Source organism: Macrosteles quadrilineatus, unplaced genomic scaffold (genome assembly GCF_028750875.1).
Source record: "Macrosteles quadrilineatus isolate MER2022 unplaced genomic scaffold, UCM_ALF_1.0 Scaffold_8__2_contigs__length_117827958, whole genome shotgun sequence".
NCBI lineage: Eukaryota > Metazoa > Arthropoda > Insecta > Hemiptera > Cicadellidae > Macrosteles > Macrosteles quadrilineatus.
Window position 1 is genome coordinate 37,581,128 of NW_026542601.1, and position 72,089 is coordinate 37,653,216.

The window sequence follows — 72,089 nt, forward strand, 5'->3', positions numbered from 1 at the left end:
AAAATTAAAGTGATGGTATAATATAAGTCAAGTTAGGAGTTTGAGAATACAAATGTTTTTCGGAAAGATTTTGCAGAACTATTTGGGACTATGGACAAATAGCTATGGATACTGCTGGAATTTTTTTTCTTTTTTCTTGCTGTCTACTGTCTACACCGGTGGCATTTTTACTGGAGGAATCAGAGGAGGATGTAATTAAATCATAAGTTAAAATTTTCAAAACCTGCTACCTTTTAGCGAATTTCCCTATAGGGAAGTAGCTATTACCGTAGGTCTCATGGTAAGACCTAAGCCCGGGACCGATTTACTTTTTCATTTTGATGTCCCCAGAGGCCAAAAACACCATTCGTTCAAATTTTTATATATCTATATATAGAGATATATATATATATGTGTCCATCCGCACGATAACTTGAGTAATTTTTGTCCGATTTTGATAAAATTTGGTTTGAAGGTGTAAGGCGGGATAAACTTGAATGAGTTCGCGAACCAGCATGATCGGACTATGAGAACGGGGGTTTATGGGGGGTTTTATGGGGTAAAAATAGGTTTTTCCCATTTTTGACCCTAAAAACACAAAATTTCACAATTTCTTTTTAAACCATTTTGTAGAGCTTAAAAAAACAAATAATTTAGTATATTGAAGCGTTATTATGCGCCTAATTGTTACGGAGAAAATAAAAAAAAATTGTAATTTTAAAATTCCCATGTTATTCTTATGGAGAATAAGTCAACTGTTGTAGTTTGCTTGTTTATGAACATATTTTGATTGATTTTGGAAAATACTTTTATTTCTTACTAAACTATTATCATTTTATAAAAAAAATCTTTTTTACCCTCCCTGTTGCAGCAAACCTAAGTACTCGTTAAACTAATTCTATTTAAATAGGAAATAAATGTGCTATTTTTATGAAGGCATTTTAGTGTAAATCCAATCAGGTTAATGGAAATTCGCTTAGTCTGCAGGTTTGCTGCGGCGGGGGTATTTTTCATGAGCTTGATATGTGATAAAATCTAGTGTGATGATGTTGATGTTGACTACTGTAATTTTCTTATCTGATTCCGAGCTATAATTTTAAAATCTTGATGGAGCACTTTACTCTTGGTTATTATGTTAAGAGGATAATCAACATGATATACGATACGTCAGAGGATGTCATAGTCATTCTATCAATGGAATCAAAGGCAAAGGTAGAAAACACTTGAGATAAAAGTATCAATTACAGTGTAAGAACTTTGAAGTTACTAGGGAATATTTTGTAGATACAAAATTCATATTTGTTCTGTAAATAGCTGCATAAACATAACTGATGCTTCTACAGGTCCAAGTGATATTAGTTGACGGTTTCATAAATCAGTCCAACTATAGTGGTAGCAAAACGGGAGTGCCGATGGAGACCAGGTCAAGTCCCTTTAAACGCACGCACCCCCACAGGTCTCCATCGGCACTCCCGTTTTGCTACCACTATAAGCCTAAAACTGGTTTGGAAGATGAGATGCCATAGCTCAAAACATGAACAGCATGAAATAACCTACATTTGACACCTTCAATCTGGCTATGTAAGTATATTTTCATCGTACAATTGAATGATTCAATAACAAAACATCACATCTACTAAATATACAGTTTTATTTCACATAACATTATTTACAAAAGACATGGATACGTGGGAAACACAGAACTAAGGCAAGACCTGTAATTTACACATTCGTAATACTTCCGGCTTGCAAACGCTAAGCCGACCAGGGGTCTAGGTCGGCTTACAGTTTGCGCACAATTCATTGGTTACAAATCACTCGAATTTAGAGGCTTCAGTCAGTCTAATATCTCAACTAAGTGTTCACTGCTTCGCCAGCTGCTTCATGCGGTTCAGAGCACTGCCAGCCTTAAACCACTCAATCTGTTGGTCGTTCAAGGTGTGGTTCAAGTTGATCTTTTCTGTCTTTCCGTCTTCATGCTTCAACTGGCAGACGACAGGCTGAAACAAATCATCGGTTGATTATAAATCACCATATAAACATAATACAATACAGGTGATGTTTAGTAAAAAAAAAAATGCTTCTCTACAGGATTGAATAATAATTTTATAGAGCTAGTGATTTTGTTAAGTTTTCAAACTACTGTAGGAAAAAAAATCTAACAAGACAGAAAATATAACAATAATACTTTTTAGACAAACACGTTTGTTAACAACTAATAATTTAACCTCTTATACGAAAAGATAAAAATTGTGGTCAAGCTTCTCCTCCTATACCAAACCAGAAAGAAAACTTGATTTGCCATAATTTAAATACAGTAGACACCCTCTTTTATCTCCTCGGGACAAAGGCCAGTCCAGATAACAGATTCTGCCGCTAAACCGACGTTGCGTAAAACTTGTCAAAGTAGGAATGTCTAATGCATACTATATAAGCCAATAATGATTGTTAAATAGAAATAGTGCTCAATTAACGATACATGTGAATCCAATGTAGTCACTTGAAAACTTATCCAAATATACTAACTGAAATTTGGGAGAGTATTGCATTTAGACTTGTGATCATTGGTCTCAAATCTTTCCCACAAAAAATTCGTTTTAGTACAACCATTGACTATTGGATACTGAAGTAGTCGTCCCATCTATATGGACCAGCTACAGCCAATTTTTTGTTAAAAAAGAACGTAGTTGTTTGAGCATAGAATTGCGATGGTGACTAAAACTCTATTTTCTAACTTTTTTGTTGCTGGCCAAGATGATGGGTCACAACAGTTACTATAGCTCACAATAAGTCTTTCCATTAGTTTGAATTGGTAAAAAAGATGGTGTATTCGACAGAAATCAGTAATTTAGGCTACAAATTTAACATGGGGATGGAATGCCTATGTCTGTATTAATAGTCAAAGGTACAACCCACTTCCTGCCGATCTAGTCCGGTTAAATCAATGTTTTGATAACAATTGTCCGATTAAATAGATGTCAGTTCTGCCGAGTTTAGTCAGGTTATGCTGTCTACTGTTAAAAGGTGTCCGAAAAAGAGGGAGTCTACTCTCTCCAATGTCATCATCTTGGAATGGTTTTGAAACTGTTTACAAACACAACACAGCCAAAATACACAGGTTCAAGTTAGTGAACAAGAATAAATAGAGCAGACTTCAATGATCGCTGACGGGATGCCGTTGAGAATGTTGTAAAACAAAATATACCTACTATGTGAAAGAGCACGTTTTCCAACATATCAGTATGTTTTTGTTTGTGTACTAAAAACAAGGTGCCTTTTTTTCTTAGATAAATTTATTAGACGTGACAGATTCAAGCTAAACTTAACACGTTAGCTGCCGCACACCAAATGGCGGGCGTAGCCCCGGTGCGGCACAGCCCGCAGTGTCGAACAAACCCGATTGCCAGGTGATTGGCTTTCAAATTTTGGTCTGACGAATAGCAAATAACTTGCGGTGATGTCCTGCTTTACGTCGAGAGTCGAATTAGTTGGCTTAAACACCCACAGATAGAAGTTGTGCTTAGAACGTAGCCGGTCCCATTGTGATTGTATTGCCAATTGGAAGGAGAAAGACGGGACAACAAGTTGATTTTTATGCTTGCCAGATGAGGATTTTACGGGGAAATTTACTACCAACCTACACCAAAACAAAAAGTAAGTCACACACTACACACTAACATGTTATAGGTCCACCTTCGACCACGCTAGAGCAAAAATGAAGATATACAAAAGGCATTCCCGAGCGTTCCCGATCTGGTACGGAAGCACCCTACCCGATCGGGAACAGCCGCACCCAACGTGTTAAACACGAATACTCAATGGTTAACCGCAAATATTATTGAAATGACTTAAAAACATAATTACAAATATGAAGTGACTGAGTATTTAACTTACTAAGTATTTTACCAATCTTACTTAATAAGGTCTCTCTTATATGCCTGCAGATTACAAATTTTAAAAAGTACAGATCCTTACATTCACAAAAGACTAATTTCTCTTTACCTTGCCGGGGGCGAGGTCCTTGAGGCCCAAAAGTGAAATCTTGTCACCAGGTTGAATCTTGTCGTAGTCTGAAGCGTTCGCAAAAGTAAGAGGCAGCATTCCTGGAATCACAACTATCTAAATGAAACTGTTCCTTGGGTGATTTTGATAACTAACAAAATGTCTTTTTCCCAAAATATAGTAGGCCTACGGTGTAATATTTTGTAATTTTTAAATATTGGTTGTCCAATCTTTGATTATCCGACCTTCTGTGTTATTTGACCTTCTCTGTAAAAAATCAATTATCGAGAAACCGAGGACAACTTTAAAGTACGGGCACACACGTTGAGACAACCCATTTTTTAATCCCTGTCTGTACTTCGAAAATACAAGCCAGACATTATGATCTGCACTTGACGGTACTTTCTGATTGTTATTTGCACTGCTTACCACACAGTTTACCTGCATACTCTATTCCCAATGTTGCTGTTGCTGTACGAAAGGAGATCTGTAGCTGAGATCACAAATATCACCTTAGTTTATTTTACAGATATGGTGTGTTGTTTTATTTTGTCGGTTATTTTTTTTTGTATTTGTGATGATGGCTTCAAAACGGAAGTCGTTAGTGGCTCTATCAAAGACAAACTTTATTCCTCATGTTTTCAATAGTTTTTTAAATAATTTCTTTATCAGCATAGTCTATTAAATTACCTAAAAACACAAAAAAAGTGAAATAACACTTGTAATAATATATTTTCACTTATACTGTTTACTCACAAGATCGTAAATACATATAAAAGATGGTAAGTGGTGATCAATTTTGATTAGAAACTTCAATCATCATTAGACCCAATAGACAAATCAAATATTTTTTGTACTTTTAGGTATATAATTTTTTTTTGTCTTAACCAACTTAACCTTACTGCAGTCAGTTAAGGACGGCTAATCTCCTGTAATTAAATGTCTCTAGAATCTACAAAACATAAACCATAACATAACAATTGCCGACTTTATAAACTGTGTTCCACTAATTAATTGTTTCACTGTTGAAACCACTGTTTTTAGCATGTTTCACCTTGTTTCTTGAGGTTGGTCTCGTGTATACGTGCGAAGCTCTTGACGATGATAGCTCGTCCACCGAGGTGTCTAGGCTCCAGAGCTGCGTGCTCCCTGGAGCTGCCTTCTCCGTAGTTCTCATCTCCTACGGCTACCCACTTGACTCCAGCCTATAACAAAAGTGATAGATCATTTTGTTATTGTGTGTAAGCAAGATAATAGAGGATAGTTGTGAAACTAGTAGTGGCAGGTATATTAAAAACACCAAAAGATTAAATTGCAGTTCATAATAGAGATGAAAAATACCATTACAACAATAGTCATGACCATTTCTCAGATTTTTGTAATAGGTGAGTCGCTAAGTTCGGATTTAGGGCCCAAGGCAACGATGTCTTGCATTCCGATCTTGGTACACTACTTACCACTTGCCACTACTTTTTACAGTAAACTTCACTCTAGTAGGCCCTACTGAATTGGCTCATCCCTGGATACATTCCACGCACAACGCACAGGTCTGTAGCCTATGTGGACCGGCAAATGCATGATTAAAAGTGGCCGTAAAAGAAAGTCATTCTATAATTTTTGTCACCTATTACTTCCTCGCAAGTTTTGGCCGTTAGTTTAGTACTAATCAGGTGTTAGATTAGTACCTATCAGTGTTATTTCACTCGCCAATTCAGACAATGTAAAAAAATAATATGGAATTCTATTCTCACTAATCGTATTACCAAGGTGCTATATTATTTTGTGATGCTCACTGTTAATAGGAAGACACAATCAGCATTCTTTCACTCCCTTGTTCAAACAGTTCAGTAAAAAAATAATAGGGGATTCTCAGTAATCTATTACCAAGTTATAGGTGACAATTCAGTACCTAACAGTATTATTTATCGTATTATGTTAAATAAGTTTACCTCTAGTACAAAATAGTCCTCGCTATACAAATTGTTCTAGTTTGCGCAACTTTGCAAATTCGTTAACTGAAAGTTTTTTACTTTCTCCCCCTATACCATAGTATATGGAGAAAGTATTGTTTTCGTCAAAATTTTCGAGTTTGAGTTTTGAGTGGATATATTCGTTTTGGGTCCCCCTGGACCCAAAAAAGTGGTTTTCGAAGTGATGTCTGTGTGTGTGTGTGTGTGTGTGTGTGTGTGTGTGTGTGTGTGTGTGTTGGGGAATGATACATTGTGAGATCCGACGTATGGTTACACACCAACAACGTGAGCTCCGTTTTCAATGTGAGCTCCGACCCCCCGGAGCTCGGATTGAGAAAGCCTCTGATTCGTTGTCCTAGTGACTTCGGCATCACGGAAATACCCGAAATAGCTCGAACTAGGTCGGAGCTCATTTTACTGCTTTTTACCAAAGTGTGCGAGTGTATAGCTTCATAAAATCGACACCACGTCGCGCTACGATCGCGTTTACACTCTTCGATGCACACCAACATGGTTCCACACAGTCAATGTGAGTTCCGCTATTGTTCTGACTTCCGCTCCGCATTTAGTTGTTTTCAGCGCGTTATTCTCGAATTTCTAGTGCCAGAACGCGATCCAGACTACTGTATATCCATGTCGTGTTTATAGGCACTGAGGAGGGGGGAGGTAGCTTCGCCGTCAGCATAGCATTGTTGTAGTCTGTTGCGTTCTCCAGCTGTGTTTACCGCTGAAAATAAAATATTCTTTAATTTATGATAAGGATAAATTGCATAAACCAAAGCCTTCTCTGAGGGTATAGTAATGATTTCCCCGAGCAAAGCTTAGTACCCTGGTACTTATTTATTTTTTTCAAGTCGATCTACCAATTCTCCAAATCAGTAATCAATAGTCAGCTATCTTGAAACAGCTGTTCCGTCGTATGTTCTTTAAAATGCTTAATTGTATCCACAACTAACTGTTTACATTTCATTTCAGTATTAAGTTTTTTTTTATTTTTATTTCGGGACGTGATTTTTATTTCCTTCCCGATTGTTTGGGGTAAAACAACTAGGTTAAATATTATTGCAGATAGCAATAATATTGAAAACAAGCATCGTACTAAAAACAATTCTGTATAAAAATTAAACAAGTACAGTAACAAGATCTGTTGTTGACTAAACAAATTTAATTTTTGGTTCAATTAACTATGAAACATAAATATAATTATAAAACACCAAATGCTAACCTTATATAGACATTTAACGTGAATACGACACGAATACAACTACATAAAAAAACTTGAGTAAAGTCTTAAGGCCTGATATATGGTTACTTGTAAAACAGCAGTAGAGTTTAATCAGGCAGGCCCAATCCTAAATATTTTAACATGTGCCTATCACAATGTCATTATTTTTGCATGACTTTAATCCTCAATTGTGACATCATTGTGAAGATCTCCCGTGATGACGGAGCCACCGTGACCATGTTCGCAGCGCTATATTCAGTTGTCCAGGCGTCTCAGCAGTCAACACATCTCGTAATCTCGGCGCCTGATCCACAACCATAGATCTCTATATAATACAACAAATCTGTATTATATATATGTCCACAACACGCCCCACGCTCGCGGCCGGATCGTCAACGTGTCCCCGAATGTCCCGCGGTCAGAGCACCATCGCTTGTGAGCACGGTGCCATCATCAACATTACCCGCGTTCACGGCACCATCGCAAACACTTCCCTCGCTGCCCACGCTCATGGCGCGATCGTCAACATGTCTCATGGTTGTGGTACCATCGTCAAAATTTCTCACGGTCGTGGCGTAATCATTGACATGTTTTGCGGTTACGATGCCATTGTCAACACGTCTCGATTATGTCTCCGGTCACGGCATTATCGTCAACATGTTTTGAGGTCATGGTACCAACGTCAACATGTCTCATGGTTCCAGTGTTATCGTCAACGTTTTTGCGGTCATGGCGTTAACCGTCAACGTATCTTGCACTCACGGTGCCATCGTTGACATGTCTCGTGGTCACGGTGCTAACTTCAACATACCTCGTGCCACAGAAAACATATTAAGAACGTTTTCTGTGCTCGAGGTTACTTTGCCAGGATAAATATCTCCCGCGATTACGGATACATCATCGTCTCCTAGGTCCGCCGAACCATATCGTGAAATTCTCTCGCAATCACGGAAGTGTCATCATCGTCACTCGCGACGCAGCGAATCCTTATTTTATCAAAATATACTTGACTATTTTAAAAACAATAGCTTCAACTTCGTGTGGACTTTATAGCCTCCGATTTATTTTATACAACCTTGAATATGGGCGAATTTCTCTCGTTTGTATTATAACGCAATAACACAATATGTTTTATTCTTAATTCGGGAACAAACCACGACTAGCTACCTCTAGTAAGATATAATCGTAGGCACCTGGTACAAAGTGTTCCACATATTGTTTAATCTAAGCAAACTCATAAACATTCAGTACTTGGAAAGGTAAAGGAAATATGAGTGAGCAGAACACAGGAATGTCCCGTTAACACGTTATTCACACGTTACTCCAAATGGACTTCATAAGCAATTTCTTAGATTTTCCTTTTGCAACAGGTCATCCCAGTTATTGGAGTGTCGGGTCACTCGGGTCAGTTCACTTTTGTGATATTGCGAGAGTGTGATTGACCTCCAATTGGAAACCTATAAATATTGTTTAGGTTTTACGTGGTAATAAATCGCAAAAAGGACAACTCTCCTATTTGTCCCTAACTTTCTTTTCTTGTCCGCATCTTTCCTACGCTCGAAAATCTCGATTGAACATAGCAAAAAGCGATGGAAACCGAAGATTTTTGGAGCTTGATTTGTTACCCTACTTTTAATGTGTTTTTATTAAACACATGGTTGTGGTATGGTTGTGGGATTATTAAACCCATCTAAAAAAAAATTGCTGCTAACAGTTTTCCAGCAAACGCCATTTTTACCCAGAAACCCAGGTTTTAAAATTCGTAAAAAATAGCAAAGTGCCGAAAATTACCAATTTGTGGGTAAACCAAAGTAATCCAACCTAGCTTACTCTAACCTAACCTAACCTAACCCATGCTTAGATCAGCAAAGTGCCGAAAATTACCGATTTTGGGTAAACGCAGCTTAGGTTAGGTTAAGCTGAGGAGCTCAGCTAAAGGTTATATTAGGGAGTCCTTGGAGGCTAGTGGCCATCTTGGATAATTTCAAACAGCTGCTGAAGAGAGATTTATCGTCCAAAAATATTTTTTTCAAACACCAAAGTGATAATAATTTAACATCGAGTATACTGTGAGTTTTACAATTCTTCTAGTTATAATAAAATTAGAATTGCTCTCAATTGTTTTAATTACTGAAACAAATCGAGCTTAGAAACAATTAAACATTGTACGGTTCAACCTTTGTGGAAATTAGACCGTTCAAACTAAATCACAGAAAAAATCCATTCTTTTTTGAATGTAGCAATTTCATCATTGTTTTTATTCTAGAAAACTTACAAAAAGTAAACATAAATCAACTGTCAAAATTATACAATTAAAATACAGCTGATGTTCAGATTTATAAAATATTAAGTATAAGTCCAGTCAAACATGAGCGTCGATCATAACTTCATCAGTCATTTTCACATACTCCCACCTTGAGGAACGTAAGGTAACTTGTTCCTCAACACAAGGTTTTTATTGGAGAAACCGTTTTGGTTGTTTAACCATCCGTCCACTTCTAGTCACAGTTTTCTTATCTATCACTTTATTATCCTGCTTCGTTTTGTTCTTAATTTTTTCATTTTTCAGGAACTCTTCTTTCTCACAATTTTGTATTTCAAGAGGGTAAATTTTTTGGATAGTCCGCAAAATTATTCCTGAATTCGTCTTGAGTTTTGCTAGACGAATTTTACCATCTCTACCCGGTATGAGTTCTTTTACGACTGCCAAAGGCCAATTTAGACGTCTTTTGTCGTCTGTCTCCACAATGACAACTTCTCCAGCTTGTATGTCCCTTGTTGACCTTTTCGACTTCATCATTAGTGCTCCCAAATACTCACTCCGAAATCTCTTTCTCAGATCTTCTTTTAACTTTTGGCAGTACCGGACCCTGCGGTTCAACTCTCCGTGATTAATTTTGTCCACATCAGGTGTTCCAGTTTCTTTAATGTCAGTCAAGAACATTGCTGGAGTCAAAGGTATCAAGTCATTCACTTCGTTAGAGATGTATGTGAGGGGACGTGCATTTAAAACTGATTCACAGTCACAACGGATGGTCTGGAATTCTTCATAAGTCAAACTTGAGTTGCCCAAACATTTCCGAAGAAGTTGCTTCATCATTCCTATCAATCTCTCCCACCAGCCACCCCACCAAGGTGATGAAGGGGGATTGAATTTCCATTTAATTCGCTGGACTGAACTGTACTCCTGGATTTTATCCCAGTCAACTTGTGTAAAGGCATTGTTTGCGCCAACAAAGTTGGTCGCGTTGTCGCTGTATACAATTGAGGGTCTGCCTCTTCTAGCTATGAATCTTCTCAAAGCCTGTAGAAATGCATTAGTTGACAAACTTGAAACTAGTTCTAAATGAACTGCGCGATAAACAGCACAGGTAAACAGACATATCCAAGCCTTCTGACCATCTCGCAAATATATTGGTCCTGCAAAATCGACACCACTAATTTGAAATACTGCAGCATCTTTTACTCTGTCTTCTGGAAGACCAATGGGTCCAGTTTGTAGACTTTTCCCTTTGTATCTTAGACACTTCACACAAGACGATATTACAGATTTTACTGTTTTTCGCCCACTTAAAATCCAATAGTCTTCACGCAAAATGCTTAATAAATACTGAACTCCTGCGTGACAAGCCTTGATATGCTTAGAGCGTATTAAAATTTGCACAACAGGATGTTTCGATGGTAGTACTATTGGTGTTCTGAAGTTTTCGTGGTCATTTCTGTCAGTAAGCTTCGACTTTACACGAATCAAACCATTCTTATCTTCAAAAGGACATAATGTTGCAAGTTTAGCATCTTTCAGCCCACAAAAACTCTCTTTCTGGACTAGTTTCCAAACATTGGCTTCAGCTTTTTCTATTTCTTCCAGGGTTAAGGAACCATTTACTTTTTCACTTCTACGGCAATTATTATAAAATCTATTAATCCATACTACCATACGCACGATCTTTTCAAAATTGCTGAAGTATCTATAATACCAGCCTGACTCAGTTTCTTCAGCATTCGTACAAACTGATACGATTCCTTTCTTCTTTTCACTGTGGATTTCTTCGTCGTTGTAAATCATTTTAACTTTTGGCCATTCTTCTGGAGGCTGTCTTAGCCACTGAGGGCCCTCCCACCATTTACAATCAACTAGATCCTTAGCTGAGCATCCTCTACTAGCTACATCAGCGGGGTTTTGGTTTCCAGGTACATACCTCCATGAGTCTTTACAAGATAATGACCTTATTTCTTGACATCTATTCCAAACAAAAGTAGCCCAATTGTCTTCTCGTTGAATCCAAGATATGACTGTGGTTGAATCGCTCCAAAAATGTGTTTCTAAATCAGAGATATTAAGACTATCGAAGATTGACCTTCCAATTCTGGCTCCAATTGTGGCTGCTAGTAGTTCCAGTCGAGGGATTGACAGGTCTTTCACTGGTGCTACTCGTGACTTTGCTGCTACAAAATGAAGATTGACTGATCCATTGGCCTCAGTCCTTAGAAATGCGACAGTAGCATATGCGAATTTACTAGCGTCACAAAATATATGCAAACTAAAAGTACCATCCTCCCCAGCGAAAAAACGAGGGATGTTAATCTCACTTAAATATCCCAGATCTCTGAACCATTTCAGAAAGTCACATCTTATGTCATCTGAAACCTCTTGATCCCATTTGAATTTCATGGACCAAGTCCTTTGCAATAGAATCTTAGGGAGCAGTGTTACTGGGGAAGAAATCCCAACAACATCATAAACTTTGTGAGTAATAGAAAGCATTTTACGCTTTGTAACTAGTTGCAAGTCAACTGATTTGAGAAAATCAACATTAAGTTTAAGCACGTCAGTTCTCTTGTCCCACAGCATACCTAATACAGCAACAGGTTGAGTAGTAGGTGAGAGAGTTTTGTCAGTAAACTCCCACCCTCTAAGTTCAAATTTCCCATCTAAAAATAAACTAGTTGCTTGGGAAATGAAATCATTCAGTTCACTTTCAGAGCTCACACTTGTTACACAATTGTCGACATAGAAACTATGCATGAGCTGTTCGACATAAGGCTTGGAATATCCATTTCCCCTTATAGCAAAACTTAAATGATAGTTAATGGTAGCTGCCAGTAAAAATGGACTGCATGTCACACCAAAAACTACTCTTTTGTGTCTATAAATTTTGAGGTTTCCATCATCATCATACCACAAAAATCTTAGGAAATCTCTATCGGACTTAGATAAACTGATTTGCAAAAAAGCTTTCTTAATGTCAGAAATGACACCTATTTCTTTTAATCTGAAGCGAAACAGAATGGAAGGAATTAATTCAATCAAATTAGATCCCTTACTGAGACAGTCATTCAATGAAGGTTGATTATACTCCTTAGCGGATGCATCAAAGACAGGTCTTACCTTTGTTGTACTGTTTTCCTTGTAGACGGGCCGATGAGGCAAATAATGTCCCAACTTACCAAAGTCAGCGGTGTATGGGACTTCTTCAATTATACCTTCTTGTTCCCATTCTTTGAACACGGCATCATAAACATCATATGTTTTCTTTTCCTGGAGTTTTTTCACTGTTGATTCAAGTCTCTTGACCGCTATGTTGACATTGGTCGGCAAGGGTGGATGGCCTTCTCTCCAAAGTAAAGGCACCTCATAACGTCCGTCATCATTGATCTGAACAGATTTGTTGAAAAACTCTGTAGCTTCAACTTCTTCTTCAATCTTGTTCTTCCTTGAATTCGGATCTTCAATTCCAATGACATCTAATTCCCATAGCTGTGAAATTGGTTTGTCCTTCAGCAACATTGTATGAGTAGTCATGACGTTAGGGGAGTCTGTAGATACCACTGCTGTAGATGGAGTCTTTCCTAACAAGGTCCATCCTAACAAGGTTCTTACTGCAACGAGACCTGAACTCAAAATTATTCGTTCATCCATTAAAAGTTTTCCAGCGACATCTGCACCAATCAAAATATCAATTGGCCCTGAATGAGTATCAGAAATTGTTACCCCTAACTCCTGTAACTCCTTCATCCAATTCCCCAGTCCCGCAACTGGTAAAGCATTGCATATTTTAATTTTATCTAGAACTTCAAAATTGCAAGCGTAGTTGGTCTCTGGGTTACTAAGTCTGACTCTATAACAAGTGTGTTCTTCAACTTCACTACTAACTCCACCGAACAGTGAATGTTGTAGCCTCTCTTTTCGAATGGCTTTATACTTCATTTCTTTTGCAAGTTTCTGAGATATATAGGATCGCTGCGATCCTGTGTCAATTAGCGCTCGCACAAACTTAACCTTATCATCGCTTTTGATGCATACACTTAGCGTTTGCAATAAGACCTCTGATCTGGTATTAGCAGATAATGAATTTTCAACTTGGGCTTCAGAGGCTTTATTGCCACTGCCATCTTGCTTAGGCCTAACTCCCTGCCTACACATTAAAGGGACATGTCTTCCACCGCAAATGTTGCATTGCAATTTGGCTTTGCAATATTTGGCTAGATGTTTTGGTTTCAAACATAAATAGCAAAATCCTCTTTTCTTAAGAATATTTGACTTTTCATCATAGGTGAGTTTTCTAGCACTAAAGCAATTCTCACTACTGTGCGAACCTTCACAAAATACACATTTCAGAGTTGATTTAGACGGTACATCAACTAAGTCTGAAGCGGATGGAATTCTAGAGTCATTAGTTGTACTAGGCGAATATAAGTTTGGCCTTCCTACTGATTTACCCGTACTTGATGTCAAATTTGATTTATTCCTAATAGAACCGCTCCTATGCTGACTTACCGACTGACAAGATTCAAAGCCATCCATAGCTAATCTTATTCTTTCTTCTGATTCAACTTCACCTTTTAGAAAGAGAACAAGGGACTCTAACTTTGTTTTAAGATCTATAGGTTTATCCCCTGAACTACAAAGTGATCTTTGCCATGCCCTAAGACGTTCCTCAGAGAGACATGACTCAACTAAGGGGTACAGTAAGGCTGCACACTTTTCAGTAGTTACCCCCAAAGTATCTAAAGCTCTAAGTTGTGTTTCAATCCTATCATACAAAGTTGAAATGGGAATCTTTTCAATAGAGTTTTGAAAAGTTATTTTCAAAAGTTCCCTAACATAGATTTCCGTTTGTAAGTCTTCTCTCCCAAACCTGGACTTCAGACATTCAATTACTTTGGGGTAATTGTCAGCTATAGGGGGGAAACTAGTGACTATTTCCCTAGCCCTAGATTTGGGTTCAGTAGCTTGAATAAGATATTGAAATTTATCTTCATCTTTAAGTTCAGAGTCTAAATGAATCTTTTGGAATTGGCTCCAAAAGTGTAGCCAATTTTTCAAATTTCCATCAAATTTAACAAACTCGATTTTAGGAAGTTTTATTCTAGCTTTTGAGGTATTCGGTTTACTTGAACATGATTTACTACAACTTGAAGCTACATCCTCATTAGATTTCAAAGTCAAACTGTCAAATTTTGCTTTTATCAGAAAGAACTTATTTAAATACTCATCCGATCCGCTGAGTTCTTCGGTGAGTTGCTCCTCCGGACAGTCTGATTCGAGAAGTTTTTCCAGTAGCTTATCATTGAGTTCGTTAAGTTGGTCGTTCTTTTTCTCTAATAGTTTCATACTTGCTTCGATTTCAGGGTAATCATGGTCGTTAGAATTCAATTTGTCCAAGATACTTTGCGAAAGAGTTGTAAACGATCTCCGGATTACCGTTCTCTGTTTCTTAAGTCGATTTATTTCGATAATTTCTGGTCCTGTCACGGTCGCCATGTTTTACAATTCTTCTAGTTATAATAAAATTAGAATTGCTCTCAATTGTTTTAATTACTGAAACAAATCGAGCTTAGAAACAATTAAACATTGTACGGTTCAACCTTTGTGGAAATTAGACCGTTCGAACTAAATCACAGAAAAAATCCATTCTTTTTTGAATGTAGCAATTTCATCATTGTTTTTATTCTAGAAAACTTACAAAAAGTAAACATAAATCAACTGTCAAAATTATACAATTAAAATACAGCTGATGTTCAGATTTATAAAATATTAAGTATAAGTCCAGTCAAACATGAGCGTCGATCATAACTTCATCAGTCATTTTCACAGTGAGATTAGAAATGTTCTTTGTAGTTTTTTATTGTTCTCCAAGGGAGTCAATGAAAGCTAACAGCCATCTTGGATTTGTCCCCCATAAGAGCAATGTTAATTACGTTAATTTCAAACAGCAGCTGGAGAGTTATTTACAGTCCAAAAATATTTCTTCAAACACCAGAGTGATTGTAATTTAAATATCTAGTTTATTGTGAGATTATAAAAGTATATTGTGTCTTTGTAGTTCTTTCATTGTTTTATGAGTTAGAACATCTAGGCTCCAAGGACTCTTTTGCACTCTTTTATTGACACTTACCAGTCAAATGTGGCGATATTAATGATTTATAACGCTTTTCACGATTTTCAAACGTGTTTTTCGTGGTGAAATATGGGTTTGCTGCAAAAAGTGCAAAAGGAAAAGAAGTTTGAAATGATTCGAATAATAAGAAAAATAGGCTACCATTAAAAGGAAAAAAGATTTTTCGAGCGCTTATAATCGCCGATTTCTAAAGCTTTTCTCGATTTTCAAACGTGATTTTCAGGGTGAAATAGTCGTTTCCCCCTAAAGCTCCAAAGGAAAAAGTGCTTAAAATAGCAAAATTTTGGTAGATAAGGTAAAAAATGCTATATAACATAAGTAGTGCAAGTTCAGTATTGCCTCCTGGATTTCACCAATCACGTATTCAGACCCTAATTCCAAAATTTAGTTAACCTTGCGCTGGATTTTGAGATAAATATTGCAAACCCACAACGGACCGTTCCAGTTCTCCCTTATCTTTACCGCATATCTCTCTTATCTCCAAGACTACAGACTGCGCAATGAAGGAGGGTCTCGTGCCTATGCCTAATCTGATGAAGAATGAGCAAGAGCAATCGTACATTTGTTTTTTAATTGTGGTGTAAAACTTTTTAATTTATGTTTATATGTTATTTAATTTCTTGTTATGTGAGTTTGAATTTAGTATGGTAGCCATTTCAGAAGAAAGTATTAAAATAATTTGAGATGTTAAGATTATGAAGAAATGTCATTTCTTTAACAGAAATACTTAGATAACTTCTCAAAATGACTTCTAAATTGTTATTTATTTTGCTAATGCAAACAAGCATCTGTTTCGTAAATATAATTAAATTATTTCGTTTATTACGATTGTGTTGGTGTACATTACTACCGATATGTCGAACTATTGACAAGAATGCCACATTTAGCTACCCCATTCAGTTTTTCATATTTAAAAATCATATCTTACAAACAGAACTTTCCAAATTAAACATCAAAATTATTTAACTGACCTTTACCCTATAGAATCAGGAATCCCCAAAGGAAGCGTGCTTGAACCATACTTGTATATTCCCTATACATCGGACCTACCAGAAATTGTAAACACTATGGTTGCCACATTTGCGGATGATATGACCATTTTATCTGTCCACGACAAACTGGTTCAAACTACAGCAAATTTACAGTTAAACTTGGATGAAATTTCACATTGGTTTAAAACACAGAGGTTCAAAATTAATGAAAATAAATCAGAAAACATTACTTTTACCCTAAATCTGGCTACATGTCCTCCGGACATTGTTCCATGAACAATATTCACCACCCTAAAGTAACAGAAATAAAATACTTGGGCATGCACTTCGATGCAAAGCTTAATTTGAAGGCACATATCTGGACTAAAAGACAATATCTAAATTTAAAAATAACGAAGCTTAATTGTCTTCTTGGATCTAAATCAAAACTTAGTACACAAAATAATGTTACTTTGCAGAAAAGTTATGAAACCAATTTGGACTTATGGGATCCAACTTTGGGGATCATCAAGTACATCAAAACATTGAAATTTTTCAACGATACCAATCAAAATTGCTACGTAAAATTGTCAACGCAACGCACCTTGGTTTGTTACCAACAGAACACTTCATAATAATCTTAGAATTTGAAAAGTCAAAGAAGAAATTACAAAATCTAGTGAAAAAAGATTATCAAATTGGAAAATCATTCAAAATCGTCTTATACAAAACAACTTTTGCAAAACTTGACAGCTAGCCTGACCATACTACTGGAACGAATTTCACGCGGTTGGTAGGCCTACCAAATGAAAGATATATTCCTGTAGATGTGATGAATCCCTTTATAAATTAAAATAGGCTCAAAAATAAACACAAGAAACGAATTTAAAATTAAAAAAATAACTTGGGCCGTATGGGTTGCCATGTAGGTAACGAAATAACAACTAAATGTAAACAGAAAATAAAACCAAATAGAAGAAATTCCATTTACATGTCTTATTTATAGCATAGGGTAAATATAGATAAGTTGGAAAAATACATACTTTTGGTCAAGTTTCCGACCACAGGGCGAGCTCTCATCTTGCACTAAATTTATTGGACAATCACAACACCATTTACAGACTGAAGCGACTTACGATATTAAACCTCCCATTCAGATTCGGCTGTGTTATCAAAATTATCTTTGTTAGCTAGTGTTGAGAGTGGTAAATCACTATACTTTTAATGTTGTACTAGCTGTAACCCGCGGGCTTTGCCCCGTTTAACTTCTTAATTTTCAAGATTATCTCGTTCGTATGGCTCAATCACGTCCTGGTTGAAGTTTGTTCGCTACGCTCACTCACCTTTAGGTTGGAGCTCGTTCGCTGCGCTCACTTGCCTTCAGGTTAGCTCGTTCGCTACGCTCACTCGCCTCCAAGTTGAAGTTTGTTCGCTACGCTCACTCACCTTTTGGTTGCAAATTAGCTGTTGTCATTAATGTAAAAGAAATAATAGTGCTGCACCCTGTTGGTAATCCTTGTAACTTTAATGCTATTGAACATCATAGAACAGAACCAACTTGTTTAATTGAAACAGCTGTTAAGATTCAATAATTCCATTTCTCATAAGGTTAACATGGGAAACTCCAGAGCCACTGGGGCGGAGCCCGAAAGGATTTTTGAAATAAGAATATGCCTATATGTTAATCGGGAATGTGAGCTATCATCATGCCAAATTTCAGCCCAATCCGACCAGTATTTTTCGCGTTCACTTGTCACAAACATACATCCATACATCCATACATCTAAACTTTCTCATTTATAATATTAGTAGGATTATTGTTAATGTATTTGCTTATTTGTCTACTTTTGAAACAGACTGTAAATTAAATAAAGTTGAAACCCGATTAAGCTACAACCCATTTAATAGTATATTTCGTCCCTAGGGCCAAAAATAAGGTTTTGCCGGCTCGAGATAGTTTTTAAGTTCTCGACTTCGTCTCGATCGAGAGCTGCAAAAGCATTTAGGTCCGTGGTACGAACGCTATTTTGCACCACAGTATACCCTATTGCCACTATTCACCTCTATAATAAATGCACACTGATGGTCAACACAACTACAACTTTAAGGTTATGTGAAGAAATAATTCGAGGAATCAGCAAAAATAAAAATAAATAGTTGCTAGGCAACGGTGACAATAAAATAATTCTATTGCAATGCTATGGATACTGATTGTGCATTTAATATGCATTCATGTTTTAAGTAAGTAAGCGGGCAGCTAATTTTGCGGCCCTAGGGACCTGCTCGGTCCCCAAATAACGATGACAGCTGGCATGGCCAGCAAAACGTAACTTTCAGCCACCAATTAACGTATGTAGAACCACTAAAACATTATAGTGTGGTGAAAAAAAATTATACATACTTTCGATACATGCGATTGCATACAATCGAAGCTCATTACTGAGTTTAAATCAGCTGATTTTCACTTCCTAGGGAGAAAAGAGTGAAAAGACCTACTTTAAGCTCTTTAAATACGGCTGTTTTTGCTGCAGTATGACTCAGCGTTTGCAGTATGCCTCAGTGTTTTAATAAATATTTGATAGTTAATTTGTCGATAGTGTAATGCAGGTTTATCTTATATAATTCATTACAATGACCAACCACCAAACCACATACACTTCAGATTCAGTTAAGCCTAAAATTATTCAAAGATCCCGTGGGTGATAACATAGGTACCAAAAAGATATTTTTTAGATTTTAAGATAAAAAATTAACTGATGAAGAAGCGGATGAAGCAACAGTCTGATCTAGAGTTAAGTTCACAAGAACATTGGGAATGAAGCTAGTAATGCCTCTCACATTGAACAGATCCAAAACTGGGTTCCTAGGCAAGACTAGTAACTTTCCGTAGAACGAAGACGAGTATTGGTGTTACCTTCGAACTTACCATTCCCGGAGCTCACATTGAGCATACACCATACCGGAGCTCACAATGAGCATACACACTTCCGGAGCTCACATTGTGCATACACACTGCCGGAGCTCACATTGAGCATACACACTGCCGGAGCTCACATTGACCATACACACTTCCGGAGCTCAGGTCGACTTACATACCGGAGCTCACATTGCATTACAAAATCCAAGTTTTGAATTTTAATCAAACCTTGAGTTTTAAGTGTCCACAGTTAAGTACAAGACATCTTTTAAAAAAGTGACATATATTTTCTTTAAATAACCTCTCCTTCTACCGGAGCTCACATTACTGTGTAATACCATGGAGCTCACATTGGTTGCCAAACGCGTATGTGTGTGTGTGTGTGTGTGTCTGTGTGTCTGGATGTGTACAGAGCTAGAGACTACACCTGTGGTCCGATTTCGATGAAATTTGGTATGTAGGTTCTAATCCATGGTATCTCCAGGCGTTTTTTTCATTTTTTTGAAATTTTGATTTTTAATGGGGATTTTCCCATAAAAACCCATTAAAAACCGGAAAAATCTATTTTTTTTAAAAATGGCACGAACGATTTTGATAAAAATTTAGTATGTTGTAGCCCTTCAAATCCTGAACAAACTGGTGAAAATCCCATTTCTCTAAAAATTACGGTTCAAAAGTTATGGCAAATTATGTTATTTTTCCATAAAAAAAACCCATAAAATAACAAAAAATAGGATTTTAGAAAAAAATCCGGTTTTTATTTAACATAAAAACTAACATGTTCAACATGTTATGGTCCTTACAATTTGATAGTTTTTTCAATTTTTTAGAAATTTTGATTTTTAATGGGCATTTTCCCATAAATCCCATAAAATAACGGAAAAATAAGATTTTCCCAAAAACGCCCCGAACGATTTTGATAAAGATTTAGTATGTTATGGTCCTTTAAATGCTTAACAAAATGGTGCAAATTCCATTTCTGTAAAAATTACGGTTTAAAAGTTATTTTAAATTATGTTATTTTCCCATAAAAACCCCATAAAATAACGGAAAAATCGGATTTTTCCAAAAATGATTTGAACGATTTTGATAAAAATTTAGTATGCTATAGTCCTTTAAATTCTGAACAAAATTGTACAAATCCCATTTCCGTATATTTACTTTCACCGCTTACACATGATAAAGGTTGTTGACAAACTTATGGGAGAAAGTATGTGTCAGAATGCTGATACCGTTTATTTTTTTTGCTTTTTGTTTAATTTTTTTTGTCTAGTATCAGCTAGAACCCTGCAGGTTTAAGGAAAATAAAACATTGACTAAGGGGAAACTGTCCCTGGAGGAGATAATTAGGTTTTGTATAGCACCAGAAATGAATATAAGAATGATAAACAGCAAGATATGCATGTAAACCTAAGGATTTAAAAACCTCTTTTTAGTCCAAAAACATCTTTGGGCAGAGATGAGTTTATTTGTAATTGATGATCAGACCTTTTTAGATCATAGTTTATTCTTCGACAAACTGCAATTAACGTCGCTGGTGTGTATGTTTCTTTACCTTCTTGTAAGCACGCGCCACATCACAAACGGCTCCCCATTCTCCTGTGAGGCGGTTTTTGATCTTGTTTAGTTCACCGTTCTCTGCGTTTGTTGCACTAGAACAAATATTTTTTCAAAACAATTACTATAACTTCCTTAGCCTTTTGTGTAGTATTTATAGTATGAAGTTTTTAAGTTTTTAATATAATAACAACCTAGACAGACATGCTGAGCTTGAAAACATTTGCATTTTATTTCATCATTTTACTGGATGTCTTAAAACATCCCTTAAATGACAATTTGTGACTTTATAGTGAACTTCTGGTTCTAATTTTATTTTAAATGCAATTTTCCTACTACAATCAATAATTAGGAAAGATCCTTCAATTTCAGGAAGCACAAATCACTGAGAAGATTACACGAGTTACAAATGCTCTGTAGAGATTCTTTTGGTTTTTTAATGACTAATAATTGGTAAAAACCACTTTAAATTTGTATAGAATGTCTTTAACTCACGTGAGGAAGAGGTTATTAGAGATGTTGTCCAGATGTCCTCGGTACTTGAGCCATGGACCAGCCGCCGAGATGTGATCAGTTGTGCATTTGCCTTTGACCTATAGCAGACGATATATCGATATATTAACAACCTAAGTATACAATAGTATTATTTCTAGAGGCTATGCTATCCTCAAGTATTTATTCTGGTTTCCAACCATGAAAGAAATTTACTCAACAGAATGAGGAAAAAAGTCACAATTATTTTGGATAAATTCAAATCACACAAAACTAATACTTTAAATATTTTAGTAAAAAGACTCCCAGTAATATTACTGATGATTTTTAATGATAATTTGCTGTGCAGGGACCTAATTTCAGAGTATTTGATGTAAAACATTATATGTAATGTTTCTTTTTCTGAATGAATTGAATTATGTCATTAATACAATGCATTGAATGACATTGGTTTAAATTGGTTAGGTCAACTATTGATGAAGTCTTAAATACATTGTAACATTTTTCCAGCTGGTATTTAATAAAATCTCTTGGCTAAAGAAACAGTTGGAATTAATAAGGAGGCAAAGGAAGGTTGTCGTCTCACTCCTTTCTATAATTCTTATTCAGTTTAACCTTCAACTATTATTTAATATTTATACAACTAGACTTTCCATCACCATGTTAAAGTTGTCGCCAGTTCTAAAATCAAAATCGTTGTAGTTTATGTGAGCCACCAACAGATTGTGGTCATGTAAATTAGTAATTTCTGTCGATACACAAACTTGTTTACCAAGTAAAACTGATGGAATGACTTATTGTGATATATAAATTGTAGAAAAAGGAGGATAGCAGCTAGATTACCTTGAAAGTGTGGGTAGGCCATAGAACAAGTAGAAAAACACTATGCCATTGGCCAAAATGGACAGCAGCCATTTTGTAACTCTTTCTCTACACTTGACAAAGTCCCTTAGGGGACGAAATATTGTGTGCATAGTGTTTTTCTACTTGTTTTTCTACTTGTTCTATGGCCTACCCACACTTTCAAGGTAAGCTAGCTGCTATCCTCCTTTTTCTACAATTTAAAATCCTGGCCTAGAGCCTTTCCTTAAACAAAACTAACCTTATTGTGATATATAGCAACTATGACCCATCAACTATGTCAGCAACAAAAAATAAGGTAGAAAATATAATTTTAAACACATTCTGTGACTGGCTCTCTCAACTATATTTTTTTATAAAAAAATGGCAACAGCTGGTCCATATAGATGGGATGTCCACTTCAGTATCCAATAGTCAATAGTTTAACCCTCCGCCTCCAAGCATTTATTGTTGATTTATCGACTCTTGTTTTCAGCTAGCTTATGGAAACTTTCCACGCTTCCTCAGTTTCTGTATAAAACTCTAAAGGTTTAGTCAATAGGCCCTAAAGAAAAGATTAAGAGTTGAGTTTGCCTACCTTGATCAGAATGGTCATATCCTCCAAGTCTTTGCCGTTCCACACATCAAACGGCTCCAACAACTGCAGTCTCTGACTCTTGGGGTCAACATCCACCTTCAAAGAGGTACCTTCCTTGGGAGGAGCCTGACAACAAACACTACATAAGCAAATACTCATAAAATACCCTTTGCCTACAGTCACCCGACAAAGTGGGTTTCCTTATACAGATTATAGTCCAGAAAGCCTTACTTTGCGCACAGTTATTACTTTGGCACACACCAGTATTCCAACCAAACAACACAAAAAAGCGTGTTTTTATTAAGCACGTAATCCGTGTACGCTTGAAAATAAGTTGACAAGACTTAAAGATATTACTACTACGATCAGCTGGTGCAGCGTTTCCTGTTTAGTTCAATGTTTTGATTTAACCTAACCTAGAAACGCATTGTACAGTGATTGAAAGACTAATTGATTTATAGTAACTGTAGGAAAATATAATGCGTAACACGAGTGCAAACTGCCTTTGCTGCACTCGAGAAACTTTCCACACTCGCCTATGGCTTGTGCGTAAACATTTCTCTACTGTGCAGCAAAGTGCCACTTTGCCCACTAGTTTCACAAATAACTGTTCACCACACTATTTTGTTTTAAAGGACATTCCATCCATTGTTTTAGTCCGGAAAACAGCTGTTCGCCACCAGCTTAATCTATTGGGATTTCATTATGTACTACTGTACGGAATTTCACCAGACACCAGCTGATTATGATTAGCCTATTTTTTGTTATTAAATACCTCAGGTACCTATTTCATAAACCTAAAAAAAAATATCGAACCAGATAATATTAAATGAAATTTTTGTGCATAAAAATTACTGTATAATGGTGTTTAAACTCTCGACCTAAAAACAAAAATTAAGTTATTCTGTAAAATACAAAATACATACGGTACTTGTTTACGTTAAAGTTACTCACAAATCATTGTTCATACAAATTTTCATAGTTAATATTTCTAATTAGGTTTATATAAAGATATAATCACTCTTAAAGTTGGTAACAACATAACAGAACTCTTCAGTTTTTTTTCCATTGTTTCGTTAGATTAGAGAAGGAAGGTGAAAACTATCGTACGCCACTCATCAGAAATGTGTTTAGAGAGAGTTGAATGCAATCGATCAATTTGACCCACCAGTATGATTTTTCAACAAAAAACACAAACTCAGATGGCTAAGCCAATACGAACTTTAAAGTGGGTGCCATATTTTTTTTTGCAATTTTAAGATATTTTACTCACCTGGTAGGTGTCTACACCAGGGTCAAAGCCCTTGGGAGGAAGCTCAGGTCCAAATGGGTCAGACAGCTTGAACTCCTTACCTGTCAAGAAATCATTATGTTACTACACTCAACTCCCGATTAACTGTAATCATATTAATCTATCTTTTGTGTACAGACGATAGTATAATATTTTTGTGTATATTGTACCATTCTACACAGAACAGTCTTATCCCTCTATTCCCCAAAGGATTTACTTGTGTTTCTCCCACTCACCGTCCTTGCCCTTTAGTGAATGGCTGGTGGGGTCAAAGTCCAGACTGCCGGACACACACAGCGCGGTGACCAGCTCTGGCGAGGTGACAAATGCGTGTGTCGCGGGGTTGGCGTCATTGCGGCCGGTGAAGTTGCGGTTGTAGCTGTTGACAATGGTGTTCTTCTCTCCCTTCTTCACGTCCTTGCGGTCCCACTGGCCGATGCACGGGCCACAGGCATTGGCCAACACGGTGCCTCCAAATTGACGGAACGTCTCAGCCTAGGGGGACAAATTTAAAATGTAATCAATTTGTCAGTATTTAGAAATTGAATTATTAATATAAATAACTAGATCAATCACCACTAACCATTTTTTACATGTTTTTACTGTCTTGTGAGTCAACAGAATAAGAGTGAAATTATGTTTAAAATTTTATTAGACATACTTTTATTTACTTTCGGCAAAAATTTATAACATCAGATGATGACAACTCTTTTTTAATTGTCATTGCAAATGTAGGCCTATAGCCTAATTTTGTAATGTATCAAACTTTGACTTTGTCTATTGCATGATTGTAATGCTGAAGGACAATAAAAATATTCTGATTTCTGATTTAATGTAGGCCATGTACTACAATAGTCAAATACATAAAAATAGTTATAAATTTGTTGTTAGTAGAACATTAGTAAGCTAGAATATTAATCAATCAGAGCTTTGTAACAGTAATTCAAAACAAACAAAAACACTCAAAGCTTAAAGTTGATGTAAAATCTTAATCCAAGATTATCCAAGGTGTAGAGGCAAGACTAAGAATCCAAAAGCTACCCCATCAACTTGATTGCAACTCACATCAAACACAAAAAAGAGTAAATTGGCGGTGGTTAGAACTAGAGAACTCCTAAGCTACCTTCTAAGCACAATGTCAAGTTTCACAACATAAAATAATCAACAAAATTGAAAGTGCAAAAGTGCAAAACAAAGCTTACAATTCCGTCACGTTCAATAGTAGCTCGGACTTGTTCAGATCCCGGGGTGATGTTGAAGGGGATCTTAGACTTAAGTCCATGGTTCATCGCCTCCTTAGCAATGGCTGCACAACGAGCCATGTCCTCGTAGCTGGAGTTGGTGCAACTGCCAATCAGGCCTGCCAACATAAGGGGGTAAAAATTGTAAATTGAACAAAATCAACACATTAATCCTCACATTATTCTCTGTATGCAACAACAACCAAAGCTTTCTTTGCAGATATTTTACACAAGCATAAATCAGTCAACCACTTTTACTAACTCTTGCTTACTAGCCTACTAACCGACTCTGATGTCCAGGGGCCAGCCAGCCTTCTTAGCATTGTCTCCCAGCTTGGAGATGGGGTGAGCCAAGTCAGGGGTGAAAGGTCCATTGACATGGGGCTCCAGTGTGCTCAGGTCAATCTCAATCAGCTGTTGGATAGAGGAAGATAGTTAGAGTGGGAGAAACAAGCCAACCATGAACAGTAAACACAGTTTGGTTGTTATTAGTTATATTTCATTTACAAATAATATGTTAGTGATGTCATAAATTGTTAAATTGATTACACTACTACAAATTGGCAAAATTCAAAATACATTTTCACACCATAAATATTGGATCAAAATAATGAGAAATTGACAATCTAGCGTATCATTTGCTTGTGATGTTAATCATATACATACATCATAGACATCAATAATAGACAAGAGATGTTTAACACATTTGATACCAATGAAACCCAATCGGTTGTCAAGTTCTTGCACAAACACTTACATGTTGAAAACGCCAGTAGAATAATATCCTTAACATTTGAATCACATTTCACTTTCTAAGCAAATTCGATACAAAATTGGACTTTTTAAAACATTTTCTTATAATTCACCATACGATTAAGAGATGTTTCAAACAAAATTTACACTACAGAATATGAAATCGGCATACAAAATTCTACATTGTTGACTCAATCAGAAAATATTCTAATTGTCATGACAGTGCTACAAAGGTTTCAGGCAGTTACGACTCAAATTTCACCAACAGATTCACAAGACCCACCTGATCGTAAGGCGCCCCGTTATCAGGTGTCAGCAGATCTTTGTTCTTCTCAGCCAGAGCAGCAATGTCCGCTCGGCCTGTCGCCTTCAGGTAGTCACCCATCCGCTTGTTGAACGGAAACAGCGAGGTGGTCGCACCGATCTCAGCACCCATGTTGCAAATGGTTCCCATACCTGGGCAACATAGAGTAATGCGGATGAAAAATTATGTTTTAAGATTAGAGAGTTTTTTCTAAAATGTTTGTTGGATTTAATTTAAAAATAAAATTGAAGAATCGCTGATTTAGATATTTTCTGGGATTGCTATTTCTTTGTCTATTTGTCAATAGAATAATAAACATTACACATTATTCTACAGTAGAACTCCAACTGTCTACATCAATGGGAACAATTTTTTTTTCATTTGAAAAAAATAAATTGTAGGCTAGCCTATGTTTGGATTTATACAGACATTTGAGGTATTTTATAGAAAATAGGCTGAGTCAAGCCGAGCTTTGACCATTACGATTACAGAACTTTTCTGCTAAGATTTTGTGATTGAAAAATTCACGCTTTTGCCGTGATTGTAGGGAACAATAATTATGATTTTCATTGACCCCAAGAGACAAAGATCATGTCTACAAGACACAGGAAGATATTCAAAATTTTGCTGCAACTAAGGAAAAAGAAGTTTCCATGACCGTGTGAGATGATGATGATGATGATTGCTGTGGTTTTGAGTTTTTTTAAAATTCTTTTTAAATTTTGTGGATAGTCGGGGATTCGGATGGTTGGGGTTCGGATAGTTGGGGATTCGGATGGTTGGGGTTCGGATAGTTGGGGATTCGGATGTTTGGGGTTCGGATAGTTGGGGATTCGGATGTTTGGGGTTCGGATAGTGTGAGTTCTACTGGAATTTCTAAGCTAGTTAATCCTATTTTAAATTTGTGAATATTTCAAGAATGAGTATACAACTATTAACGGCCATTAATGGCGTGTTAACCATTGTTAACATTTACTTCACAAACTGTGCACCAGAGTCCCGCTAATCCAAACTAACTGAGACCTGACCCTATTTGGATCACCTGGATCAGCTGGAAGTGCTTGCAAATTTTTATAACAAATATAAAACAATGTATTTTTATGACTGAAATTGGCTCTTGCATTAACACTGTGAGCGTCTCCCACGATTACAAAAATATAGTGACAATTTCCTTGTAATCAGGGCAACATGTTATTGCCTTCCTGTGATCAAAAATATTTGTGACAATCACCACATTTACACACCCTCCCTTAGGTTTCCGTCTAGCTTTTTACATAAGAGGCCTGAGAGTACTCTGTAACCCCCCGTAGACAGGGAGGGGGGCACAGGGGTCCTCATTGGGAAAATGTTTAAAAATTAGGTACAAAGTTGTTGATTTAACGCAGTTCTGTTCCCAAATTTGATTTGCCAATTTTATGGTTTTACTGCAAAATTAAGCTCAAGTCCATCACACTCTAGTTATAACAAATACACGATAGTGATGTACCAAGGTATTTTATGTACTCACCAGTACAGGAGATGTTGTCTACACCAGGACCGTGGTACTCTATGATGGCTCCAGTACCTCCCTTGACAGTCAGGATACCAGCCACCTTGAGGATGATGTCCTTGGGAGACGTCCATCCCTTCATCTGACCAGTCAGCTTCACACCAATCACCTGTGAAGAAAAATTAACTATAGACGGGTTGGTTTTGTGGTACACAACACAAACACACGTAATCATCAGTAATCAAGTGAATCAGTTGTGCCAAAGAGAAGTAAGAAACAGGGGATACATTCAATGTCCCCTTCCACTCTCCTTTCCCCCTTTGCCATCACATTCTACAGCGCTCACGCAGTAGGAAGACCCTGTGTGCTACAACTGTGGTACAAAAATATGCTTATGGCCATTGCCGTTCTGACTCTTCCTTGCTTGAAACTAGTACATTTCCGCCCCAACATACCAGAGCTACAGGCGCACGGTTGTCCCATAAGCTTGTATTCTCTGTATCTTACTTCTCTGTGGTTGTACACCATTTCACATTCACTTTGGTGCAGTACCAAGTGTCCATAAGCCACATAAGCAGGCATGAAACAATAATTTGTTTGCTCAAATATCAATAAAAACCCAAAAAATACTCGAAAATTGAATTTTAGTCATTTTGAGCCCGACCCAAAAATTACCCGGACTCAAAGTGATCTTTTCAGTTCTGACCCGAACCCACTAAAACTTAATATTTCACTACCCGCAGACCCCTAATACAATTGCAGTTAACAACCCTTTATACACCTAATTTTTAAGTTGCCAAACTAAAATGTAATTTATTAGCGAATTTCCCATATAGGGAATAAGCTATTACCGTAGTACTCATGGTAAGACCTGGACCCGAGACCGATCTAATTTTTCATTTTGAGGTCCCTAGAGGCCAAAAACACCATCCGTTCAAATTCATATATATATATTTATATATATATTTATATATATATATTTATATATATATTTTATATATATATATATATATATATATATATGTGTCCGTTAGCGCGATAACTCGAGCAAAAATGATCCGATTTTGATGAAATTTGGTACAAACGTGTAAACCTACGTTTATTCGAACGAGTTCGCGATCCAGCATAATCGGACCATGGGAACGGGGGTTTATGGGGGGTTTTATGGGGTAAAAATGGGTTTTTCCCATTTTTCAACCTAAAAACAAAAAAATTTGCGATTTCTTTCTAAACCGTTTTGTAGAGCTTAAAAAAATAAATAATTTAGTATATTGAAGCGCTGTTGTATGCCAAACGGTCACGGAGAAAATTCAAAAATAGTGTAATTAAAAATTCCCATGTTATTCTTATGGAGAAAATGAAAATTGTTGTAGTTTACTTGTTTATGGGTATATATTGATAAAATTTGGCAAATTTATTTATTTCATCCTATACTATTGACGTATGGTCAAAAAACACTTTTTACCTTCCCCGTAGCAGCAAACCTAAGCACTGGTTAAATCTAATGTTATTTAAATAGGGAATAATATGTCTTATTTATGGAAATATTTTAGTAAAAATGTAATCAGACGAGTTGAAATTCGCTTAGTCTGCAGGTTTGCTGCGGCGGGGGTATTGTAAACTAAAGCATCTTTAATATCCCCATCAATTATCATCATCAAACACATTCTTCAGAGTATAACACTTGTACTCTTATATCTACATGACAGCAGCTAAACAAACTTATCTTATCACTCCAAGGCTGTGAAAATCTACTTTATTACTTTCACTTAAAACTTTTCCTCTTGTCAACCAAGTCCAAGTGTCTCATCTACATCTTGGAGATAACTGACAGGTTAAGAGTTCAAAGACTTAAGGATAAACATAATATGCCCAAATCTAACATTTAACTGAGAGGAAAAAATAATGTTTTTATAAATACAGAGCATGATGTACAAAACCTAAATCCTTACCAATGAAATTATGTGCGTTAATGGGTTTAGTGTAGTGTAAATATACTATTGATTTTACACTATTTGTTTATTTATTGTTACAACAATATAATGGATTTTTTGTGTTCATTTTCATTTATAGTAGTTTTAATTTAGAGTCTTGTGGTGAATATAATAACAGTCAATTATGTTTTATAGGCTACCTTTTTTGTCGTCAATTGTAAATTTACTGATCAAATAACTAGTTTGGAATGTCATTGAACCATTCTCAAATCTGATTGAATAACAAATATATTTACCATAAATTATTGTATCAATCGTATTTACTCTGGACAGAACAAAAATTACGATAATTAGCATATTTCCTGCAAATTAGGTGAAACCTAAAACACCACAGGGTTGGTTGTATTGCCTTCTGCGTACAAGAATTTCTGACTAAATTTGACGATATTAAAAAAGAATGTGGAGAAGTTTACCATATTGCCGTGACCACAGAATATGTTGTCAATTTCGCTGTGACCGCCTAAATTCGGTTTTCGCAGTGAAATTTCAAAATTATCGCATAATTGTTTATTTTTCCTTATACAATAAAATTCGAGCATAGTTCCTAGATTTATTTTCCTAGACCTCTTAGGTCTGTGGCCACCCTTATTTTTTAGAATTGCAATGCTACTCTACAATACCAGCCCTGATTCACAATCACCTACCTTAGGACACTTGAGCTCCCAGGGTATGTCAGCCATGACGTCCACAGCGTCTGCTCCTCCCACTCCGATACACAGGCCTCCCAGACCTCCACCATTGGGAGTGTGAGAGTCTGTACCAATCATCAACAGACCGGGGAAAGCGTAGTTCTCCAGGATGATCTGAAACATGTGAGAATGATCATGATTATTTTTACTTAATCTCTGTAAGTAACTAACCATAGGTTGATATTGGTCTTGCTCTCAAATTCCACCAATTAAATACAGTAGAACCTCCGGAAACTGAAAAGCTTTTAATTAAAACACAAATTAACTGAAAAAAAATCCAAAGGAAATAAAAACACTGAAATGCGGCTAAGACAAAGAAAAAAAACAAAGGACTGATGATGAAGGGTAGCAGAGACTTTGAGATTAAGTCTGTTGACTGCTACACAATGCAAACTGGTAACACACTACCACCCTACACTGTGATTTACATCTGACTGCTAGACGGAAACAGACACAAGCCGCTACTTCATAACTACGTAAACAAATTGCACCATGAAAACGTATTTAAAATTGAATAGTTGATCTACATGTACAAATATATTTGAGTATAGGATTATTTGGCCTTTGTCTCAATCAAAAGTGTAATATACCTTAAAATGCGATAGTTATGTTATTATATAATATTCTAATCACTTTAAATCTTTTACCTGCGACCGTCTTTTTAAGTAGCCGTTTCAGTTCAGTTCTTAGAATTGAAAAGTTTCAAATAACAGCATTGTTTGGTTTCATAACAGCATAGTTTTACCTAACAACACGGGTAATGGACCAATGAGGTTCAACAATAATTGAGAGAGAAGTAATATTGTAATGATTCGAACTTCAACTAATCAGCTGTTCAGGCCAATTTAATTGTTGAGTGATGCAATTAGTGTTTGGTACATTGTTTTGTTGCATCACTGTCAGTTGCAATGAGAGGTTGTAAACGAAAACATAACCTCTCTTAGAAGTTATGAGTAGTGATTTTTAGTGATTAAAACAATGTTGTAGGTAAAGTAGTGTACGCAACTAGCGTAAATAGTGTTAGACACTCGTAGCAGTTTTCAAGGCACTTGCCAAGGCTCGTACCTTAAATTTTCTGCTTGTGTTGTTAACACTATCTTCAAGCAATCGTTGCGTAAACTACTATAAATTCTGAATACATGAATAAGATATACATACTAACTTTTGAATTAGTGACTAAAAAAGTTTAGAGATGATTGAAATACAACATCTGTCACCTACCTGATGAATGATACCAGATCCCGGATGCCAGAAGCCGAGACCATACTTGGCTCCAGCAGACCGCAGAAAGTCGTAAACTTCTTTGTTCACTTCCTTAGCTGTAGCCAAGTCTTCCACTCCACCAACCTAAGAATATTGCAATTCAATAACTGGACTTGCCATTGATATAATGTCTTTTCAGTACTTAAGGCTAGTATAATAAAAAAAGCAATATTACAGTAATCTGGGTGATTTTAACAAACATGTACGATAGCCAATGTAACTTTACATTATTATCAGATAGGATATGTTACTGAGCTGGAACTAAGTGGAAAAACTACTTTACTTAACAGGTACACCAAATTATAACAAAATCTAGATTGCTCATATTTGTGAATTCAGACTAAACTACCTGAAGTTATGTTAGGTTACGCTAGAATTGAGTGGAAAACTATATTTCCAACAGGAGAGTGGATGAAAAGACTGAACCCGAAGTGATAACACAATTAATCTGAGATTAAAGAAACAACTAAAGACAGTTATTAGCCTACCAGAAGGGTAGATCACTTGGGGCAGAATGTATTGGTGACAGATTTACCAAATGTGATTCAAAATTAAATCCTGGATAGCCAATTTAGAATTTTTACTACAGTATTTGAGTGGCACAGGTTAGGCTAGTTTGTTCAAGGAAACGCCCTAGACCAGGATTTTGAATTGTAGAATATAGAGGGATAGCAGCTAGCTTATCGTAGGAGAAAAAGTAAAGGTATGCCGTAGAACAGAACACACCGAAGACACATAAACCGTTTCGTCTCTTGGGGAGACTTTATCAAGTGAAGAGAAAGGAAACAGTGTTTGACAAGCAGAGGTTAGGGTACGTTACCTGGGCAGGATCAAGTGGTTGCAGTGGACCGGTGAAATATTAGCCTGCTAGAAGGACTTTTAGACCTGGGATTTAGTCTAATGACAAACAATTTAAACAAAGGCTACCAACCATTGAAATTATCGGGACAAAAAAATCAAACTATCCAAATTCGATGCTTGCAAGTCAAAGCACAAGTCATAAGTACATATGATAAGCATATTATGTAGTTACGCCTCTTTTTTTTGGCAAGCAACAAATTTTAAGTGGATTTAAATGTAAAATATTTAAAGCAGAGGTTTGGGTAAGTTACCTGGGCAAGGATCAAATGGTCACAATGGATGGTGGATGGTACCGCGACCTTGGGCAGCCCTGAGGAGATGAACTGCAACATGGCCATCTGGGCAGTGGCATCCTGCATGGCCACTCTGTCTGGCCGCAGTCGCAGGTACGACTTGCCTCTCTCTGTACAGTGTACAGTAACGTTAATACTCTACAGTGTTTGGTATATAGACAATGGTATTGATTATCCGACCTCCTTGCGGAGGATCCGAGTACCATCAAATCAGATATTGTTTCTATTTGGTACCTCTTTTTCCACCCGTCTGTATTTTGGTAGATAAGGACCAGGATTTAGACAACTGTAGGTCTACTAGCTAGACTGTAGTTTCAGTTTCTGATTGTTTAAGCAAGCTGCATATTACACAAGGAACAGAAATGTATTGCTTTGTCTTTTCTGTGATTGTGATGATGGTTTAAAAATAGCTTTCAAACCTAGTGGTTATATTGAGAGACAAACTTAATACACAAAATATGTTTTTTATTTATTTCCATGCTTTAAAGACTTGTTGCAGGTGGTTTATGTCAGATAATTGAGAATCTGTATGTAATTTATTCAGGCCCAAAGCTTTGAATATTACAAACAGTTTCACACATTATACCATTACCAAACTGCAAAATAAATTAATACACCCGCCGAACATTGCAAACGACATATTTTGTGAAATTGTGTTTTTTTAAGAACAATGAGATGCAAATTACATTCTCTACTGTGTGTGATGTGTTTGCAGCACATACAAGCGATTGACTGTGTGGGAATCTGGCTGTGTTGGCACTGACGTGGCCAGAAAGTTCTAGTATTTTCTAAAATGTTCGCTTTTGTGATTTGCAAAATTGTTCGGCAGTGCTATTCAAATAAAATGTTCGCTAAAACTCTAATGAACTATGCTTGGAACGTGAAGAGACAAAATCACTAACTTTTGAAATACATTATTTTAACCCTAGAACGGCCACATAAAGTGTTTCTGTAGGGCCAGGCAGTTTTTGCCTTCCGTGCAGCGTTTTACTCTGACAGTTGTAAAACCCTTATTTATTTAGCAAAACATATAATATTTTATACCATCAGATTCGGGACATTCTATAGAATATAAATATACCAATCAAATATAAAAATCTAGTTCATAAAAATAAATTTTTGTAACAAAAAACAAAAATCCTAAATTTACAAAAACAAAATTTCAAAAGTATGGACGCACAAAAAATCAAATTTCTTTTCTTTTCATAAATTCAAGATATACAAATTGTTTTACTTTGATTTCCCTACATAAATATATCAAAACATTTGAAACTACTATAAAACATTTTGAGTTATGTTCAAAAGTGTAAAACTCTGCACTTTTTCTGAATTTTACAATACTTATATACTTTTTAGGCCTACTTTTAGAAATATATCAAAAACATGAAAACAACACATATTTTCTGTTAGGGAAGTAAACAAGGAACCAAAAAATTACAAATTACTCTTCCTTTCTTGATTATAATGGACGATTGTTGCTGTTTACCATAACAAAAAAGATCTATTTAGCAAAATAATAAAACTTGTATAGCCTACTAGGTAACCATAGAATCAAAAATAAATGTTTTAGTTTATAAACCAACAGCTGCACGCACCCAAATAATGAAAACATCTGACCGCGGCGCGACAGGTGTTTAGACATTGCATCAGTTTGACCAAAAAGAAAAACAAAAATATCACTGAAGGAAACTTTCAATTATAGTAAGTTCGAAAGAGGATTTCTTCCCCTTTATTTTCATATGTTTCTTTTTTTCCTCGTCAAAATACATGCAGAGTAATAAATAGTTTTCCAAAAGACTAAAAAAGTCGTTTGGCCATATAGAAAACTCTTACGCAATTTGTTTATAGAGGCTTTGTAAAAAAATCACAGCTTGTAAACTAAAAATGCTAGAACAAATCTATCAACGGACAGAATGTAGAGAAATAATCCCTGGATTCAGTGGTACTAATCAAAATGATCTACGACGTAGAATAGCTTTGCTACGTATTTTAGAAAATGGCTGATTATGCCCTTGCTGCCCGATCGATAAAGCCCGCGAGGCGCGAAACTCAAATATGTGTTATGTTTATTTACTTTTCCTGCGTTATTAGTTGACGTAAATGTGTATATAATGTATGGAAATTGTAGCTCATTTGATTGTCTTTCCAATGGTATAATCCGTGTTGTGATTACTGCATATTATCAGTTCCAAATATATGCTAGAAAAAAAGTCTGTAGCAAACGACTAAAAAAGTCGTTTGGCCGTTCTAGGGTTAATTACAACTCTCATGAAAATCAGTGTTTCAATGTAAAACTATTAACATAATACATACCATACCATATTCCCATTTATGACCATAAAATTGTGTCAGAAGGTTGTGGATTCAAAAATATAAATCTGAACATTCAATATTACATAACTCCAGTAACAGTAGCTCTGTTTTGACACTTACCAATCTCTTGTCCCTTAGGGTCATCAAGATGAGAGTATAGCACCTTCTCAGACAAAGTAAGAGGCCTGTTCAACCTGAAACGAACATACCACTTTATGTAGAGCATTCAGCTATCTATTAGAAGAAATAATGACAGGTTGGCCTTATAACAGGAAAAAATTACTTAAATTGTGGCAGTCAATTATCTTTTGACAAATTTTGCTACAGGGAGGAAGCTATTACCGTAGGCGGCACAGTAAAACAGTCTCAGGACCCATTTGCTTTTTGTTTAGTTTAATGTCTCCAGAGACCAAAAACACCATCCATTCAAATTCATATATTTGTCCATTACTGCGACAACTTGAGTAAACATCATCAGATTCTGGTAAAATGCTGTACAGACCTAGACATTAATTTTAACAAGTTATCAAACCTGTATGATTGGACTATAAGATCAGGGGTTGGGATGAAAATTGGGGTTTCCCATTTTTCACCCTCAAATTATAAAACTTGGCAGTTTATTTCTAAACCATTTTGTAGAGCTAAAAAACAAATAATTTAGTACATTGAGGAGTTGTTGTACCTAATGGTAACAGAAAATATTCCAAAAAACTATAAATTTAAAACTTCCATGTACATCTTATGGGAAATATATAAATTGCTGTAGTTAACTTGTTTATAGATTAATTATTTCTTTTTAGGTCTTACCATGAGATTTACAGCATAGCTTATTCCCTATGAAAAATTCAACTCTTGAAATATATTTGTAATTTAAACAGGTAAAAACCAATATGTATCTCAAACTTTGCTGTATTTGTATTTAGTAGCTTAAATATTATAGCAGTCATGATAGATGTACTTATTACTTTGCAATGTTGGCATATAGCCTGATTGTTTTTACTTAATTAGCAGCAGAGTAAAGAATTGCTTCCTAGGGTTTCACAATATACATGCAGAATTCAACACAAACATGCTTGATTCACAGAGTCAGATAACCTATTGGTCCAAGTCTAGTTTTTATCATAATCCAAACGTATTCACTTCCTCAAATAGGGCACTGTTACAGCTTGCCTGCAACATTTAATTTCAAAGGATTATGAAACAAATATGATACAAAGTGTCGTGAAATCAAAGAAAAATATTGGGTCAACGTTATTGTTTTTTCTTTTCTTATCTTGTTAAAAAGTTTATTTTTAATTTAGTCAGTAGGAATAGTAGTGTAATTAAATATATTGTTTAAGAACTCTGGTAAAGGAAAGTAACAAAGTTGTGTACCTATGCCTTAATAGGCACACAACACACATGTATCGGTATTGTAAATTGGTATGTCATGGTACAATGTTAAATTTCACTATTAATTTCACAATTTTTCAAATTAAGACAGAATTTCTATTTTTACAAAATATCAGCTGACTCCGCAGATGGAAGAGAGAGGAAGACATAATCACGTTACAAAGTGCAAAGCATCAACTTACACAACAGATCACGTTTATAAATACTGACAGGATTAGAAAAAGTTATTGGGAAAACCGCCATTGATCTTTACTTGTTAATTTTATATTCATTCATTGGAATTATTGTAAAATTTAAATAACCTGTCAGATTAAAATGTTTATTTATTTAAATGATCCCTGTTTAAAATCAATTAAAGAAATTATACTTAGTAAAGTAGTTGCAGTGTTCAGATAAATTACTTTTTCATTTAAAATAGTCAAGTCTCGAAATTTCGGGAAATTTTCGGGAAATTTTAAATCTCGTTACACGAGACAAGATTTCTTTTTGGCCGAGATTTTTATCAAGACAAGAATTATAAAAAAAAAAAAAAAAATTAAAAACGCCTGCAGAAAGTCAATGTAATACCCGCAATACAGGAGCGTGTTGTAGTTGCGTTTCCTTTGCGAAGGTGTTCTTATTGAATTAATTCTTCAAATGTAAATATTACTTTAATAATTATTTTAATAACATTTGAGAAGTTTTGATAAGTGTTAGCAGTGAGAGGAATGATTTATTTTATTTTAGGATAAGTTGAACTCTATCCTAACTGATATCACTATTTTTCCTAATTGTAGGCATTTTTAATAAGTTAGGCGTGATTAATAAAAAAATGATATGCTGATGTTTTTTAATAAAAGATTGTAAATATTCTTGTGCCTATTATCATTATTTTTGTATTTAAACAGTCATCTAACAATGTTACAAAATCAGGTAAAAATTCCAAACGTGCATATCCCGTTGTGTATGAAAAGGGAAATCCCGTCTCAATCTCGTCTCGAAATTTTATGAGAAATAAAAAATCTCGTCTCGTCTCGTCTCAAACTAAAAATCCAATCTCTTCAATCCCTAATTTAAAATATGAATTCTCTTGGAAGGTTTATTGATAGAAGGATTATAATATTTTAAAATCAAATAACAGTAATTATTTTGCTATTTCAATTCAGAACTAATTTTGTTAATTTATATTATCATCTTGATTACTATTTTATTTTTTATATCCTGATAATTTTAACTCTGACAATGCACCTATTCTGTATGTAACACATGTAAAGAATGTTATGTGCAAATAAAATATGTCTATGTCTATGTCTATTGTCGTGCTGTATAGGTATTAAAATATAATTTAATTGTTCAAAAGGGATTGAATGTGTGATTTTTAAGTCTGAATACCATAGTTGAGTAGTTATAGTGCTCACATTCAAACTAAAGGCTGCTAATTTAATTCCCAAGCGTTGATTCTTCGCCCAGACTTTTTGTCGTTGAGCTATCAACGTATAATGCCATCTAAAAAAATGTCGACACTACATAGCTACAAGGTTAAGCTTTGAACTATTCCGTAACTAAAAAGATAAATGATGGGCCTAGGAAAAACCCAAACAAAATCAGTTTATTTTTAAAAAAAATTACACAAAAGGTTTAAACAAAAACCAACATGTTATTCAGGCGATTAAATCAAACATGCACTAAGACATACCTTTTCTTAATAATGCCAAGGTTCTGATTCAGTTTCTCGTAGGGCATGTAGCGGTCAGTGTCGAACTTGGACATGGCCACCTTGGCTGCGGCGGACACTAGCGGAGAGACGTGGAAACATCTCCGCTGAGCCTCCAGCATTAACCCCCATCGGCCCTGCACATACATACACTGATATATATATATATACTACATGCCTAAAGACGAGGAGTCAGTTACACAGATTTCAGAAATATGGGGTCTACTGGATGAAGGTTTATATATCTTCTAAACCCCATTTTGAGATTAAAATTTCAACTAGCATTTAATTTAATGCAGAAAATAGTATACCACTACAGCACTAAAGTCTTATAATACCTCTAGAAATCATGGTTATCCTATTTGCTACAAATCAAATCATGTTCCGTGATATTTCCTTTTAATTTCAATCCATCTGATTATTTGGTGCAAGGCTCTTGACCCAGTCTCTTGATAATCTGGTTAAGGGGCAACTAGTAGGCCAGGTTCAAGAAAAGGCCAAACCATCTAGAGACCACTTAGTAGAGAGAATTTCAGACAGCTTCTGGCAAAAAGTACTGACTTAGCAAATTATATCAGTAAAAACCCTGTTGATTTAACAAAGCATTTAAATAGGGTCTTCAGTTGAAAAAATGACCACTACAAAACTCAAACAGTCTGGTTCCAGCAAACTCGACAAATTAACTAAGTGATGTGGGTCTGATGTAAGCATTGTGCTTAGGCTTAGGACTTTGGTGTTATACTTTGTCTAACTCAAGTTGGCCGATGGACCCGGGACTATAAGGGTCGCCATAGATCTTGACCGATGAATCGGCACTACTAGCCATCCTACAAGTTTTCAACAAGCTATCGTCGGACCAGTGATAAGGGTCGGGTCGTAAAGCCGCCTATTGTCCACCACGGAGGGCGGCTCGACCCTCATTAGTGCCGCTCGGTCGCACTCATTAAGGAATCTGATACCATAAAATAATTCTCTTAAGGAATAAAAATAGTTGAGAATAATTGTGATAATGAGATTTACCTTGAAATTTCGAGTATTTTTATGTAAAATTTGGAGTAAATCGGCCAATTTTCACATATTAATTTTTCTCTAAAGAGGTATGTTTAACCAATTGCCGAGTTGAGTCAATATTTACAACAAATGACTTGAAATTTAAAGACGATAAAAAACTGTTTAAATGTTATTTTTGGAGTTTATATAGGTGCGTTCGAGCCCAATTCAATGCAACTCAAGTATTAGTACGTCCAGTAATATCTCATTGTGAAAAACGGTCATGGCGTAAAAAAATTAACAAGTACACTAACAATGTTAATAACATCAATATGGTCATTACTTACATCAATTAATTTCCGGACTTCAAATTTACAATTCCTCTATCCCAGAAAGATCCATCTCTTCTCCTTCAGATGGTTCATCTGCACCTTCACTGTCCTCACTGTCACTTTGTCCTAAATCAACAATAACAGCATCATGGAACTCGTCAATTAATTGTTCTCTCTCAAAATACTGATCTTCAATACTTTTCACGTGACTGCAGCACTTTTCCCACTCACTGGCGCCGATTTCAGATACCTTCGCTTCAACTAATCTCATAATACTGTTCATGTTAAACTGAGTGTTGCGTTCAGCTACATAACCCTTGATCTGAGACCAGATGAGTTCGATGGCATTCAGGTCAGGGTGATACGGAGGCAGACGAAGAACCGTATGACCACTGTCATTCCCCTCTAAGATTTCGTCTAGACTGTATCTCGTTGGTGGTTTATTTTGCTGGATTAGGTTGAGAAGCTCTGCCTTAAACATTGTTGGTGTGAAATCTATGTTGTGTTGAGTCAACCATGCCTGCATGTCCGCCTTTAGAGAACTTTTTGTGGGGATTTTATCCAGTGTCACATTGTGATAAGAGGCATTATCAATAATAATTACCGATCTTGGTTTCAGATTTGGCAACAGTTTTTCTTGTACCCACTTTTCATAGTTAACAGTGTTCATGTTTTTGTGATAGTCCCCTGTACTTTGGCTGGCTTTCCACTGGAGAAATGTGTTTGGTATAAAACCATCTTCTCCACCTGCGTGTACGATGATTAGACGGTCTCCATTACCAACTGGAACATGAAGTCCACCATTTGTACTATCCTGCCATGAACTTGGAGTAGCGTGATTGGTTACCACATACGTCTCATCGGTGTACACTATTGGTCGGCCTTCCCTTCTAAATTGTCTCATTTGCCTAATAAAATTTATCCTTTTGTTTCTTATATCTTCTCTTTCAATTAGGATTCTTCTGTTATTCCTAGTCTTTCTCCACTTGAAACCCAGTTCATTCAAAATTCGCCTCAAACTTGTGTTGGAGCCTTTGAAATCGATGGCTTCGGAAAGTCTCAATCGCAACTTCTCAACTGTCGGGACACATTTGTCAGATACATAGAAATTATGTACAGTTCTCCTAACAAATGCTTTGTTAAACTCATCCATTTCTGTAATATTCTTTTTAATTTCTCGTTTTTTATCTGGTGTCAAAAATGAAGCAGTCTCACCAGGGGGAGTGTTATTTAGTTTTACAGCTTCTTTTGTAATCCGGTGTATGGTACTTACAGAAACACCCGTTGCTCTGGAACATCTTTCCTGGCACCTTTTCACTGGCACTATGAAATGATTTTCATTCCACTGTCTAGCTTCTTCTTTAAAAAAGTTTAATACATTACACACTATTTCCCTAGACTGTCCATGCAATTTTTTGTTCTGGACCTTGCTCAATATTGGAGGCATTTCTAATCACAGAAGCGCACGTATACGACACAATGATATACTACGGAACGACAGAGAATATGACCGATCAGCCGGAATACCACAGCGTAACTGTTAAGTTAAAGTGTAAAAACCCAGAGGTTGGGGCAGATTCCCGAAAGGGTGACATATGAGTCATAAACAAGCATCTGGCAACAAACACATTTCTCGATAAAGGAAAGAGAAAGCAAGCCTCCTGCAACGTGTTTCCCTCTTACAAACCCCAAAGCGCGACAATAAAAATGTTTTACAAAAACACCAAGTTCATTTCAGATCACTAGACTATTAATTCGTTTCTTTAGACACCATGTTTCTCGTTCATACGATCGATTGATAGTCCAATTTATTTTAAGCGGGAGTTTTAATCACAAGATAACAAAGTTAAAAAGGTTTACACAATTTACGAGAAAATAGATCATAATGTTATATTTCTGAAACTTGACAAAACAAAAATTGTTTTAAATCACCCCAATATTCGTCGATTTATATGTGTGTATTTTATATTGTAATAATTACCTATATGATTTTTAAATAACTCCGAAATTTCGAAACCACAGATTGTTTAACTTTTTGTGATATAAATTTAACAAACTGTGTACAAATTTGAAACTTTGTAATATAAAATTTGACAATACTTTCTTAAATTTGATAGTGTTCTCGTCAAACGAACCATTTCGAAGGTGAGGGTGTGATACCGTACACTCGAGTCTACACTATTGTTGCACGGGCAGTAGTTGTAGGAAACCAATGTTTTCAGGAAAGTACCCGCACTCCTCCCCGCGCCCATCCCAACGCTCGCCAATCCATCCATATACCTGAGCCCACCCCTATAATCCCTCGCTGCGTCCACCGGGGTTGTCCACTGCCTAGGCGATAAGTCACCTACTGGCTGTATTTAACAATGGCATACTTTCTTCACAGAATGATAATTTGACACTTTTAAAATTAGATTTGAAATATACTAAAAAAGTTATGAAAAACTAGCTGTTGTACCTGTGCTTTGCAACGGGAAGAGGACACAAAATAGAAACATTTTAATCTTTATCTCTTGCATATAATAGTTACACATCCGCCAACGCTTTAAGAAACAAAATTCAACTTTTATGGCCTTAATAGAAACGTTTAAGTTATGACTTTTAAATCTGGTAAGTAGTGGAAACCACCATTTTGGTTTTGATTAATTTTAAATCTTGTGTAGGCTGATATGAGAAAAACTGACCAAATCTTCGAGTCAAACTTTGACATACATGATTTACCAGATTTACCTTCATCTCTCTTAATTACACATCTTTTAACTTATTATTGACATTTAAAATTTCAATTTTGAAGTTGCAAAAATACTAATTATTAAATTTAAATATCTTTATATTAAACTCTTCTTTATATTAAATCACAAATCCTTTCATCTTCATTTTTTTAACTCACAATAAATCATTAGCAAAACTAAGTCAGCTGTTATAAACTTTAGAAATATTGCTGTGCCTTATCAATACAGTCTTTTGAAATATTAAAAAAACTATATCTATAGGTACTATAACAAATTTCAAACAAATAATTTAGCATTAAAGACAGCAGACAAAACTAATATGATTATCAAAAAGCATCAAGGACTAAAAAATGTAATAGCAAATACAGTATATGTTTCATTGCATCTCTGATTCTACTATACAAAAATATCAACAAACAACTTATCAACAAACAACTTAATATACAAACCAGTTCTTTTAATCAGCTCCATCGTCCATTGCCTTTACATCTTCACACTTACCATTAAGAAAACATAGTAACAGATATTTCATTGATTTTAGAAACAAAAGAACACTGAGCCGGAGTTGATACAGCAACGGTTATGAAATCTTTTTTTCTATAATCATTGACATAGTTTTAGAATAAATAATCCATGATAAAAGGTTAGATTAAAATAAACCTACCTCATATTTATGGAAAATATTATATTTAATTTCTTTGTATCAGCTGTCTGAAATTGTGAAATATGCAGTTTAGCAGTTCTTCTTGTTTATATTTAAATGTCAAAGCAAATGTAAACAAACATTGTTAGTGTTCTCATCACAGCCATGGAGACCAATCAATATTTACTTTAAAAATGTTCTCCTCAGAACTTTTAAAGCCATAGGGGCAAAGCCCACGGTCAGTATCGAAATGTGAATAGTCCTATAATGGTCCTTGGTATGGTAGCTATATTTTTGTAAAATTTAAGCCCAGTTGGTTCAGTAGTTTTTGCACCTATTAGTAATACACATACAGACAGACACCATTAGATTTTTATATAATAGTATAGATATAGATGATACCAAACTCGATCTAGATATTTGAAGATTTCACCTGATAATAGAAAATCTGGTCACAAGTCTGGTTTTGGGTGATTCATAATATTTCTGAAAATAAGGGTGTATAGTAAAGAGTCAAGGGGTGCACATCGTGTCGTGAGTGTGTGGATATGCTAATTAATGCTATTAGTATAGGCCAATTAAATTGTTAGTAAATAGTTAGTTAAATCTTTCTGTAATGCCTCCTATGTAGGCTATGTATATAAAATTGTCTTCAATTATTATTGTAATTTTTAACAAACACAAATTTTAGTAAAAACATTTACGTTTATTAACAAACTCTACAGCCAATTTACTTTTACCCAAACAGTCCAGAACGTAAAGCTTTTGATATTCATTACAGCATAAAACTCGCCTTCTAGATTGTCTTAATAAAAATTCGCAGTGACAATGTTAACAATTCTTAATAAAATTCGTATTTAATGCTCTAATACCTAGGTCGAGTTTGGTATCATTTTTCATAACTTTTTTAGTAGATTTCAAATCTAATTCAAAAAGTGTTAAATTATCATTCTGTTAAGAAAGTATGCCATTGGATAAATACAGCCAGTAGGTTACTTAACGCCTAGGCAGTGGACAACCCCGGCGGACGCAGCGAGGGATTATAAGGGTGGGCTCATGTAGTCCCGGGACCATCGGCCAACTTGAGTTAGACAAAGTAGGCTATAGATAATTTCAATATCATGCATGAGGTTTCAATTACTACCTTTAAAAGCATTTAGGCATACAACCAATAGCACACCTTTAATAAACGTGTTACTGGAGTATATAATGAAAAAGGTTGTTCTAAAAGGAAATCAAAGCAAACCCATTATAGCTTAAGGTTCTTTGCTAACACATATTTGAATTCTTCATAAAAAAGTAGGCTAACCCTACATTAATTCAACTTTGTTTTTACATTTCACTAAATAAACATTGATTCAAACTTGTTAACTAGGCCACTCGAGAGAGATAATGTAAGCTGTCAAACTAGATAACAATAATCTACCGCAGTTCTTTTAGTTGTCTCCACAAACAATACAATATGATTGTAGGTCTATTTTTTAATTTTTGACAAAACATTTACTTAACTAGACTTTGTTGTCAATTTAAACGTTCTAGATTCGCAGTGGGTGTGTTTGGCATGATAGGCTAAGTTTAGTATACCTTGGCAAGAGCAACATCTTAAAATTTCTGGCAGGTTGCCATCAATCTATTGGCCAACAACTGATACACGCTCCGTTGTGAAATATAGTCTTTGATTTAACTCAGCAACTTCACTTCCTCATTAGATTGTTTAACATTTGACATCATTCATTGCTTTCCAAGAATTGTATTTATTTATGTTAGATGTTACATTGAAAATCAGTAATAACTGATGAAAGAATACAGTATTTAACAATCTTTGTTAAAGGTTTCACAATCATTTAGGCTACAAGATTTTTTATGAAAGGAAAAAAGGAGGATCTAAATCTCTTTATTTTTATTTGAGAGATTTGGCCAGAAAAGTGCTTATAATAGTTTATAATAGTTTCAAAAAGCATGAGAAACTATAAGAGGACAAACTCTGATTTTCAGAATAGAAGAGAGTTAAGACACAACTGGAGAAATTTACCAATAAAAGTAAAAATTTGTCAACAGTAAAAAAAAAACTTAAACACTGTCTACAGAATACACTCTAATAATACAAACTAATTAATGATTACATCTCAAATAGAACATGTTCGTGCAACTTGCAACTTAACTGTACAGATACAGAACGTTATCAATCAAACGTAGGCCTACAGTTGAAGCCACGTAAAACGAGGACAGCAAATGGTTTTTAACAGTTTTAATCATCAGCTTGTTTGCAACCAAGGCCAAGGCCATGTGTATGAAAGAGCTAAAGTGCTGTGGTAGCAAACGGAAACCAACAATTCTATATTATCGTTTAAAGTGAATTTAAGCTTATTTTAAGCGCCCCCCTGCGGTTTCGGGGTTAGAATAGGACCGCAGCCCTCCCGGGCTTGTCGTAAGAGGCGACTAAAAGGGTGACTGACGTCCTCACTGGGAGTCCCTGGGAGTGCCTCTGTTGTGTTGCAGGGGTTGATGTGTGCTCTGCACTGCCGATGGGTATTCCCAGTGTGTCGTGAGGAGCCAGCCACTTCGGTCCTTGGTCAGGAAGTGCGGCATGGATGCAGAGGTCGGGCTCTGCATTGCAACAGGCGACCCCCGGCACGTCAGGTATCCGGTGCTGGGCAAACGGAGGTCGGGCCCCGGGGAACTGGGGTAGGGGGATTGTCCCCGAGGGTATACCCGCTCCTGACTAAATCCGGGCCGTCTCTTGCCACACGATGCGCTGGTAAACACATGTATGGCTTGTCAAAACCCCCCACCCAACACATTATTTAACAGCAGCCCTAATGAGCAATACCCCCGCCGCAGCAAACCTGCCGACTAAGCGAATTTCCATTTGTCTGGACTGATTTTCAATCAAATCTATTTAAATAACGTTAGGTTAAACGAGTACCTAGGTTTGCTGCTACAAGGAAACTAATTAAGCGAGTTTTTTTAGTAAAATATTGATAGCTTAGTACAAAATAAATAAATTTGCCAAGTTTGATCAAAATATATTCATAAACAAGCAAACTACAACATTTGACAATATTCTCCATAAAAATAACATGGGAATTTTAAATTTACAAATTTTTCAATTTTCTCCGTTACTAATAATCGAACAAAAATACTTTTAAATACTAAATTATTTGTTTTTTTAAGCTCTTTAAAAAGGTCTAAAGAAAAATCGGGAAATTTTGTGTTTTGAGGGTCAAAAGTGAGAAAAACCAATTTTTACCCCATAAAACCCCCCGTAAAGCCCCATTCCCATGGTCCGATCGTGCTGGTTCGCAAACTTATTCAAGTTTATCACGCTTTACACCTTTAAACCAAATTTCATCAAAATCGGACAAAAATTACTCAAGTTATCGCGTTCACGGACGTATATATATATATATACATATATAAAAATTTGAACGAATAGTGTTTTTGGCCTCTGGGGACATCAAAATGAAAAAGTAAATTGGTCCCGAGTCTAGGTCTTACCGTGCCACCTACGGTAATAGCTACTTCCCTATAGGGAAATTCGCTAAAAAACGAAGTCGGAAAAGGAGTGAAGCCCTTTTGGGCGTAGCTCCAAGGTCAAGAGGTCGCCACCAGCGAACAAAGTTAAGGCAACTCCACCGCTTGCAACCTTTAAGGGCTCAAATGAGTTCCCCCCACTAAGATCTCCTTTGACAAGTGGAGAAGGAGAAGTAGACCTTGAACCGGCGTTGACGGGAACCCTCCTGGAAAGTACAGCGCCGAAAATCAGCCCCCAGAGATCGGATCCCGAACTTCAGCGTTACCTTCAACAATACGACGATGCTGATGAGGAGGAGTCTGACCTCCTGGTAGAGATGATGGACCTCATCAATAATATGGAGGGAACCTTGAAGGTCCAGACCAACGTAAACCGGTCAATCAAGGACGGTCTCCCAAAGTTGAAGGATCGGGTTGCCCGAGTTCTCGAAATTAAAGGCTTGATGAGACAGACTTTAGTTAATGAACGGGAGCTTGTGAACCAAGTTTTAGCCCCTAAACTAAACGACAAGGGTGGGAACCAAAGGAAACAGGCAAGGAGCTCACCAGCGGATAGCCCCGATCTTCCTGAATTGGTCAATCAGCATCTGTCAGATGTCGAGCAGAAGGTCGAGGACAGGGCCACCCAGATGACACCCCCTACTGAGCACACTCCAGCTCTAAAGAAGCGCCCTCAACAAACCAGGGAGCTTGCCTCTCTCCCAACGGTTGACGGAAGCAGCTCTATGAACTCGGCTGCGGCACCCATCAAATGTGGGTAACTGGGAGAAGAGACTCTCCCGCAAAGAAAAGAGGAAATTGAGACAAATGGAGGCTGTCTCTAACAACGAACCTGCAGCAAGAGATCGAAAGGTTGCTGACCCTGCTCCGGCAAGGGAGGTTCGTGGAAAGGCCCCCCCCCCCTGTTTTAAAGAAACCCAGGCCGAGAAAGCCCAGGGCTGAGGCAATCCTGATCAACCCCTTAGGGGGGCGATCTTTTGCTGAAGTCTTGGGTCGACTCAAGTCTAAGGCCAAGTTAGAGGAGACGGATACGATTGTTAAGTCAATCAGGTGTACCCAGAATGGAAAAGTTCTCCTTGAGCTGGGGAAATCTGGTGACCGAATGGCTTTTGCTGCAAAGGTCAGAGAGGCTCTGGGGGACCAGGGTACCGTTCGGGAACTCGAGCCTAGGACCTCTGTGGAGATCCGGGACCTTGACGGTCTTTCGACTGAGGCTGAAGTCAGGGAGGCTATCAACAAGGCCATCCCTGATATCCAAAATGCCGACTCCCTTAAAGTATGGCTTAAGCGGCCCAACCGCAGAGAGCAACGCATAGCTATCGCTGAAATGCGAAACCAAGATGACAGCAAGCTGCTTAATCTCACACACCTGAGAATTGGATGGGTCAATTGCAGACTCAGACGGAGGGTGGTTGTACCGCGATGCTTTTGCTGCCTCGGGTTTGGTCACTCTTCCCGAAACTGTAAGGGACCCGACCGATCCAAGAATTGTTTCAGGTGTGGCGGCTCGGGCCACAACAGGAAAAACTGTACCGCAGCAGAGCGTTGTTTTCTCTGCGCAGAGAAAGGCCAAAAGGACGCCTCATTAGGTCACATCCCAGGGGCTGGGCGATGCAGTGTTTTCAAGGCTGCACTCGACCTTGAGAAGGCTAGGTATAGGAAGTGAGGATTCTCCAGGGTAACCTTGAGAGGTCCAGAACGGCTGACTCCCTCTTAGATCAGCTGGCCCAAGAGATCGGTGCGGACACCCTTCTGATCAGCGAGCAGTACTGTGACAGGGACCCACACTTCTGGTTCCCAGATTCTCTCGGTACTGCAGCTTGTTGGGTTCGAAACAGCACGGAAGCACCAGTGCAAGATCACGGACGCGGCCGAGGCTTCGTTTGGGTCAGGTGTAGGGACGTCACGTTTTTTAGTGTCTACCTTACCCCCAACGAGCCGATTCGGAAATTCCGTCTGAAGATCGACCGCTTAGAAGACAGTGTACGGGGTACCGTTGGGCATGTCGTTGTTGCTGGTGATTTTAATGCTAGGGCTGTGGAGTGGGGTATGACCTCTACAAACTCCCGGGGGAAATACATCCTGGACTTTGCCGCCAGGGCCGGACTTGTCGTCTTAAACAAGGGCGACACGCCTACTTTCCGGCGCCCTGGCATGAGAGGTACGATCCCCGATATCTCCTTCTCGTCGGAATCACTACTAGCACGGATCTCCAACTGGAGAGTCATGGAAGACCTCACGGAAAGTGATCATCAGTACATCGTTTTTGATATACTGGATGAACACCAAATTCAGGCGCCTGTATCACGATTTGGACCACGCCGATGGAATACGGACAAGCTGGATGTTGAAAAGTTCACTGACGTAACCTCACGGGGAGCGCTGGTGAATTCTGCTGCACCTGTTGACGCCAAGGCATTGGTAACGTCCACTTTTAATTCGGCGAGATGGGTCGATATGTTGAGCGTGTTGAGGAACAGCTTCCGCATACCAACATATCTGTTGAGGCTGATCGAGGACTACCTGCGCTGCAGAACTCTTAATTATGAAACTAAAGATGGTTCGCGGACGATGGATGTTACTTCCGGTGCCGCGCAAGGTTTGATACTCGGCCCAGATTTGTGGAACGCTGCCTACGACAGCCTTCTGAGATCTGAGATGCCAGAGGAGACCGTTTTAGTTGGGTACGCCGATGACGTCGCAGCCCTCATTGCTGCACGCAACGTTGAGCTAGCCCAACTGAAACTGAACCAAGTCAAGCGCGTTATAAACGCCTGGATGACTGATCATGGTCTGACACTCGCTCTGAGCAAGACAGAGATCGTCATCCTCACGAAAAAACGGATTGAAACCATCGTTCTGCTACGAGTTGGGAACGTAGTTGTCCAAACCACGCGAACCGCCAAGTACCTTGGTGTCATGGTGGACAACAAGTTGAGCTGGAGGGACCAGATCTTCCGTACGGCGGACAAGGCTGCTAGGAGTGTCGCTGCTCTTAGTAGGCTTATGGCCAATGTCGGTGGTCCCCGGTCCAGCCGTAGAAGACTATTGATGTCTGCAGTCCAGTCCGTGCTTCTCTATGGCTCTGAGGTGTGGGCAGATGCGCTTAACAAGGAGGCGTATAAATTAAGGCTCGCACGAGTGCAGCGTCAGGCGGCACTCAGGGTCGCTTCTGCATACCGTACGGTGTCCGAACCGGCCGTTTTGGTGATCGCTGGAGTTATCCCAGTCAAACTCTTGGCAGCAGAGAGGAAGGCAATCTACCAGAGACAAGGCTACATCGGAAAGGACGGTGCAAGAACAGAAGAGCGCTCCCGCACTTTTCAGATGTGGCAAGAAAGCTGGGAAAGGGAGACTCGAGGACGTTGGACTGCCAGACTCATCAGGCAGGTCCAACTGTGGGTGGAACGGCGGCACGGTGAGGTTGACTATTACCTCACGCAGTTCTTGTCAGGTCACGGCTATTTTCAGTCGTACCTGCACTTGATGGCCAAAACGAATTCACCTGACTGCATTTACTGCCCATGCATTCCCAACGACGCGGAACACACTTTTTTCCTCTGTCCACAATGGGATATGCTTCGCCAGGAGGCCATTCAACATCTTGGGGTGCTGTCGATTGAATTGATCTGTGAGACCTTGCTGAAGGGTGAGGACAACTGGGACTGCTGGTCGCACTTTGTCCGGAATGTCTTTCAAGCTAAAAAGAACAATCTAGATCGGAACATAGTCTAGATTTGATAAGAAATAAATGGCTAGACACGGAGTAAGCCCCTCGGGAGTAGGCAAACTCGGCCTAGTTCTGATGAAGTGCAACAAGTGTTCCCAGGCTAGTGTCCGAAGAGTAGAGGAGGTTTTTAGTGGGTAGTCTCTGGGCCTTAAGCCCGTTGGAGTCCCACACTACAGGCTAGCAACCTGTGTGCATAAATGCATTTTCCCACCTCTCTCTAAAAAAAAGCTTATTTTAAGCTGCATTTTTTTTTTATTTAAAAGGAATTTACAGTATCCTGTTATACAAAACCAAACATTTTTATTTTATCAAAGTTAGTCTATACATTTTTCTACAAACTAATTTATTAAAATAGTTGGGATTGATACTATAATCAGTTTTCAAAAAATTTGATAACCATCAAAAAAAAAAAATATGGTTTCCCCTCTTTAAATATAAACGGACATCATCAAAATGATTGGGGGTGTAGAGATGTAGGCTATAGTCAATGAGTAAACCTAAATGCTAACTTAGTGGATATTTTTTATCTTTGACACATCAAACAAATTTTAGGGGTTTGGGTCCCTCTTTCCTCAAAAACACAAATTAAATCAAATAAACCATGACTCCAAAATTAAAATTTAAAACACAAATTAAGGTGATGTAGGCTACTAGCCATACATACATACATATTGACTTTGATATTTTTGGTTTTAATAGATTCACTGCATTAACATTAAATTATTTCTCATGTCATCTCTTTGCATCTAGCCAATCTCAAAGGTAATTATTTTAGACAACGCATTGGTTTGGAGCAATTTATTTTTCTGTTTCCAGGGATATTAAAACTCTTTATACGCTTTTGTTAATTACATACAACTTCTCAGTTCACGAGGATATAAAATATATGGATGTGACAAGAGTTAGGTTAAAAGTAACCTGACATTTGTAGGGCAAATGTTGAATAAGTTATCTTAATTACGTTAAGTTACGAAGTTACGTTTTTCGATGTTATTTCGTTCGACATATCAAGTTTGGTTAGTTAACTTATGTGAACCTAATCCAACTAATCAAATGAAATAATTGATAGGCCTAGGGCTTATAGGCCTATCGATATTTTTCATTTAAATGAGTGTAAGACAGAAAGGCAACTAAGTTAAAGTGCAAGCCATTGTTTTTGCCTAAACAAAAACAGTTGTTAAATTTAAACATGTTTGAAGATATTATAGCCTAAAACAGAAGGAATATAGACTGTAAAAACAAAAATTTTGATAAATTGAAAAAATCATCGATAATAGATGAGTGAACGAAGTGAACGAATCTATGTATTGTGTACAGCGGAGTCGGAGATTAGTTGCCCGCTTGTGGGTGTGTGTGCCTGTGTTCGCACCTAGCGTTTAAATTTTGCACAGATAATTATGACACTAGTGTAAAGACACCATTAACATTCTAGACGATTCAGCTCTTAGTAATTATAAAACCCTAATAATATGGGACAATTTTTAAACTGTTCCATAAGAGTAACATTAGAAGCTACCTTCTTCTTCTTTTTATTTGTTTACATTTTGCGACCAACAATTTTGTTGTCTAGGCCTACTTAAGACAGAGAGAACGACTTTTACTCTAAGCTCTTTCATTCAAGGAGTAAACAGTTTGACGTCCTATGAATATATATCATTATAATTTCACAACATTTAGAATAATAAATTGAACTTACAACATTAGTTGGCAGTTATATACAGTTTATGTTCAGTGTTAAAATTCACATTTACAGTACAAATATATACCTATGTATATATTTATTTAGAACTAAGAAATTTTTTATATTATTCTATTTAATGTTGGCATTGACTATTAAATAGTCCAAGATGTTAGTCTATTTTTATACTAAAATGCTATGCGAGGGAGGAAAACAGGTCCACGACGTAAGGAGTGGTGAAGGAAGTGGTAAAGGTGAGCAGTGTGGAGTGTAAAAACCCTCTGTGACAGTTAAAAAATGTATATCTGTAATATTAAAATACTATGGGAAGGGAGGGAAACAGATCCACGACGTAGGAATTGGAGTTGCTATAGGCCTATTTAAAAATGAGTATCAATTAGCCTCTTATTTTCAATTCAATAGTTTCAATCGATACTAGCATAGCCCAGTTAAGAAACTGTAAGTTACCCCGGTAATCAGTAATATTTGACTAACAAATCCCATGAATAGGCCTAGGATCTCATAGGCTAGGTCAATAATTATCTGGAACATGCTACGCCTAGCCTACTAAGTTTTAGGTTCTGGTTTGGTAAATGTATAGAAACTAATACAAGTTAACTTGTAAGTGCACAACCACAGAGATAATTAAAAAAATACCTAGAAACATGTTTTCATTGATAAAACCACTGCGGTGACCTCTAAGTAGCGTTATCAGGTTAGGCTTAGATCGAGCCCATAACATAACCATACTTTTTCGATGGAGAAAAAGTAAACCAACATTTATGGAAGGAAAGAGCATTTTAATGATTTAAAATAAAATATTTAATTACCTGGGATTGTAAACTTCGCATACAGATCGCCATCGCCGAGGGTTTTGATTGAAAACCGAAAAAACAGAAACTTTTTGACTACGTCACAAGTTACAAGTTGTAGAGTAGACGACCCGCTCAGTGTGGCAACATATAAACTACTGAAGGAAGAAATTGTGTTACTATCCACATTACACGATAAAATTTGATCGTTTTATAATCAATTATCAATTGAAATTTGAAACGTCAATTTTAAAATTTTGAACTTTGACTTTTGACTATATTCTTCCTACTTCAAATGTTGTCATATTCCTAATCAGCAAAAAGAATTATTTCCTCATAAGTAAACATGTGATCCAACAATTAATAATTAACAGTTGGCACTTGGCAGAGAGATAGATTATTGTTTACGCTCTTTTATTTTTACGTCTGTACCACGAATACTAGAAAAATATCGGTATGGATCATAAACATAAACAAATGACGTTATTGGCACGAATCCTGTACTAACAGCATTGGACATAATTTTTTGGCAGTTCCATTTAAGCAATGTTAAATAATGTTTATTTCCGGGCCAAAAACGTCATTTGTTTATGTTTATGATTCATACCGGTATTTTTTTAGAAATCGTGGTCTGTACTATATTTTATTTCATTCGCCATCCTACACTTCCGATTTTTAGCGAATTTCCCAAGTAGTGGAGAACTACCGGTTTAAAAGCACTTGGGGCGTTTTTCCCCATAAGAATAACATGGTGAGCTTTTTTTTGCCACTAATTCCAAAAATCCTGCTCTCGACCTATACAAGCGTATATTAATGTTCAATACCATTGTATAACTTCATTACTATTTCAAATCCACGCATTCACATGTATATTCTCAAAATCATCAACTTGACAGTGTGAGGTTTGTGCGCGCTCCCTTGGACATCCTTAAGGTGCATTGTCCCTGAAGTGACTCTTGCGATAGTAGCTGAGCGACAGTAGCTCAGCGATAGTAGCTTAGCGATAGTAGCTTACCATGTCATTGTCCCAGAAGCGATTGTTCTAGAGCGATTATAGTTTGCTGACTTTCAAGTGAATTGGTGTTACTGTATAAGTGCCATGACACCAGCTAATTTTAAAACGTTTTATCAGCTCACTTTCTTGTCCGGTACAAACTTTGCAATCAATAACTAACTTCCCGACGAGCTAGAGAATTGAAACTTTAAAAATAGCTCACAAATGGATGACAATGCAATATTTTATAATATAATATTCATATTTCCCTTGGGCTAAGCCCCATGGACTTCCAAATTTTTCATGTTTAAATTTTGGAAGAATGTAGGACTAAATATATCAATTAATTGAAGTCAGCTGTAAATACTACAATTTGACTGTTCGAAGTGCAGAGGTTAAGAGGTACAGGTTCTGCTCCTGAGAGATTTTAAATATAAAATAAACAGCTCAAAGGAAAGATAAAACATATGATTACAGATAATAAGTTAGTAGGTTATGTATTAACAGGCCATGTAATAGCTATTTACCTTACAAGTGTAGTAAGAGAGTTTTTACATCACGCAGGTGAATGTTGTGCAACGAGCGGAAGCGAGTTGCATAATTTACCGAAGTGATGTAAACACGCTCTTGCGTAACGTGTAACGTACAAGATTTTACCTGACCCGACAATATACAGGAGGTTACGAACAATATTTTTCATTATCCATTTCACTCATCTTCTAACAGTAACGTTCATTTACAAACAAAAGCTAGGTTAGGAAAATTCTTCAAAACATAACAATAAAATTCAAGCGCGCAGCTGATTTCTAGCGTTGAACGTCGTTGGCTCCATAGAGGTATATTTTTTAAGCTAAGCACTCAATGTTATTTAAATGGGTTTCATTACATCACCGAGTGAGTTTTTTCTAACTTTACATCACTCGAGAAGTAACACGAAGTTATATACATCATGCTTGGGATAGGGAAGTTTAACATGGCGGGTTAGGTAAAATATATTTAACATATTTACACATTAAAGACTAAAAAGTATAAAATAATTATAAATAAAAATAATTTTAAAAAATACCACGTTTTTAAACGCACTAAAAGTAGAAATAATTTAAAAATATGTGGAAAGAATAAATACTTGTAAGATTTAAAACGAAAAACGTGGGGCGCATGCAATGGATAATAATAGTTTAATAGGTGAAGATAATTGTAAAATTAGTATGCGCCCCACGTTTTTCTTTAACTCTTCAAGTATTTATTCAATACATATTCTGTACTTTATAGTGCGTTTAAAAACGTTGCATTTTGAAAAAAAAATTTTTATTTATAATTTATAATAGTAGTGATTTAATATTATGTACATATCTCATATCTTCTTCAGAGGTAAAAAGCAGTTTTGTATTATTTGAAGACATTACGACCAAAACCCGTCCACACCTACAAATCGCTCAGCGACTGCGACTCTGACTCCCCTCAGAGCAGACCCGCTACAGTCGCTGTGTTCAGCCGCTAGCCGCTCCAGTCGCAGTCGCGTCAAGGACAATGGTCCCATTTGAAACAACGCTAACCAGTGCTTAGCTACTATCGCAAGAGTCGCTTCAGGGACAATGCACCTTTAGGCCGAGCGCACACGGTGTGACTGTTTTACAACTGCTTTTGCGACATCGGCAATGTATTGCAGTGGGGAGCCGCACACGACGCAACTGGTCGTTTGCGATTTTTAAAAAAGTTTGAAACCAGTCACATGCAACGGTGGGCCCGACGTTGCACCAACCAGTTGCACGAAACCACGGGGTGTTTTTGTGGTGTTTGGTGGAAATTTGTTGTTATTTTGATGGCCGTATAGTGTTCATCTCAAAATGAATGATCAAGAATTCAACTTGAAGCTCGTTGGAGAAGTGGAGAAACATAGTTCTGTACAACTACAAACTGCCAGGATATTCAAGGAAAGATTTAGCCTGATAAAGCATGGCAAGATGTGTCTGTTGAATTGGGTTTATTATTCTTTCCTGTGCAGGAACACATTCCCTCATAGTTGTGTCTATCTTCTCCAAGGAAGGTCCAACCAGTCTTGTAAGTTCCGTTCCAAAAAGGTGTCTTTTGTCATTCTGTAAAAAGATTTAAATTTCCTATCCGACTGTGACAACTCTCTAGCTGCTACAAACAGCCTACGCCTGACGTTATTTCTCAAATAAGGGTGAACCCAATGTTCCCTCTGTACCCTACGGTGCTTTCTGTATTCATAATAACTAATGACGTCTTCTTCGTCTGAGTCTGACATTGTTATTGTACTTAAAAACACTTAAAAACAAGGAAGGCCTTAAAAACAACGTCACTGCACTTACAATATAACACTCCACTGATTGCAGAATATACGCAACTGTACCGTGTGCGGACAGAAGCTCCTTTTCAGTTGCAAACTGGTTGCAGTCGCAACGGGTTTGCAACGGTTGCTCTCAAAACAGTCACACCGTGTGCGCTGGGCCTTAGTGGAAATCCATGAGTTCTGGCTACTTGGGAATCCAAGCCATTTGACATACAATAAATCACCCTTCCTCCTCATTACCTTTTCTATCAAATACATGTCTTTATACTGCTTGGTCTTTAACAACTCCTCTGTATAGAAGCCTCCCCTGATTATATTACCATTTTCATCTTTCAAGATATAAGTCACAGGCTTTGTATTCTTTACTTCTGCTATTGTAAATATAGTTCCCCTGTCCAATTCGGAGTATAACCTTTACTAAAAACATGTTTATACTTGGAAATCCTTACACTATCACCTACCTTATATCTTGGCTTTTTAACTTGTACTACTTTAGAAGTCAACCTCTCATGCACATATTTACTATTCTTAATATTCACTTGATTAGGCTTCATACCTATAGATCTATGCACCTTATTATTATATTTTCGAATTAACTATGGAAGTAAATCCAACCATTTATAACTTCCCTGAGCACTAAATTCCCTATATAACCAATTCTTTAAAGTTCTCTGAAACCTCTCCACAATTGCAGCCTTAGTTGTAGAAAAAGTGTGATAGTGATTAATATTTAAGTTTTTCATTAGTTTGCTAAAAATATTGATTAAAAAATTATTTTCCATTGTCAGATTGAATGTTTTTAACCACCTTTGGTAGAATGGTTTTAATAGCTTCTGTAACCACTAACCCTGTCTTATTCTTTGGTGGAGCAGCATAAGCTTTTTTAGAAAATGTATCTATTAAAGTTAAAATATATTTATTGCCAGAATTTTCTCTAGCATAGTTTTGCATATCAATTAAATCTATTTGTATGGTTTCGTTTATACCCAATACTTTAAAAGACCTTCTAATGAAATTCTTTCTTGCAGGCCTATGAAGTTCGTATGAAATTTCATTCATTTTTTATAACATCATCCTTTCCTGTAACTCTAAATACATCACCATTAGCCCCAATCAATAGATTATCTTCCATTCTTTTAAATACATAGTTTTCTGGTATACATGGTCTATTATCTATATACTTAAATCCACTCAAAGATGTGGGGTCAGCAACTAATAAATCAGGATTATATTCCATCAAATTAAAAATTTTTTCTCCAGATACAAATTTTGATCCATCGTAATTTATAGCTTGTGACATTAGACAAATATCATCCAAATGTTCCCCCTCTGGTAGATTCCTTATAAATTGTTTTTTGGCATCCCAACATTTTTCTTTTTTATCAAAAGTTATAGTCTGTTCTTTTATAACACAGTCAGTTTCATCAATGGCAGGTTTAACACGTACTAACCTTTTACTATTAAAACTCCAATAGCCTGCTTCCATTTTTGGAACTTGTGAAACACTCACAGCATCTTTACTATCTGTACCTTCCATCAAATTACTAATTTTCTGTTTCTTAGCATTCCAAACACCATTCTCTGATTCTAAAAATTCATAATTATTATCGTCTTGTACAAATTTACCATCTTCTTTTCGTATTAAAGTCTGTTGTAAAGTGGGCACATCATCTAAACTTTCACCCTTTTCTACATTAGTAATTTTCCGTTTCTTAGCATTCCAAATACCATTTTCTGATTCTAAAAATTCATATTATTATTGTCTTGTACAAATGTACCACCATCTATGTATTAAAGTCTGTTGTAAAGTGGGCACATCATCTAAACTTTCACCCTTTTCCACATTAGTAATTTTCTGTTTTTTAGCATTCCAATTTTTATTCTTAGATTCTAAAAACTCATATTTAGTTTTACCTTGTAAAAAGACATCACCTTTTCTAGTTAATGTCTGTCCCAAAGTTGATACATCATCTACAAACTCCCCATCTTTAACATTACCAATTTTACGGTTTAAACCATTCCAACTATCGTCTTGTAAATTTAAAGTAGGTTCACTCACAGGTCACACGGACACCTACTAGTCACTTGTCTCAAACCTTCACCAACAGATTTAAAAAGAGGTTTCATTATATTAAGATATTTAGTATGTCTATTACTTGAAATTGGTGCACCATATCTTTGTAACTCTTTAAATGTCCATTTGTAGCTTCCAAAATTTCTTTATAATTTTGCAAATCAGCCGGAGTATAATCCTCAGGTTCTTTTAAAGTTAACAATTCCCACAAACCTTTTGTCCCCTTGTAGGTTTTATTTGCAACTGTAACATCATCATTGGCAATATCAACTTCCTTGTTTCCAATAAAAAATGTATTTGCTTCTCGTCTAATACCATATGTAGTGTCTGTCATACTACTTTTACTGAGGTAATTTCCTAAATAGTCTGATGCTAAAAGACCAAAATCTAATTTATGTGGAGTGGATTGCTGTAATGGTTGTAATGGTTGTAATCTTGGTATTATTGGTATTCTAGTTGGAGTCATTGGGAGAATCTCCATTCGAGGCCTCTCTGTTTTACCAATAATAGATGTGATTTTTTTTTTTAATTCTTGTAATGGCTCTATTAAAGGTTGGAATGTTTGGAACCTCTCTTCAGCCTCTAGAAACTTGCCCCGTTTTAAAGCTCTATATTTCTCTCGTATTTGATTTGCAGAGTCAACCAATTCTTGTTGAATGTTTTTAATCTTTTATTTACATTTTATTTATCTCATTTGACAAAGGATTGTACTCAAACACTTTTTCATGTATTATCAAACAATATGCAGATGTATTTGCTGGCACATTTTCTGCAGTTTCAATCTCTAATTTAATATCAACAATTCCTTCCTTCACTGTTTCGTTCTGTCTAGAACAGTCTATTACAATTAGTGGATATTTCTTCATAAACTCAGCCCTACTAATCATAGGATCTGGGATAGTATTATAGTAAGTCTCTCTAAACCTCATAAACATCTCATAAGCTTTAGAGACATCTCCATTTTCAAAGTCGAGATTTAAATCACTATAAGGATAATATTCAGAGTTTAGAAATACTTTGAGATTTTTTAATTTACAGTGATCAAATTCATCAGTTCTTTTTCGTGCACTATTATCCCTAGCTGTTTGGAAACCAAATATAATATACCTAGGCTTCTCCAAATTTGAAGATGTCTTTACTGACCATGTATGTCTTGTGGTATTGGGATATGATGGAAGTTCATGCAGCTCTAAACTTCTAAATGCAATTTGCAAATTTTTATTTTGCAATAACATCTTTTGTAATTGTAACTTCTCCCCATCTGATGCAGTGGCGTATCCAGGGAGGGGGCCCAAGGGGGCCGGCCCCCCCCCCGAAATTTTTTTTTAGTTACCCTGTACACACGGCACACGGGAGCGTTGCAACACGCGTTCTAGTAACAGTCAAATGAGTGCAAACACACTACACAATACGTGTTGTTATTATAAAAATGCCGGATTACTGGAATGGTATCAATAAAAACACTTAAAAATGCAATTAAAACACGTCTCCGAAGATCGTGCGATCGGAAACCGCTATTGCCGCGATCGGGCATGACGACGATGACGTTTCCGTAATCGAGGGAAACGATGATAGCGTGTACGGCCACGAAAGATGATCATGATTTTGCCACGATCGTTCATGACGACGATGACATGTGACCGCGGGAGACGATGATAACGTGTACACGTCCGCGGGAAATATTCGTGATTTTGACGCGATCGCGCATGACGACGATGACGTTTCCGTGACCGTGGGAGATGTTTATGATTTTGCCGCGATCGCTCAAGTCGACGATGACGTTTCTGTGACTGCGGGAGTAGACGATGACGTTTCTGTGACTGCGGGAGTAGACAATGATGTTTACATGGCCGCGGGAAATGTTAAAATCTTTGCCGCGACCGTGAAAGACCACGATAATGTCTACATGACCGCGAGAGATGTTCATGATTTTGCCACGATCACATAAGACGACGATGGCGTTTCCGTGTCCGCGGGAGTAGACAATGATGTTTACAACGGCCGCGGGAGATGATACAATATTTTGCCACGACCGCGGAAGACAACGATAATGTCTACATGACCGCGGGAGATGTTCATGATTTTGCCACGATCACGCAAGACGACGATGACGTTTCCATAACCGCGGGAGGCGATGATAACGTCTATACGTCCGCGGGAGATGTTCATGATATTGCCGCGATCGCGCAAGACGACGATGACGTTTTCATGACCGCGGGAGAGAATGATGATATCTACACGGCCGCGGGAGATGATCAGAATTTTGCCGCGACCGCGTGGAAGACCTCCCGCCAAAAGTCGCGGATTACTGGAGTGCCGGAGTGGTACCGTGCCGATTATATAGGGTCTTTTGTACAATGTTTTATAATGAAAAAAATGACGACAGCTGGTACATATAGTGTCTACTTCAGTATCCAATAGTCATTGCGTGTACATTACATATCTTTTTTATGATGATGATACTATGATGATGCTAAAGCCTAAAGATATTTTACAAAATATTGATAATAATTCCTCTGACATTTTCATGGAAAATATCTTTCAAAAATATGCAAAACGGTCTGAAGCTTGTGAAAATATTTGTCTAGCCGATTTCGCTTCAAAATACTCATTTAGTAGAAATAAAATTGAAGAAGTTAATGATGACGCTGACGAAAATAGCACTATGCCTACTGAAAGAAATAAGAAAAGGATAATAAGGTATCGAAATTTTAAAATTTTAGCCGATCCACAAGAATACTACAGAGAACAGATTCTTCTTTTTTTCCCCTGGCGGAATGAACTAGAAGAAATTGAAACCGTCGATTGTAAAGAGAAGTTCATGCAACACCAAGAGGTCATCAAAGAAAATGCTAAGCCTTACTGCTCCATGCCTGATCATGTTTTAGAAGAAGCTGTCAACACGGTACAGAATGAAGTGAAACATGTTGAAGAAGAGGAAGTTGAAGAGTTTGTGAATGATGAGCTCCCTAAACATTACAAGGTCAATGTTATGGATCAAGGGGGGTTAACAAAACAAAATGTGGAATTCAACCGTTACTCTACTCCTCAAAAAGTTTCCTTAGCACAAGTTAATGCAATGTTACAAAATTTAAATGCAAAACAATCAACTTTTGTTAAACACATTTATAGACTCTGCAAATCTAACACTTTACCTTTCTATATATTTCTCAGTGGATCTGCTGGTGTTGGAAAATCCACAGTCATAAATGCCTTATTTCAACTTTTAACACATTATTTTGACAATTTACCTGGCTCGAATCCAAATTCAATTAAGGTTTTACTTTCTGCTCCATCTGGAAAGGCGGCATTTGTAATAAGAAGTGTAACACTACATACAGCATTTGCTTTGCCAGTATCACAATTTGGAGGGCAAATGCCTGAATTGGCTAGCGACACTGCAAATACCATAAGAGAAAAACTAAACCACCTAAAATGTTTGATAATCGACGAAATTTCCATGGTAGGTAGCACTCTTCTCAGCCGAGTTGACACCAGGTTGCGACAAATAACAGGTCGAAATGAAATGTTTGGCGGGATATCGGTAATAGTTGTGGGTGACCTGAATCAACTTCCACCTGTGATGGATTCTTTGGTTTTTCTGCCGCCCAAAAACAATGATTTAAATTTACTTTGTGGTATCAACCCTATTTGGGAGGTATTTAAATTTTATGAATTAACTGAAATCATGAGACAAAAAAATGAAAAAGCATTCATTATCGCACTTAACAACCTAGTTCTTGGAAAAATGACAAATGATGACCTAAATCTATTCAAAAGTCGAGAAGTAAAGGAGATTGATGTCCCGAAAGATGTAATAAGACTTTATTATGAAAATTCAAGTGTAGAAGAATACAATAACTTAAAAATTATTACATCAGTAGGTAAAAAACTTAAGTCAGAAGCTACGGATATGGTGATTGGTAATGTTACCGATATAATTAAAGCAAAAGCCCTAGACTGTATTAAAAAGAAAAAAATTACGGAAACTGGTGGGTTGCCAACATCATTGCGTTTAAAAACAGGCATTTAATATATGATAACCACAAACATAGATGTAGAAGATGGTCTTGTTAATGGTACTTGTGGAATTTTGAAGAAAAAAACATTCACAAATAAATCTCATGTTGACAAATTATGGTTTTCTTTCATGCCAGACACAACTGTGGGCTCCAATACACGAACTCCATTTTTAAATTACATGGCAACTGAAGACATCGATCCTAGTCTTGTCCCAATATCAAAAAGAACATTTACATTAAACATTGCAACCCAAAATCATTATCAAATAATTAGGCAACAGTTTCCATTAACCCCTGCTGAAGCACTAACAATACATAAGAGTCAATGACAGACTTTCGATAGTGTCTGCATAGATTTTAATAAAAAAAATAGATTGAATAGACACCTATTGTATGTTGCTCTTAGCAGAGTCACTAAAATATCTGGTTTATATATACTTGGCACATTCAAGGCTCCACTGCCTCCTCCACCAAATGATCCTACAATGGTTGAGTTAGATAATTTAAGGCAAAACAAACAGCTTGCCATTCTTACTGATGAGGAGTGTCATTCGAATGAAAAAGTTTACGTGTTTGTATAGACTTCTTATTAAGAAATCAAACAGAATTTGAATTGAAAGGAAATGCTTCTACTTACTCACAAATTAACAGCATACAGAAGAAGACATAACAGAAATATGGAAAAACTAATTTATAAATATTAAATCACATTATAATCATATGGAATTAAGAGACTAATTTAATAGTACACTGATGATCCACAACCTGAAACATTTTTTTTTTTTAAGAAATCATCTAAGCTACAGCAAGTAAGTTTAATGACTAGTATTCTTAAATTCTATTATTTTATATTATGTTTTTATTTTATTTTATAACATGGGTTTAGTTTCTAAAATTGTTGTAATGTTATTCCTATTGATTATTTTGACAATACTTAAGCCAATTGAGTTGTCTTAAACGCATATTTTTTTACTATTTAAGAAGTGTACAAAATCAAGAACTGTAGATATATGCCTATATTTCTCAGCCAAAAAGAAAAACAATTCATTACTGTATATTTAATTAGTGGCTTGAAGTAGGTAACATAGGTCTATTGTGCATACTCCATTTTATATATATAACTATTAATTTTGTACAATTTTTAATAGTTTTTTTATTGAACACTATAAACACTAACTTGTATTAAATTTACAAAAATTCTTTCTTAGATATTCTGTTTGCAGATTACCTATCCTAATTGAAACAAAACCAAGACTTTGAAGAAAACCTTGAACTTAGAGATACAGTATTCAATTCCTTCTACCAGTCTTATACCGTACTCTTCCTGCCTAATTTTCTTAATTTCCTGCCATATCCATAGGTAATTATCAAATTACTATCTGTTATCCACAGGCTTAATACTTATCTTAACCAATCAATAGGTGTTATACACGGCGCTCCCAGCGGTGAGCGCCAGAACCAATGGTAACTGCAGCACGGCTAACAGTCTATATTCAATTTTATTTGTCTATAATTGAACTGTCCAATAATATCAAAATGTTTGATTCAAATATTTAACTCTGTGTCTATAAAAGTGATTTAATATTTTTGATATAACAGACAATAAATACAAAAATGATATAATTACATGTTATAAAAAGCATTCTTCTATTCAGTTTTTACAATTTATAAATTTTTACTGTGTACAACTCTCACAGAATATAACCATGCAGTACGTAAAGCCAAAAGGCTTTCATGGAAAAATTTTTGTGGAAATTTAGATAGTATCAAGGATACTTCTAGAATACATAAGGTACTTGTTAGAGACAGGCATGTTACTCTGGGTGCCGTTGAGGGACCGGATGGTGTAATGGCTTTTGAACCTACCGAAATACTAAAGGTTATGGTAAAAACTCATTTCCCTGGTTGTATTGTTTCTGAAGTGCAGCAGGAGGAGGTGAGTCCAGAGCGGCCTAATCTGGGCCGTCGTGCCACTCATTCTATGTGGAGCACTGCTTGCCGCATAGTCACCTTCAGCAAGGTAAGATGGGCTGTTGGCTTATTACGACCCTTCAAATCGCCGGGTCCTGATGAGGTAAGACCTGTTTGTTTGCAGGAGGGTCTTGATACAATTATACACCCACTCTGTAAACTTTTCAGAGCCAGCTTAGCCTTAGGACACATTCCCTTAGGGTGGTGTAATTCGCGTATCGCATTTATTCCTAAACCAGGAAGGGATAGCTACACTGACCCTAAGTCATTTAGACCCATTTCTCTATCTCCTTTCTTCCTTAAGATCCTAGAAAAGTTGGTCTCAAGATATATGATGGATACAGCTCTTAGGACATATCCTTTACATATTAATCAGCATGCGTACGTCTCAGGAAGATCTTGCGAGACTGCGTTGCACCAACTTGTAAGCAAGATTGAGAGAGCTCTAGAGAGCAGTGAAGTGGCCCTGGGTGCCTTTCTCGATATTCAAGGTGCTTTTGATAATACTGGTACTCCAGCGATTCTTAATGCGGTGAGAGCAAGAGGTTTTCACGGTATAATATGCAGATGGATTGAATCCTTGCTTCACAGTAGGAAGGTTAGGCTCTCACTCCATAATGACACGATCGAGGCAAGAACTACTCGAGGATGTCCTCAGGGGGGGGGGTTCTTTCTCCTCTCCTTTGGAATTTGGTAGCAGACGACCTTATAAGGACCCTCAACGAAAGTGGGGTTTTCGCCTTAGGTTATGCTGATGATGTTGCAAATAAAATGTCATGTATTTTAGGCAGTTTTTAATGCAATCTAGGATTAAATTTGTGAGTGGTAAATGGCACTTTTGCAGCCTTTTTTAAGGAAGAAAAGAGTTTTTCAATGAGTTTTATAAGACTTAAAATTACAGGAATTCAGCAATTAAAACTATTATATCAATACACAAAAGCTCCATGCCTATTAATATTTTGTCCTTTTTATTTCCCTGTAAAAGGGTTTGGCTATCTTAACTGCCATAATTGTACTTTGTAATATGGAGTAGGAACAAAACTTACGTAAATTGAGTTTAATAGCTTACACCAATGAAATCATATTTTATTCAGTGACAATTTTCATCAAGAATTTTAACAATACCTACTACATTTTTTGGGAGTGGATGCCTGAGCTGCCGAGTAGTCACGGAGAAAAACGAATGTGCACGAGTAATGCCGAGAGTGACCGATGCTGTCGATGCCGATGCTATCCAATCCATGCTTTAGTACAGTATTATACCGAGCGAATTGGGAAGAAAACTTAGGTCAAAATTATTAGGCCTACAATCTTTCATATTTTTAAAACTCCAAAAGTAAAGAATTTTTAAGTTTGTGTCAAATATAACCTAGATTGCAATTATTAATTGAAATATTCCATACATAAAAGTGCAACCGGAACCAAATGTTGATAAAACGGGACAAATAAGCGTCCCGAGAGGATTTGTCGGGATGGACCTAAAACGGGACGTCTGGTCACCTTAATGGTACATACTTAATGGTGACATAGTACATGTCAATTTTTCAATGCTTTACAAATTTTATTTTAACTTATAACTATAAGAATTCATTCTTGAAACTATCAGTTCAATTATAAAACCAAACTTTGTTTATTATGGGGGGAATGAGGTAGGAGTGGCTAGGCACCTGGCGGGAGGAAGGGGTAGAGGGAGTTTGTGGGGCAGGCCACTGGGGCCCGAGCTGGCTGTTGCTGTTGTATAGTACATACGCACCTACGCACATATAGTATTTAAATATGAACTTCCTTAGAATCAAGAATCAATACATTTTAAATTATTTAACTTAGTTTTTTGTAATATATCTAAATATATAAAAGGCAAAGCCCTCACTGACACACTCACTCACTCACTCATCACTAATTCTCCCACTTCCCATTTACCTAGGAGGCTGAAATTTGGTACACCGATTCTTTAGGCATTAAATAGGAAAACTAAGTTGTTTTTATTCTGATCGGACTCTCGGGCTCCGCCCCAGTGGCTCTGGAGTTTCCCATGTTAACCTTATGATTTTTCATATTTAAAAGGAATTAATGAATCTTATCAGCTGTTTCAATTAAACAAGTTGGTTCTGTTCTATGATGTTCAATAGCTTTAAAGTTACAAGGATTGCCAACAGGGTGCAGCACTATTATTATTTTTTTAATTTATGACAACAGCTAATTTGCAACCAAAAGGTGAGTGAGCGTAGCAAACGAACTTCAACCTGGAGGCGAGTTAGCGTAGAGAACGAGCTAACCTGAAGGCAAGTGAGCGCAGCGAACGAGCTCCAACCTAAAGGTGAGTGAGCATAGCGAACGCACTTCAACCAGGACGTGATTGAGCCATGCGAACGAGCTCATCTTGAAAATTAAGAAGTTAAACGGGGCAAAGCCCGCGGGTACAGCTAGTATATATATATTATTTTTTATCTTCAATTTATGATCTGCTGTAAAGTGATCTTCAATGGGTAAAAAAGAAAAAAAGGGAAAAATGGGTAGGCCCGGGCCCCCTGAGGGCCCGGGCCCTGTGACCAGAGTTGCGCCAGCCCCACCCTTGTGGGGGCCATGACTAATACCAGATAGGAAGGATTGGTCTGGCGGAAAAGGACCCATACCCACAGGTGACTTAGAATGCTATACTGATGGTTCTAAGATCAAAAATGGGGGCACTGGAGCAGGTGTGCATTGGATGAATGGAGGCACTGGCATTTGTCTTCCAATGGGGGTGTACCCAACTGTCTTTCAAGCGGAGGTCACTGCCATTCTAGTTTGTGCTCAAGAACATCTTAACAAAGATATCAGAGACAAAACAATCAATATCTATATACTGATAGTCAAGCGACTTTAAAAGCATTAAACTCTTACGAATTCAACTCCAGGCTCGTGTGGGATTGTCTTGCTTCTGTGTCTGAGTTGGGTAGGAGAAATGACCTTACGCTTTGCTGGGTGCCAGGACACTCAGGCATTAAAGGAAATGAAGCTGCAGATAGATTGGCAAATACTGCCTCTGCGACATCATTGTTAGGCCCACAACCCTTCTGTGGCATCTCACGAAACAGTGTATGTTCTGCGATTGCATCATGGGCCAAGGAAAAGCATCGCAAACGCTGGGTCGATGTTCCCCTTCTTAGGGTCAGCAAGCTTACTCTGTTTAGGCCTTCCAAAAAGGTTGCCTGTGACCTCTTGAGACTAGACAGACGAAGAATTAAATTAGTTGTCGAACTGATAACTGGTCATGGAAGATTCAGGAAACATCTACAACGGATGGGCTTATATGATGGTGAACCGATCTGTAGGTACTGTAATAGGTCAGAAGAGACAGCTGATCACTAACTCTTTGATTGTAACGAGCTCTCTGACGCTAGATCGATAACTCTTGGAAATATGACTAGAGGAAGATATCTTCCTGAGGATGAACTAATTGGGAAGTTACAGGCATTCATTGGGCGCCTCAACTTGTAGGTCAACAAGAAAGCAATTAAGTATCTGGGGAGCGCAATAATTCGATTTCGGATGAAGTGCTTTAAGGTCTCGACCTGCCCCTGTCAGATAAGATAAGATAAGATAAATTTTTACTGTGCAATATGAACACTTGTATTTACAAAAAATATTTTTCTAAGATACTGATGTGTTTAACTGATGTACTGACTTTAGACCATATGTGTATGTGAATTAATGATCACCTGTTATTTTGCATTTGTTTTGTTTGTATCAGTTTTTCTGTTTACATAAAAGTATGAGTTTGATTCAACTGAACTAATTTACTTATTATTTGAAAATGTAACATTGGCGACGAGAAAAACGAAGAATGGATGGACAAGAGTTAAATAATCTAAAGAAAGCACGAGCAGTAGTAAAAGGACAGTTGAAGAAGGCAGAAAGATTCCAGTCTCAAGGTAGTCTTACAGTGACTGAGGTGAGTGTTAAACTCAAAGCAATTGCTGACCAGTGGGAACGTTACAAAAGTATTCAGGACCAAATTGATACATTAACCGATGAAGAAAACTTGCACCATGAAATAGAATGTAGATGTAATGTCGAGGATAAGTATTTAAATCTTACAACAAAACTTCAAGAGTTGATTAAGAATGAATGTTCCAACACTAGGTCTACACCACTTCACCCAATCAGCAATCCATCTGAGGCGACACATAGTTCAATTTCCGGGTCCTCATTGTCGGGTAGTATAAATTTTACACCTTTTCACCCAGAGGAAACGGTTACAAATTTCATAAAGAGACTTGAAATATTCCTACACCTTAAAAATCTAAGTACAGATGATAATGCTAAAGTTTACATGCTACTACACGCTCTTACACCCCAGTTACACCAACAACTTTATGATTTATGTGCACCTGAAAACCCACTTACAAAAGACTACAGTGAGTTGGTTCAGATACTTAAGGATTTTGTAGAACCACAGCCAAGTCAATGGGCTTTACAACACAAGTTTATTTCACGTACTCAACAAGAACATGAATCCATAAATGAATTCTCAATAGCACTTAAGAAATTAACTAGCAACTGTGACTTTAATTGTGATTGTGGAAAGTCGGTTGCGGAGATGTTTCTTAAACTTCAGTTTATTCGTGGTTTGAATGACATAGATATTCGAGCCAAACTTCTTCAAGGACGAGAGAAACGCACGTTCAAAGACATTGTTAACGAAGCATCGGCAATGGAACTAGCTAAATCTGAGAGCAAAACTGTATGTCGCAAAACAGTGGAACACCTTGATTTGAACAGGGTGGATTCCAATAGTAGTGATAGGAACAAGCCAAAGAAAATGTTGTATCGACAAACATTTCAAGAAACCGGCACGAGACCCAACACAAAATTTGACACCAACACAAAATTTGACAATCTAAAAGGGAAATGTTACAGATGCGGTTCACCTTCTCATCGAGCTAACAAATGTAAATTTATAGATGCTGAGTGCAGAAAATGTACTAAAATAGGACACATAGCAAGTGTATGCTTACAGGAAAAGAACCAGACTAACAGAAATTTGAAGCAATACCAGACTCAAGATGGCTCGGAGAAAGGCAGTGAGTATGAACATGAAATTAATGTACTAAGTGACAGACAAAAAGGTAAATTCATTCTTGACATAACGATTGAAGGAAAAACTGTACCAATGGAATTGGATACAGGTGCAGCCCTTAGTACAATGTCCTATGATGATTTTAAAAAACTGAATGTACGTACAAAAGTATTTAAAACCAACATCGAACTTAGAACGTACACAGGTGAACCTATCAAACCCAAGGGTATGGCATTTGTACATTGCTCATACAAGATGCAAAAATTTGTTGGAAAACTCTACCTTATTGACCAAAATGTAGATGCTATATTTGGTAGAGAATGGCTCAGAGAAGTGACAATTGATTGGGCTGAAATAAAAAATGTGAACGCAATACAACCTGAAAGTCTTGATACCATCCTCAGCGAGTTTGAGGAAGTTTTTGATGGTAAAATTGGAGAGATACCTGAGTATCTGGGACACTATAGACTTATTGACGATGCAACACCTATATTTGTAAAACCAAGACAAATACCCTTTTCCCTTAAAAGTAAAGTTGAAAATGAATTAAAAAGACTTGAAGACGGTAACATTATAACAAAGTCGCATTATTTTGTCGCAAACAATGTCGTTTGAAACAAAATGAACTAATAAACAAAATAAAATTGTATCAAAACTGTTATGAATACGACGACACTTGACATCGGTTTCGTATTAATATGAGTTCAAAACTGTTCAAAAATCAGTTTTAAAACAGTCAAAACTTGTATTAAAACCATTTTATAGTTGTTATAACATGAGTTTAAAATAGTTTTAATACAAGTTTGTAACAATTTCATCACAGTTTTGATACAAGTTTTAAATTGTTTTTAAACAAGTTTCATCTGTTTTAAAACTAATTTACCATCAATTTTTAACTCCAATTAATTCAAAACTGATGACAAGTTTCGTCATATTGATATTGGTTTTCATACAAGTTTAAAACTTGTGTTATAACAATTTTGGCTCATTTTTTTGCTACTTGGTTTATGTTAAAAGGGGGCATCTACACAAAAATATTTAATTTTTTTACAAATTTAATTGTTAGGAAATTATACACAGTGATTGTAAAAAAATATATTTTTGAACTCTAATTAGTAGCCTATAGTATGCCAGTTTTAATCACACATGAAACTGATCACAAACTACTCAAGACACAATAATCATCTAGATGAGGTAAAAACTCTTCCACTGTAACCTATTTTGTTTTACTCTTAAGTTCAGCTACAATCGATGTTTTGATGACAACTTCAAGATTTTTTCATGAATCATTGGCTTGTTGAACATTTCTATAAACTCCTTTTGTATAAAAGTGAAATAATTATCAACACTTCCATAAAAGACGGATTCAAGTTTTGTTGTTTTATATGCTTGCTTGAAAATACAAACAAGTATTATCATAACAACAACACCAGTAAAAGAAGCCATAAAGCTCACTATTTTAAACCCAATCATTTCCTTGCTACAATTATAGGCATTGTATGTATAAAACATATTTGGATTGAAAACAAAGTCGATAAATATCAGCAAGAGATATCCTGCACCTCTAAACAGTAAAACCTGCAGTACTATGTATACTCCAATGACAAATAAAACGTATTTAAAGGAAATACAAATTGTTAAATAAAACCTGAAAACAGTTTTTCCAAATCTCCACAAAGAATAGACCCGTATCTGAGTTAAAACATAAAGTACACAAAGTAAGGCTCGAGAAGTAAATGAATAATGTGCTATCTTGTAGAAGTCAAAAGTGTTTAACTCTTCTGCATGAAGTTGATATTCTGTTACATAGCTGGGAACAGTCAGTTGATGAAGTAGCAAGTAAATTAAAACAAAAATTGCATTCACTGTCATCATTACCTCATACAAGCGCCACTTCTTCCACAAACTCAATACTCCAACAAAATTAGATAGCACAAATATTCTAATGCAAAACATGAATGTGAAGAAGATGAAGAATGCCAGCCACCAGTCCAACCTTTGAACAATGTCCACAGAATGCACCACCAATGTAGGAAGGATTTGTCCTATTACAGTTTTTTCTGCTACAAGGGTCATTTGGGAGAATAGACGGGTATTTACATTGTATAACATAGTCTGCATTAAGACAGCTCTGGTGTAGTGGCCGATCCATCCCTCTTCTCTCAATCTTGCTATGGACACTTCAAACTCTTCATCCGACGCCTTCAAATCCCAAGTGTAGCCTGCACTATGGTAGGATCTACCTGTCACACCTCTGTATAAGAAATTTGATTCGTCATTTGGTGAATACGACCAGTTATGAAACAGTTGGATCCCAAAGAGTTTGTGGTCTTTTAGATTGTTAGATTTAATCCAGTAAGGTAAATATTCATTCATATCTTCAGCGCATCTTCCAAGAGGTCCTGCACAATCTACTGTAACATTAACTGAAGGTTCACAACAGCCTGGCTTTATCCTAAACTGCTGTAGAGTTACCTTCCCCATCATTCTAATAACATTGTCGTAAATCCAGTCCTTCCGAAAGTAATTTTGTCCAGAGCTTTGACTCAGCCCTACCCAATTATACCAAACATATTTAAATAGAAAGGGTTCACACTCGTGTTGTATGTAATCAAGATAATTGGTAATGTTAAAGTTTTGATCAAAACCCTTTGTTAAAGTGTGCAAATGAT

The 72,089-nt window shown here is 36.7% G+C and overlaps 1 protein-coding gene across 1 annotated transcript; it reads right to left on the reverse strand.

Annotated features, from left to right (window-relative positions):
• Positions 1-1,613: 1,613 nt before the first annotated feature.
• LOC128999566 (probable aconitate hydratase, mitochondrial) lies at positions 1,614-53,133 on the reverse strand. The gene is made up of 18 exons (XM_054426139.1): positions 52,999-53,133; positions 38,512-38,666; positions 35,565-35,638; positions 33,090-33,241; positions 31,936-32,061; positions 30,670-30,828; positions 28,050-28,200; positions 26,522-26,694; positions 25,770-25,899; positions 25,447-25,604; positions 24,481-24,739; positions 24,227-24,306; positions 22,954-23,079; positions 21,519-21,616; positions 21,022-21,118; positions 5,036-5,186; positions 3,982-4,082; positions 1,614-1,979 (listed from the first exon to the last, which is right to left on the reverse strand). Exons 1-18 carry the CDS (start codon positions 53,029-53,031, stop codon positions 1,842-1,844), a joined length of 2,361 nt encoding a protein of 786 aa, XP_054282114.1. The 5' UTR covers positions 53,032-53,133; the 3' UTR covers positions 1,614-1,841.
• Positions 53,134-72,089: the final 18,956 nt, after the last annotated feature.

Bases quoted from the DNA above. Each gene is read 5' to 3' on its own strand.
- LOC128999566 (XM_054426139.1), bottom strand. From the start codon at position 53,031: ATGGCGATCTGTATGCGAAGTTTACAATCCCAG. The intron at 30,829-31,935 runs GTAGGTGACAGA...CACATGTTTCAG, and splicing joins GATCTGGTATCATTCATCAG to ATCATCCTGGAGAACTACGC. The intron at 24,740-25,446 runs GTAAGCTTTGTT...TTGTCCCCCTAG, and splicing joins CTATTGAACGTGACGGAATT to GCTGAGACGTTCCGTCAATT.